Source organism: Lactuca virosa, chromosome 3 (genome assembly GCF_052849685.1).
Source record: "Lactuca virosa cultivar CGN04683 chromosome 3, Lactuca_virosa_CGN04683_v6, whole genome shotgun sequence".
NCBI classification, from domain to species: Eukaryota; Viridiplantae; Streptophyta; class Magnoliopsida; order Asterales; family Asteraceae; genus Lactuca; species Lactuca virosa.
The window spans coordinates 22,649,993-22,722,081 of record NC_136428.1 but is presented as its reverse complement, the minus strand read 5'-3'; the positions used below and the strand labels follow the sequence as shown (position 1 = coordinate 22,722,081).

General features: G+C 37.8%; 1 protein-coding gene across 2 annotated transcripts; it reads right to left on the bottom strand.

The window, feature by feature from the left end:
- Positions 1 to 33,383: 33,383 nt before the first annotated feature.
- LOC145165337 (uncharacterized) lies at positions 33,384 to 35,355 on the bottom strand. Of its 2 annotated transcripts, none has more exons than XM_079084055.1 (5): positions 35,227 to 35,355; positions 35,018 to 35,107; positions 34,365 to 34,809; positions 34,136 to 34,263; positions 33,384 to 34,069 (listed from the first exon to the last, which is right to left on the bottom strand). In XM_079084055.1, exons 2-5 carry the CDS (start codon positions 35,093 to 35,095, stop codon positions 33,596 to 33,598), a joined length of 1,125 nt encoding a protein of 374 aa, XP_078940181.1. In that variant the 5' UTR covers positions 35,096 to 35,107; positions 35,227 to 35,355; the 3' UTR covers positions 33,384 to 33,595. The 2 variants fall into 2 exon arrangements, with proteins under 2 accessions (XP_078940181.1, XP_078940182.1); XM_079084056.1 differs by having other exon boundaries at positions 35,018 to 35,133; positions 35,227 to 35,351.
- Positions 35,356 to 72,089: the final 36,734 nt, after the last annotated feature.

The following is a 72,089-nucleotide window of genomic DNA, read 5'->3' as shown; positions in this document are numbered from 1 at the left end:
AAGAAGTTTACAAAGATGATGTCAGCAAATAATCCAATGGTGGAAAATATAGGATTAAAATACAATCAATCACCCTGATTTCTTCAATTTAGAATTAATGGTTCTCTTTTAATAATATTTAGAGATATCATGTTCAATTTAAGTTACTAATGATATAATTATATATGTATTATCACTTATAGAAACAAATATGATTTACAGTATTTTATGTATATAAAGATTCTCTCCGTAATAAAACAGTATTAAATTGCCAATGTAGTTTCCATTTTTTTAGATATGTATTATTAATTATAGAAACAAACTAGGGTTTAGATTGTCCGTGCGATGCTGCGGAAGCCCGGTATATTGAAAAACACAGCTCGACATGGATAAAGTTTGTGGGAGAAATTTTGAGACAACTTTCAACATAATTACTTTCAACCATAACCCAAATTTGTAAAACTACAATACTATTTCCTACCACAATGATGCTAATTTATACTGTTTTATGGTGATGATCTTGAGCCAACATATTTTAATCATATAAAATCAAGCAACAGAGCAATTATATTTACATTCAAACGTTTGTTAATCTTTTATCATGTTCAAGAAATAAGAACATAAACAGAGTGTTGAAAAAATTAGAGGTTTCAATATAACTTTTTGCAAAGTGGACCACAAAAGTATAAAAATAAAGTTGTATGGAGAAGGCGGATAAAAATAAAATTTCAAAGTATATCATATTTGGTACAATACTACAAATAACAATTAATAAAAAAATAATTAATAAAAATTAGTATTAAAGAAAATGAAAACTATAAAAACATATTATGTAAGAGACGAAAAATATAATGTTAAAATATAATAAGGGACCGGAACCGCAACTTAAAAAATACCAATAATATAAATTTATAATAATTAAGATGAAAACAATTAATTCAAAATCAATTGGGAGAAAAAAAAATATAAATATAAAGGTTTACTATAAGAAGAATAAAAAAATGTTATTTCCAAATAGGAGCTTATTTGCAAAGATGAAATCAGTTAATTCAAAAATGGTCTACTCTTTTGCCTAAATTGCCTACGGTGTATAAGCACTCAATGTATAAAACGTGTATTGATTGCTTGTACACCGTAGAGTCATACAAAACATACGGTTACCTTTATTTTTATAACAAATATTACAAAATTACATTATATATAAGATTTTATATAAGCTATAAACAAAAAAAAATTATGAATACCATAGGTTCAAAAGAAACATACGGTGTACAAGTATTTAATGTACGTTTTGTGCATTGAAAGCTTGTACACCGTAGGTTTCTTAGGAACCTACAATTTTTTTTTCCAAAAAAAAAATGTATCTACCAATTCTCATACTAAACAAGAAAAAAAAATGTTTAAGATTCTGGACCGACGGGCCTTGAAAGAGTAGACAACATACAAAACAGTAACCTAGTGACCCCAAAAAGTAGTCTACAGGCCGTTGACCGTAGTCAACCGACTGTTGATAGTAAATCACTTAATCATTTACGTTTTTAAAGGTTATTTTTGGATAAATGCTAGTTTTTTTGGCTAAAAACTAATAAGTAATTAAAGATTTTGGCTAATTTTGTAATTACCTCTAATATTTAATATTAATAAAACATGAATAAGATTAGCAACATTCAACTATTCTTTAATTAATACATTATTATTTTTTCTTCATAAAATAATATAATATTAAAGAAAACAGTCGATTAAAGGCCGCATACGACAACATCAACGACACACCATAAGGCATTCACTTCTCATTTCTTCTATTTTTCCATATGTTCAGGGCAGACGATAGGACCGACCGTCAATCGCCCATCTTTTTAAGGGCTCCAAAATTTTTATGGGTTTTTTTAATTATATGTTAGACAAGATTGATCTTGAAGATATCATTAATAATTTTGCATCTCAAAAAGCTAGAAAAAGTATTTTTCTTTAAATATATGAATTTTTGTAATCGAAAATGTTATAGTTAGAAGCTAGTATAAATAATTTTCTATCAAATATTAAGTTATTATTAAAAAGTTAATGAAATTTGTGTCTTTTAAAGCCTATTTTTTATCCTTGTCTTGGGACGTTTGAAATAAATGTTTTATTTGTTTACCATGAATGCGTTTAAATGATTTGGCGCAAATTTACAATAAACGGTCGCCGGCGAAGTGGAGAATAAGGAGAGAACGTGTGGATGGGGAAGTCGACGGCGAGCTTTGCTATGTGTAGTGTGGTCATGTGATTTGTCTGACAACTTAACAACCAAAGTATGTGTTGTTCTTCCATGTGATGTGACTCCATCCACCAAATACGATGAAGCCACCTCGCACCTTCTTTTTCTTAATTTAATTGCACATTTAACTACGATCGCCTCCATCTCTAATCCTCATATGTTCCTTGTATTATTCATGCAAACAACATGCCCCCGTCGATTTGTTAGAGTTAAATAGGTCAACATTTGTAAGAACGGTATTCTAAAACGTATAATAAGGGCATAAATACTATTCAAAATATAAGTGAAACATATAAATACTGTACGTACGTATTATCTTTTAATTAATTAAAAAGGTTCATTGGATTGGAAGAGGCTGCCCACATGTTTCTTGATGTTTGATTTGGATTGTGTGTAACTCTGTATATTAAAGGCGAATTAGTACTACTTATTAATAATTCGATGCAATGAATTGAGACATTAGTTATAGTATGCATAATGGATAAAAAAGAATGTTCAATTGATCATTGATGTTAAATAAATGTGATCATCTCATTGGACGAAACATGGACATGCTGTTTTATTATTATTGTTAGTTAATAAAAATATTATTCAAAATCTAATGATACGATTTTCTATGACGATAGAGAACAAAGACTAAGTTGAGCCAAGTCTCGTTGATCAAAAGTTTTTTGAGTTGTAAAGAATAATATAACTCAAACTAATACACAAATTTTGTGGGTTAAATTGAGTTTTCAAGCTTGTAAGTCATGTTTGTAACATGTTAAATTATAATTAGAAATATTTGATGATGGTTGGAGGATAAGTATTTATTACTGGTAATTAATTAATATTAAACATGAATTTGTGCCCTATAATACCGAATTGTACGGATTAATTTATAAAGTGATTGGAACTTATTCACATGGCATTCATTATTATGAATTGTATTTTCATCAAACAATATTGCATACAGAGCAACAGTCATGTCAAATTTTATGATGTGGGCATCGTTCAATAAAGGATCACCTCCTTAATTAGGGGTAACAATCATGTTGGATTTTGATTGGCGGATCATGAGATGGCGGGTCAGAATGCATAAATCCGTACATGACCCATATATTTATCCATGTTGCGGATTGGCGAGTCACCGGGTCGGAGGATTGGAAACATCAACCCGAACACGACTCATCTAATCCGTTTAATTATATCGGTTCATGAGTTTGTGGGTCAGATTCAGGTTGACGGGTTGATAGGTTTACCCATGAACCTAAATATTATTTGCGTAATAGTGAGGATTGGTTTTATTTAGGGCATACAACACACATATGTTGATAGTCATAGTCTTATAACTTAAATCTAATATATTATACGGTTAACCACCAAATGGTGAACCACCTCCTTAGGAGCCTGTTTTAAAACGGTAATATCCTTTAAAAAATTATATATATATATATATATATATATATATATATATATATATAGAGAGAGAGAGAGATAGGTTCAAATGTTTAAACTAAGTATTGTGTTATTGTATGCATAAATGTGGGCCAATCAAAATTTAAAATATAAATAAATAATTAAATAAATAAATAAGGGTAATTAGGTAATTTTATAAACAACTTCCCTAAATACTTTCCTATAATTATGCTAGTTGATTTTTAACCTAATTTATCCCCTTTTAATTACCATCGACGTCTGCATCCTAATTCGTTTCTCTAGTATCTGCGATAGTATCTTCGACCACCGATGGCGGAAACAATTTGTCGAGTCCAAAACCGGAAGATGCTGTGAAGATCTCAAGTAAAACCGAATCCAGTCAATTCCGATGAACGAATGCGAGCCCGATTTCAATTCCGAATCCTAGACCTTTCGCTCTGAATCGTCTGCGGGGAGGACGTTCAAAGATGGGGCTTTTAGGGCTCCAAACGGTGGGGAGAGTTCATCGGCCAGGAAGGCTCCTGCTGTGAAGATCTCTAGGACTGTACCCAATTATGCAGGGTATGTCTTTTCTGGTATTTTGCAATTTCTTTATCTAAAATTCTATACATCAATTGTGCAAATGAGTAGGGTAATGATGGGATGATATACCATTTGGATATCAATGGATGATTTGATTTTCATCTGAATTTTAAAGTTTGCTATATATCACAGTCGTAGTTTATTCCGTAAGCTCTCTTATGTAACATCATGTTCTAAAACCTAGATTCAACTCCTTGATATCCATTCTGATTGAACTATGATCTTTTTATACAATTGTGAATCAAGCATTGGTGATAAGTTATTAATTTTTATCAGGTTATGGGTTTGATTGTTTGACAGGGAAGAAGGAAGAAGGAAGAACACGAGGGAACAGTTGGTGTTTGGGTGGTCCGAGGCTAGCAGTGAAGAAAGGAGTGCACGTTAGTTCAATTCAGAAAGGGTAAAGGGAACACCATTTCAGTTGTACAAAATTAGATATTTTGGGGTTACTTTTGACAGAAAATCGATGGGTGTTTGTAGAGTTGATTGGGTTTGTTGTTTTCACAGGAATGGGAGAAGGAAGAACACGAATGGGAAACTGCCCTCTTTTTTTTTGTTGGTTTGCTGGGTACATAAGGGCAAGAAAAAGATTGTTCTTGTATTTCTTGACTGTAATCCATGTGACAACATCTATTGTGAAAAGGAAACACTTTTTCCTTTGGGTTTGAGTGTAGTAATGTCCTGAAAACCATAATGAAATGGAATCACAGAGGTATTGGTGAGATTCCAATTCTATTGGAATGAAATCACGAATTCCAATTCTGTTGGAATAGAATCACGAATTCCAATTCTGTTGGAATCACAGAAGTTGATGCTTGAAGAACGGACCACAAAATTGAAACGGATCACATTATTCTTTTAGAATGTATTAGTCGTTGTTAGATTTTGATGTTTTCTTTCCCGTTTTGAAAGTTTTTTTAGTTTTATTCTTTAACAATAAATGTAATTCTTAACAATTGTTACCCGTATTCTATAAGAAATAATGTATTTTTTGTTTTTATTCTTCAAGAATTTGTTAATCTACAAGAAGTTTTTAAATTCATGATCAAGAAATAGGTTCAAGAATATTTTTATTATTTATGGTTCAAGAATATTTTTATTTTTGAATATACTCATAAACATATTCTGTCAGAATGTCCGATTTAAAAGATTTATAATTCGTAAAATCGGATTTTTAAAATTAATAGAATCTATGATCCCTTAAAAAATGCAATTTTCCTTTATTACATCTACATTAATTGACTAAATTACCCTTGTAATTAATTATGATGGTTTTTTCAATTATATTTAATTCAATAATATATATTAATCACTTTCTTAAAATAAGTAAATTTGATTGGCCCATATTTATGCATACAATAACACAATAATTACTTTAAACAAAATAACCTAAGCCTATATATATATATATATATATATATATATATATATATATATATATATAAGGAAAATAACACTGTAGCCTAGAATGTATTTCATATTTTCTCATTCAATCCCTTATATTATTTCCATGCATTTAAAGGGAACAAAGTTAGTTTTGTCGAGTCGAATAGGTCATTTTGTAAAGACTGAAGGGGTCAGCCGGTCATCTAAAACTCATTTGACCAGTGCATGCTTTCTATTCATCCATTTGACCAGTTCTTGTCCATTTGACTAGTTCTTCTTCCTTCTTTTTCTCTGTTTCTTGTTCTTCTTCACAAGATCTTCATCTCCTTCTTACTTTTTCTCATCCAAACAAGAAAAAATGGCGATATGTGATTGTGGAAGCATGGAAATCATAAGGACTTCCACCAGTAAGAAGAACCATGGTAGGGAATACTATGATTGCCCAAATATGGTACTCTATTCTTATTCTAACCTCGATAACATTTGGGTTTTTTGGTAAATGATGATTATTGAAATCTGCAAGGACTTGGGAGTGGGTTTCTTTTGTGGGTTGATGAGGCTGAAAATCATAAGCATGCTGTTGAGGTCCAAAATCAAAGTTTCAGGGAAGTGGTAATCCGAAATCGGAGCTTGAAGATTTGCTTGAAGGACGTGGTAAGCCAAAATCGAAGTTGAAGATTTGCTTACTGCTCAGTTGGGTTTTGTTTTTTGGCATAATTGTTTACTAGTTGTAATTTGATGTATGTTAGAACCGAGCTTGATATGGTAAATCGAATAATTGTATTTTGGTTTTTAGCAAAATCAGAATCTCTCGTCTTCCTCCTCCCTCCACCATCATTAACATTTTGCTTCACATCACCTTTTTCATTGAATTTCATATCCATCTCCATTGAAGTTGTCATATTACAGTTACACAACAACAGAAAGATCAGTTTGTAGGAAAAGAAAGCAGTTGAAATTGATACAACAGTTGAAGTCGATAGAGGGAACGATCGGCGTAATTCTATTACAGAAGTCGATACGGTCTCGATTGCAGAAGTCGATACACTTCGATACAGTCCAACGATGGTTTTCCGGTTTACACTATGATTTTGACTTTTACTATCCGATTTTGACTTTGAAATGGCAAGAAACTGGATACTAAAGGTAGAGGTCCCAAAAAAAAGGTCACTACCTACTTTGTTCCCTTAGAAGGCACGAAAATAACATAAGGGACTTAATGAGAAAATGTGAAATATATTATAGGGCTACAGTGTCATTTTCCCATATATATATATATATATATATATATATATATATATATATATATATATATATATATATATATAATATATACTGGTTGGTTGGTTGACCATTAAACCCAAATACTAACCCAAACATGACTTGTTTTTTTGGCGGGTTGACGGATCAGAAATCTCAACCCAAACCCGTTTATTTTCTTGTCGTGTGGCGGGTCATGTCGAGAATTATCACCCTTACCTCCTCTTCCATATCATAACATCTTGATTTTCCACTTAAGTAAATTCTCAACTTGGGATGAGCTTTTTAACTGAAAAACCGAACTGGAACTAGAAGCGGAACTAGTTAGTGTTATTCAATCTGATTCTCGGTTTTTAGTTTACAACTTATTCGGATTCTAGTTTTCTGATTCGGTTCGGTTCCAATTTCTAACACCTTCTTAGTAGAACCAAACCAGAACCAGAATCGATTATAATTGGTTACTGGTATTCAGTCCGGTTTTTGGTTCTTAGTTTAAGGCTTATTCAGTTTTCGTTTGTTCTAGTTTCGAATTGGTTTACATGTCTATTCTCAACGTCATGTGTGTATAATGCAAAGTTTTCTTTTGTTTCGTTATTTTAAGTATGTACATTGTACACATAGCAATATGAAATACTTGTTTTCACCTATTGTTGGAACCAGTTTCATATCACTTATGTTTGTGTATACTGGATGAAATAAGTTGATTATTCTTTCAACCAAAAGTATTAAGTTTGGAAATCTTAGTGAATACTCCCAAAGTTAACTATTCAAAGAAAGTGGATGAGAATGATTATCAAATCTCAAAGTAAAAACCCTAAAATAGTTTTCAAAACATTTAAGATATTTAGTATCTAAGCTTGGGGGAAAGCATCTCAAGATCAATAAATCACAATGTCAATTTATAAATTAACTCGACAATGGAAGTATGCAATGCATATTTTATTACTCCCAACCCCAAGTACATCTTATACTTCAAACTCCAATTAGTGACTAAACATCAAGGGTCGTGTGAGCATAGCCCATTAACACCCCATACTTTGAATACCCTTCATACATGCGTGAAGATGTCACACTCGTATGTCCATACATTTAGAATCTAGGGAAACACCACCATAGCACCACACAAATGGTTGCAATTCCCTTATACAAAACGAGGCATGTATAATGCCATCACTAAACCTCAACTAGGGCATTCGTTTCTTGTTTTTGGATACACAAGTCACATGTGGCCAAAAGTCTCAGTGCATCCTAACATTGTGTAATACCCGGAAATTTGAGGAGCAACTTTGGGTATAAATCGCCCTTTTGGGGATTGGAAACGACGTATTGGAGGCACCAGCACGATGTTTCTAGATGAGAAAAGATGCGAGTCTCATTAAGAGCAAAACAACGTGTTGCCTCCTGGAACACGCCGTGTTGGTCGCTGGAAATGAAACCCTAATTTTTTGGGTTTTGCTCCCTATTTAAAGGAAAGTGGAGGCTAGGATTTGTTCAACCTCAGCCCCAATCAGCCCTCAAGCCCTGAAGGAAACCCTAATCATCTTTCCCTCTCATTTGTGAGCTAGTGTGGTGTTTTTGGAGCCAAAAAAGGAAGAAGTTGGAAGAAGGAAGCAAGATCCAGCAAACAAGTCCCTCATCCTTCAGTTTGGCATTCTTCTGGACCTTTGTAAGTGTCCAAGATCCGATTTTTATCATTCCATATTGCTAGATCTTGGGTTTTGTCCCTATAGCTTCTTGTTCATGAATGTTAGGATGGTTAGATCTCATAAAGCTTGCAACTTTATGAATCTCCAGGTCAAGGTGACCTTGTAGATTGTTGGATCTGGCTTATGGTTGAGTTTTGATGCCATGCATAGAGATTAGTTCATAATCCTCATTGTTGACCTAAAATGGGTTCAAGACATGCATTTGGACATGAATGTCTATAAAGCAACGACCTTTAGGATGGTTTTAGTGCTAGAACCTCTTCTGGAAAGTATTGGGTATCAGCTTTAAAGATTAAGTGCTTATTGGTTAAGTCCTTGCATCTTCAAGCCTTGTAGATGGGTTTTGGGCCCCTCTGGATTAGTCCTAGAGGATAAAGTTGAAAACTTTATCCTTCTTAGTATCATTTTGGTCCAAATCTGAGCTTTGGAGCTCTGGGAATCGAAGGAAGCAGCTTAATGGATTAAGCTGCTGGAACTCTCACAAACATGGCGTGTTGGCTGGGGTTTTTCTCGACTGTTTAGATGCGGGAGGAACACGGCGTGTTTGCAAGTTAACATGGCATTTTGAAGTCAACATGGACTGTTGACTTTGACTTTTGTCTTTGACCAAGTTGACCTAAAGGGTATTTTGGGATTTTGTTGGTTATTGGTCACTTGGTTGGATAGGTATTGGTTGGAGCTGAGATTCGGAGTCGGGACCTCATCAACTATGGATCAGATCGAGAGGTGAGTTTTCCTCACTTTACTTTTGGGTCGAAGGCACCAAGTCCGGCCCATTAGTTTGATAACCTGATAATCGTTGATATGCTAGGTATGAGATAGATATGAATGCTAATTTGACATGCTAGTTCGGTAGATCTATAGGACTGCCTGTGACACTGTGTGTATGATTATCAATATATGTTATTATCTGTATATGCCGGCGTATTGGGTGGGTTGAGGTTGTACTGCTCCGTACGGTAGCCAACAAACCCTGGAGCAATCCAGATATGAGCTGAGGGCCGGGTAGGGCATGCCAGACTCATACTGAGGGCTCAGTAGCATTCCAGATAGGAGCTGAGGACCGAATGGTATGCCAGACTCGTACTGAGGGCTAAACATTTGTATGCCAGTCTAGTGACTGATTAGGCTAAGGAGCAAACCAGACATAAGTTGTGGGCCCTGGGGGCAAGCCAGACTTATGATGTGGGCTCAGGAGCAAGCCATATATGAGTTGTGGGCCCGATAGGCAAGCAAGACTCATACTGTGGGCTCATGGGTAATCCAGTCTTTTAGATGTGGACCCATCGCATGTTGTTATTATATATGTGCTATTTGATTGGGTGTTGGTACTTTGGGGGAACTCACTAAGATTTTTGCTTACAATTTTGGTTTATGGTTTCATGTACTTCAGTGGACCATGGCAAGGTGAATTCGTGACCGTACACATCCTCGTGTTTTTGGAACTTATGATCTCTGGGAAACTTTGATAATGGAAACGTTTTGAAAACTATGTTGTGAACAATTACAATTTTAAATAATGTTTTGGAAACAATGGTTTTTGTAAACACCTCTTTAGTAAATGGGTTGTTTTGAAAAGTTAAAATTTGTTGAAATTTTTGGGATGTTACACATTGATACACATTATCATGATTTAAACTTATATCAAAATTTTAAACAGTTGTCCCTATTTATGATAATTTAAAGTCTTTTGTTATCAAATACATTTCAAATTCTCAAGTATGAAGACACAAGTATCTATATAGTAATCACATACCATAATGATATAATATTTAGATGAGAAAAATAGTATTTAGATCAAACTAAAAATAAGACATGGATATCTATCTATGGGTAATAACTAACCTTATATATATATATATATATATATATATATATATATATATATATATATATATATATATATATATATATATATATATATAAAAGCACTCAACATCACTTCTAAAATTGTAAGATCACTTAGTAGTAACCTAAGGTTAACAATAATACCATTTAATAATGACTAATTACTTTACAATCATCTCAATCATGACTTCTAACCTTAAAAATTTTATTTTAAAACTTGTATAACATATAAAAACTAATAAGGAAGCTTCATAATCAATTGGAGTTGGTTTGGATAAAATTTTTATCACAACCAATGGATTACTTGGTGGATTAAGGCCATGCCTTGCCCTCTACTCAACCAAATGAACCGTCAAATCACCAATTGCAAGTAGTTTTGTTTCTAAGTACTCCAAGATCTCTCTCAATAAGCTTTAATCCCTTCTAAAAAACCTTTAATGCTCCTAGATGCATACTAACACATAACTAAAATATTTAGAATATGTTTAACAAAGATTGAATATTCAAATTTTATTTATGACTCTAAGACCTTGATTATATTCACTAGAAGTAACATGAACTTCCAAATGAAACATATACATTTACTAGAAATATATCATCATTGAATGTGTTTCAAATTGACTTAATAAGCGAAGGTTACGACAATACATGAAATTCTAAAGGATTTAGAACTAGATCATGTCATGAACTAAGATCACAAACACCATTCAAGCTAGTAGCAAATTTGAAAATCTCAACTAGATCAATGAGTGATAAGATCAACGAATGATGAATTTGTTATTCAATATGAGTTAAGAAAATTGAAATCAAATCTAAAACTAGAATCAAACTCATATATTATAGTTCAATTTTGAAATTCGTTATAGTTAGGGTTGAAACCTGAAAACAATTATTTGAATTAAAATCAAGCAACATCATTAAATGTTCTTAATCAAGTAAGTAAACATAAGATGATTTCTTTACTGCAACTCAATCTAAACCCTAAAAGCAAATGATTTCACATTTAAGGAGATCCAAAAGCCTAGGTTGCATCAAATAGTGAGGATTACAATAGATTACATCATCTAAGGCTTCAATTTGATGATTAAATCTCAAATCCTTAAGTAGTTCTTTAATCCTTCTTCAACCTTTAAAATCACAACACACACATGCACACTGTAACGTCCCAATTTTCAAAATAAATTTTTTGTTTTTAACCACATATTATCATAAGACATGTTCAAGGCAAAACCCTTTATTTGTAAACCGTAGTTCAAATCAAAGTTATAAATAAAAGTGTCACAAAATCTCAAATCATTAAACTGCTGACCGGAGTGTAAAGTCACGCATTCGCCTTCCCGTGAACTGTCAAAGTACCTGAAAAACATTTAATCCATAATTGTAAGCCAATGCTTAGTAAGTTCCCCATAATACCACATACAACAATACACATACAATGCATGCACACTTAAGCCATCAGTTTGACTGGACTACTTCGCAAGGACTGTAGTACACCTGGACTGATCTCCTGAGCCTACATCATATAGTAGAACTGCTCTCATGTGCCTAAAGCATGGAGCTGGACCACTCTCTTTGGGTCTACAGTCTGAATGGACCACCTTGCAAGGAATACAGTATACTTGGACCACCCAGGTATCTTGGCCTACAACACAAAGCAGGACCGCCTTAACCCAACCATAATATGTCGACATATACACATAAACAATAACCAACAAACATAGGTAATCATAACAGATCTACGAATCTAATAGATCACTACAGTATAATAACATCCTACACATAAGGATACATATTGTAGTACAAAGTATAGTGAGAAAAATCACCTAAGCTAACCAACAGAAGCTCAACATCAAAACTCAGCAACAACACAACTAACACAAGCTACCTAAAACTAAATCGAAACTAGTCCTTAACTAAACACTCAATTCTACCCAAGTTTGACCAAAAGGCAAACTGGTCAAAAGTCAACGATGAAAGTCAATGGCCTGGCGCTACGCTCGGGGTAGCACACTGCTCTAGGCTCGGCTTAGAGCTCCAGGTGGATAACGGTGGATTTTCATGCTACGCTCGGCGTAGCCCCTTGATAAACAAAAATCATATTAAGCTCTTAATACAGAAAACTAGCCCCTCAAACTTTCAGATCTAAATCAAATGGACGTCTTAATGGATAAAGTCTCTAACTTTATTTATTTTCATGGCTAAAAAGAGTACAAAACCAAACTCTAAGTCCATAAAGCCAACTTTTTCTCAAGAACTCATGCATGGATGGATGAGAGTGTCCAAACTCTCATTTTTATGACTATATAACCTCAAAAACATCATAAAATGATATTCAAATGGTTTGGAGTAACCCTTACTCACATGGACCAAGATTATGAGGACAAAACGCATAAAATCACATAACTACACTAGATCTAACATAAACAAACATCAAGATGAAAGCTTTATACCTCCTAGGGATGGATGTTGGCTTGTAAATCCCAGATCTACACAACTTGAAGCTCCTAAGTGGTTCTACAAGCACCTTCTTCCTTCAAAAGAGAACACAAGTCAATATAAGGTCTCAAAACTCACAAACGGTGGCAAGGGTTTCAAGGGGACGTTTTGGGAGGGTGGTGGTTGAGCTTGGGGATGATCTCAAGGAGTTAGAGCCTTTAAATAGGGCTTACAACCCTAGATTTAGGGTTTTCGTCCAGCGTGGATATGCTCGGCGTAGCATAGTCTACACTTAGCATAGATCATTAAGTCCTCGTCCATATTTCCTCTCTTACGCTCGACGTAGGGGATTGTCCTACGCTCGGCGTAGGGCATAACTTCCCAAATCCAACTTTAAACAACCATAACTTCTTCGTTCCAACTCTGATTTCGGTAATCTTTATATGCATACGAATGTATTTACAAGCCTCACAATCCTATATACTTATTTTTTACTTAAAACATACTGAACTAAAATCATTAATTCATGCAAAGAGCCTGAAATATCACCTTCCCATTTTACCCTTTTGCTTCAAAGCACAATTCGAGGATTTTAACCACGTAGCCAACATTATCAGTATCTGATAAGGTCTAAACTTTATTCCCTTGAATCCTAAGACATTTACTCGATCAAATTACGACCCGTAATCTCGAAATTAAAAACATCCTGAAACTAGGTGTTACACACACACACACACAAACATAAACACAAGTTCCTTAAGCTCATTCTAAATTTATTTCTATGAAAATGATGAGAAAATAAGTCTTATGATATAATCTTTGGTCATTTATAATATATATATATATATATATATATATATATATATATATATATATATATCCCTTTTGCGGCAAGTTTCTTTTATTTGACCATAAGATGGTCCTTACATTTGACTAAGTTCCATATATACTAAGTTAATCATTTCTAACAAATTTCATTAACAAATTAGTCCTTCCAAATGTTAGTTAGGTTAAATGATGATTAAATATGGAACTTCCTAAATTATCAAATCAAACTCTAACTTTTTAATATCTGATTTTAAATTTACATCTAAGTCATTAAATTTATTTTTATTATGACTATTTTATTTTTATTCCTTTTATTTATGTAATTTAATTAGTTAATTTTAATCAATTTAAAGTACCCTTAGATGAGGATGAAGATGGTACTTATAAACAACCAATTTTTACACTCCCATCTTCTTTTGTTTGTGTTTGAGGTAGTTCTTGAAATCTTTCCAATAAAGAGACAATTTTCCAATCCTTATCACAACTTAAAATGTTTCACTAAGATTCATCCCTTGAACATGGATTCATCCCCTAAACATGGATTATGTAAAAAGATTGGTTTATTAATACTTGACTCAGCATGGTCCTTGTAGCAACCATTTTAAAGTTGTAACACCCCAAAAATAAGACCCAAAAATTTCATTTTTAAAACTAGTGAAAATAAGTATTCTAGAAATATCATTATAAGATCCAGATAAAACAATGAGTCAATCATCCCACCATTTCAGAGTAAGTTAGGAAAATGTGGAACGAGATGGTGTGCTCTGCAATCATCCCAGGCTCCTCCTTTTTAAAACAAAAGTACCTGAAATATAAACTGAAAACTGTAAGAACAAAGCTTAGTGAGTTCCCCAAATTACCACATATCGCACAATACAAATAAACAGCTCTGAGTTATCAGCAACCCTCGGGACTATCAGCAGTCCCAGTGGCTAAAAGCACGCCCTGGTGGGTTATCAGAAAACCTGGAGATTATCGGTAGTCCTAATCACATATAAACAACATAGCACAATAATAACAACTAGAACAAGCTGGTCATCACAATTACAACTATTCTACTACACAGCCATATACAAACATGCAAGAGTTACAAGCATAGCTAGCATCCTACATACATAACTTAGTGAGCCGACATTGGTGCCTTCGACTCACGAGAACCATGAGGAGACTCACTGGTGGTTGTCGAGGCCAACAAAAATAAATAACCCTAAATCTTTTACACTAAAATAGTGTATAGTGGTAAAGGGGTCGATCCACGAAGATTGGTTCAATTTATAACTCTATGGAAACTCTCTTTGCAAAAGTACTTGTAAATTGACAATAAAATAAAAATGGGGGGGTTTAATTCTTTTCGATTGTTTGAAAAAATTAAAACTAGCTAGAATGAAAATATGACAAGTAAACAAGTAAAAGATTGACTTGAATTCAATGAAGTGAAATTGGTTGATTTTGGGTACACCACATGGATGACATGGTTGACTTATCATTAGACTAAATAGAATAACACTTGTGAATTGGTTGAACTTGGCTATAGCAATTCATAAGCACAAATTGCCTCAACTCTTCTTAGATATTAAAATGGCTAGAGGAGCTCTTAACACATTTCCTTAATTGAAGTCACAAAATCAATGAAGCATAAAATCTTGTGAAAATCAATTATCTTTAAGTTGTAAGAGTTACCAAGTCCAAAAGATAATCAAATGCTTACATTATCATTATGGAGGAAACATTTCCATGGTCTAAATGAAATGAAAACAAACATATAAACCATTTGTTGCTTACTAATTTGAAAGTCCATTACTTAACCAAGAAATTAGTCAACAAAAATAAACATTCATTCATCTAAGCTCATGATCAAAGATAAATAAACACAACAAGATGTTTAACTAGAAAACATTTCCATAAATTTCAACACAAGATAATAATAGTCTTCAAAACAACCAATCATCCATGGGATTAAACCCTAATCAACCAAATGAAAGTTTAGCCAAGCATGGCCAAAGCAAAAGAAAGACAATATAGTTTAGTGGTACCAAACATTGTTCTAGTTGCAAGATGGAAAGAAATTACACTAATCTTCAAATCTTCCAAAGCCTCCTTGAGAGAGAATTGTGTGTGTTCTTCAAGTGTTTTTCTCCCCTTCTTGCTTCAAAACTCCAGTAAAAGTGGTCAAAAATCGGATCCAAAAGTCCCCCAAAAGCATTCCACCAACCTTCCCAAAATAGAGTCAAAAAGTCAAAAATCTGGATTCTCCACAGTGCGATCCACGCGGACCATTTGTAAATCCACGCGGACCGCGTGGATTCTGGGCCATTTGGCCCATTTGATTGGCCTTCTAGTTTTTGCTCCTTTATTTCTTGGTCCAGCCCACATGTAAAGGTTCTTGATAGCCCAATTGTGTCTTCTTGACTCTCCCAAGATGGGTCATTGCTTCCTTGATCTTATATAGCTCAAAATTCTCTTCACATCATCATCATTCTTCATCTAAAATTAAGCCCAACTTGATTTATTCTTTATGCAAGCACCAAGCCCAACCGCACCACTCCAAATCCACAAGCAAACTGCAAGCCTCCACAAGTCCCGCACCCTTCTAAGCCACCAATAACAAAAAGTCTTCGATAAATCCTGCAAATAAGCTCAAAAGACTGGAAAGCACCCGGTAAAGGAGAAAAATAACAAAAAGAGAAAATATGCATGAAGATTAACTAAAATGAGATGGTTTTAACTAAAAATAAACTACGGAAAGAAGTAATAAAATGAAGCTATCAAATCACCCCAAGCTTGAACTTTACTTGTCCTCAAGTAAGACAAGACTAAAATGAACTTGGGACGAACTACCCTAAAAATAAAAAGAATGGATAGAACCATGGAACCTATTCAACGTTAGTCAACATGGTCAGAATTGATCTCTCTGCTATCTCACAACTTTTTCATCCGATGACAATGGGACCATAAACCACTGCTAGGACAACTCCTCTAGGTGAGTAAGGAGGGATGGTCAGTCGCAGCCTCAATGGAACATGCATACAATGAAGAACATCTATAGTAGGGAGAAAGCAACTGGACGGGCTCGTGTGGAGCTCTTCTTTTAAGTGTACACTCTTTATCACGAAAGTTGTGTGATTTCACGTCTGCCGGCCTCTCTTAAGTGTGATTGGGTTTCATCGCTCGGGCACCGTTGTAGGAATCAGTTTACTTAGTGTTGGCCCAAACCTCCCGTAGTATCCAACTCAACAGTCTCTCTAACATCATCAATTTGCGAAAAAACAACAACTCGATCTATATACAATAAGACAATCCTAAATAAATGAATATCAAACGCTAGGTGACCAAAATGTAGGAAAATTTGTTCAATAATTGAACCGGTCACCTATCTAAGATTATTACAGACATGATTTTTTTTTTAACTAGAATGTAATGCACTAACATATTGATTTTTTTTTAACTAGAAAACTTTTTGACTCAAAATTTGGTTCCCAAAGTTATGTAAGTGGAACCGAGGGGGTAAAAATAATAATAATCCGAATGGTCTAAGTGTGAAAATGACCATGTGTAGAGCGTAGATATGCAATGTAAGCTCCTTTTCAAACTTGTGATTTTTCAAAAATGATGAAAATGTCCAAATGTGGACTGAAAGACTCTCTAGAATCCTAAGAAAATCGCAAAAAGATATGGTGATGTAAAGAGACCGGATATGGATTCTACTCGGGGACAAGCACCAGTGCTTCATCCTAACGGTTCAAACATGATCAAGTGTGATCCTCTCAGCGGCATGGACCGCGGGGCTAAGAACATCCGTTGCTATAGTATATCCTACAGTTGTTAGTATTGCATGCATAATTCTTCGTGAAACTACCTGGCCATGATCACTTACCCCTTTAAGCTTCCAGCATCTGATCCCAAGTATGAAGTCCCAACTGCAACCAATGGTCCCGGTTCGATGGGTGAGATAGCAACAAGATCCTGGACCAATAATGATACAATAATTGTGAACCTGTTTCATGGCATCCAAGGGGGTGAGAATAAACAGATAACAAAAATGCATGAATGCTAATGCCCTAAGCTAAATGTCATGCAAAAATAAAAGTGAAAAAGAAGAAAATAAATTCTTTTTGGAATTTTTATAAAAATAAAAAAAATGAATGCAATTTAAGGCTAAAATGCTATGCAACCTAATTAAAATGCATGAGAAAGCAAAAAGAAAAGGAAATACCCCACCCCAAGCTTAGAAATAAGCATTGTCCTCAATGCTTGGGGCGAGGCGAAAGTACCTAGACCGGGGATCGGGAGGTGGATATGGGTATTGAGGGTAAAGGTAAGGGTAAGGTGGAGGAGGATATGGATGAATGGGAGGAGGGTTTGGGTTAATGGTTTCTTAAGGGAGAAAGAATGCATATAGAGAGGGAAACAACCGGCATGCTAATGAAGAAGAAGGGTTGCATGTCACATAAGTTATTTGGTCAAAAAGTCAATGGAAGTCAAAGCTGGTCAAAGCTGGTCAACGAATCCACGTGGACGGCTCTTCGAGTACATGCGGTCCGCGTGAATAAGCCTGAATTCCTACTGTCTTTTGAAAATGGACGCGGATAGTTTAGGGAACCACACGCGGTCCATTTGTTTATTAATGCGGACAGGCCCTCGAGTACACGCGGTCCGCGTGTATCCTGCAACAATTTTCTCAATTTTCGCGCTTTGACCAAAACGAACACCGGGCCTTAAAATCCAACACTCTTTTACTACAAGAAGGAAGAAGAAGAAATGTTAAATGCAAAAAGGATCTATCTACGACATTTATTTGGAACTAGAAAAGATGAAAACTTTAAGTTTTCCAAAAATGCCCTTCTTTAACGTCTTTGGCGAGACGTCCTTCCCTCTCGATTTCAGTATACCGGGGCATCCAAATGGATGAAATCTTGGACATTTGAATCAAAACCTTCATAGAACGGCTTCAATTGATATCCATTAACCTTGAACACATGCCCCGTGTCGAGATTTTTTAATTTCCACACCTCCATTAGGACTCTTTTCTTGTATTTGACTTTCTTTTTACGGGAGAACCATATCGGACTTAGACCTTTGATGATAACAATCATCCAACTACATTCTATCTTGTACTTGTTCAGTATATTGACCAAATCTTCCCTCTTTGACATGGTGGTTGAGTAGGTGACCGGTTGGGCGTCTTCTTTCTCGGGATGCGTATCATTTGAAGGGTCCAAAAAATTTATCGTTTCCGGATCTTGTGGTTGTTCTACCACTGGAGTTAGTTTCTCAATGGTAGTGGGTGGCTCAATCTCTCTTTCGTTAACCCCCAACACTTCCTCTATAGTTTCATTGACAACTTTCTCAATTTCTTCTTCCTCCTTGATAGCCTCTTCCACTTATACTTCTTCTTCCACTTCTCCATATAACACTCTTGGGGCATCAAAAATTTTCTCATATTTCAAAGGAATGGCACATGCATTATGCCATGGGCTCTCTTCAGATGGTAGTTTTTCTTGAGCTTCCATTATACTTATTGTTTGAGCAAGTTGTGTTATTTGTTGTTCTAAGCTTTTGAGGCTAGCTTGCGTTGTTTCCTGGAAATGTTGGGTAGAAGTGGCAATGTTCTTCACAATCTCCTCTAAGGAAATGCTTGGCGTTTCAGGTTGTTGAGGGGGTGGAGGATATGGATGTTGGAATTGTGGAGTTGGTTGGTATTGGTCACTTCTCCAAGCTTCGTATGGGCTTTGGTATTGGTTGTATCCCCAAGCTTGGTTGTTGTCCCACCATTGATCATGTTGAGGTTGATCATAACTCCATTGGTTTGACCAGTAGTAGCTTCCCTTTTCTTGTACTTCTTCCCATTCTCCTTGTAAATATGGACACATATCAGAATGATGTCCATTTTGGGCGCAATTATCGCAAGGAAGAGTTGTGGGTTGCACACTTTGGTCACTTCCAATCATCATAACTAACTGATCTAGCTCAGAAAGTTGGTCTTTAATGAAAGGATTGTTCATTTTCAAACCATACTTTTTTTTTTCAATTTTTGAGTTTTAAACTAGAGTACCTGCACAATGAGATCCAGGCATAGAGAAACAAACTGATTAAATATAAACCAATCCCCGGCAACGACGCCAAAATTTGGTGGTTGTCGAGGCCAACAAAAATAAATAACCCTAAATCTTTTACACTAAAATAGTGTATAGTGGTAAAGGGGTCGATCCACGGAGATTGGTTCAATTTATAACTCTATGGAAAATCTCTTTGCAAAAGTACTTGTAAAATGACAATAAAATAAAAATGGGGGGGGGGGGTTTAATTCTTTTCGATTGTTTGACAAAATTAAAACTAGCTAGAATGAAAATATGACAAGTAAACAAGTAAAAGATTGACTTGAATTCAATGAAGTGAAATTGGTTGATTTTGGGTACACCACATGGATGACATGGTTGACTTATCATTAGACTAAATAGAATAACACTTGTGAATTGGTTTAACTTGGCTATAGCAATTCATAAGCACAAATTGCCTCAACTCTTCTTAGATATTAAAATGGCTAGAGGAGCTCTTAACACATTTCCTTAATTGAAGTCACAAAATCAATGAAGCATAAAATCTTGTGAAAATCAATTATCTTTAAGTTGTAAGAGTTACCAAGTCCAAAAGATAATCAAATGCTTACATTATCATTATGGAGGAAACATTTCCATGGTCTAAATGAAATGAAAACAAACATATAAACCATTTGTAGCTTACTAATTTGAAAGTCCATTACTTAACCAAGAAATTAGTCAACAAAAATAAGCATTCATTCATCTAAGCTCATGATCAAAGATAAATAAACACAACAAGATGTTTAACTAGAAAACATTTCCATAAATTTCAACACAAGATAATAATAGTCTTCAAAACAACCAATCATCCATGGGATTAAACCCTAATCAACCAAATGAAAGTTTAGCCAAGCATGGCCAAAGTAAAAGAAAGACAATATAGTTTAGTGGTACCAAACATTGTTCTAGTTGCAAGATGGAAAGAAATTACACTAATCTTCAAATCTTCCAAAGCCTCCTTGAGAGAGAATTGTGTGTTCTTCAAGTGTTTTTCTCCCCTTCTTGCTTCAAAACTCTAGTAAAAGTGGTCAAAAATCGGATCCAAAAGTCCCCCAAAAGCATTCCACCAACCTTCCCAAAATAGAGTCAAAAAGTCAAAAATCCGGATTCTCCACAGTGCGATCCACGCGGACCATTTGTAAATCCACGCGGACCGCGTGGATTCTGGGCCATTTGGCCCATTTGATTGGCCTTCTAGTTTTTGCTCCTTTATTTCTTGGTCCAGCCCACATGTAAAGGTTCTTGATAGCCCAATTGTGTCTTCTTGACTCTCCCAAGATGGGTCATTGCTTCCTTGATCTTCTATAGCTCAAAATTTTCTTCACATCATCATCATTCTTCATCTAAAATTAAGCCCAACTTGATTTCTTCTTTATGCAAGCACCAAGCCCAACCGCACCACTCCAAATCCACAAGCAAACCGCAAGCCTCCACAAGTCTCGCACCCTTCTAAGCCACCAATAACAAAAAGTCTTCGATAAATCCTGCAAATAAGCTCAAAAGACTGGAAAGCACCCGGTAAAGGAGAAAAATAACAAAAAGAGAAAATATGCATGAAGATTAACTAAAATGAGATGGTTTTAACTAAAAATAAACTGCGGAAAGAAGTAATAAAATGAAGCTATCACTCACCTCGCACTGCCAAATCACACAGACAGTCCCTTGCTGTTGGCTGACAGATCCCCGAACTGTCAATATCAAAATAATACCCAATTAACAATTGGGCCCCAAACCCTAACCATAACTCCAAACTCAGGGTAAAAATACCAATTTACCCCTAACCTAATCTTGGTCCAAGACTAAGGCCCAAACTCACAATGTAAAAGGCCCAAAAGCCAAATAATCAATCAAGGCCCAAATATGGCCCAATTTTCCAAATTAGGCCCAAACCCCTTACATGGGCCTTACCCTAAAGCCCAACCAATTTTCCTAGTCCAAAACACTTGTACTCAGATGGCCCATTGAGAACTCAAACCCCCAAGCCCAAAAAGGAAGCCCAACACAAAGCCCAAAAGCCAAAATCCTCTTGACTGAGTACGCGGGGCGTACTCAGCTGTACGCTAAGCGTACATGCAAATTGGTTTGTATGCTGCGCGTACATACTTGTATGCCCAACGTACTCCTCCATCAAGCCAAAAATTCCATTAAGCACTTAATGCTCGAGATCAGGAGTCCAAACAACATATCTACTTCTTAAAAAGAACGTCTAGACCCATAAAGTCATTGACTTGATGACTTTGCATGCCTCAAAAGAACCCAACATCAACTTAAATCATTAAACTTTCACCAAAAGGACACCATCTCATACATGGGGGATTCCAAACCCTAAACGAGGCAACTTTATGCATCTAGAACCTCAGAAATACCAAGAGTGGAAATTCATAGCTCCTTGAGTGGTACCAAACCACTAGATCTCATTTTTGGGACCAAAATGAACCAAAAACTCAAACCACAAAGATCTAAGCTAACAATGAACAAGTTCAAAGCTTTTTACCTTAAAGAAGATGGAAATGAAGCACCTAATCCAGATCCACAAGCTCTTCCTTGATCCACAACCTTGCACTAAACTCCATCTTCTTGGAAATGACCCAAAAACACCAAAATGCACACTATGAGCTCAAAATCATAACCATGGGGGCTTAGAGACGATTTCTAGGGTTTGGGGGACTTGGAGGCTGGTAAAGGATCCAACCAAAAAGACTTAATGAGATTATATAGGGTTCACATCCGAAAATTAGGGTTTTCCTTTAACCCTCGTACGCCCCCGAACATTTCCGCCGTTCCGGTTTGGGGGTGTGACATCGAAGAACTCCAAAATCCCTTCCTTGGTTGAACCCAAGAACACCGAGGTCCGCTCCAAAATACCGTGGGTAATCTCCGATGAGATAAACTCCTGCGTCCGCGCATCGATTGGCTCAGTACCTACCACTGAACCGAAACCATAATCTGTACAACAACATACCGAGACGACACGCGACAGATCTGAATATACCCAAGAAACCTTATCCCATAAGCTTCCTATATTCTCCAAGACTCTCCCCGGTTCAAGTATGGATCTTGTGCTTTCAGTAGTACGGGCCCAATACTACCTTCCACACCTATCCATACTTTCCTCAAGAATTCTCCCGAATCCTCTAAGTCACCTCCTCAAACCATATGCCAACACTCACTAACCCGCGCAACAAAACCCACTGAAACAACCCCTAGGCTTTCCTAGGTTCCTGACCTCACCCTGCCATCAGCTGCTGAAGAACTCCTCATAATTCCAGTCACCCACCTCATGAATATAATCACATGCAACAAAGCTTAGATAATCCTTCGAGTAACAGACTCATCCGTACAACGGTTTGACTCAAACAAGAGTTGCACAATAGGGCCAAATCCATCACTCTGAGATTATTCAACCCTTGTCACATGTGACTTGCCATATTCACTTAATAGTTAACTCACATCACCTAAGAGTTCCACAAAGCACAAAGCAAGCAGCATTCGAGCAGTAGCACTCTCATCCCACATACTAAAATTCATACAAGGAGCTCCCACTCCCACTACTAACTGCCTACACATCCAAATCAACCCAATCCAACATCCCTTGCTTCCTAGACTACCATGCATCACATATCAGGCCAACCTATTACTAGCTAATCAGAACTAGCATGCAAGTCTACAATCTCATACAATAGGCAAACAAGGCATCTCTCCTACCGTTCTATCATGCAGAAACTGAGTAGATCCTTAGCCCTAACTAACATGCGATTCACAGATTCATAAATCAATTCATAACAGATAACATGTATGGGTATTCTGGGAAATATTACTTGAGCTCGGATGATTGCATGCACCACACCCTTTTCTTATCTTAGAAACTATTTTCTTGAAAATACTTTTCTTTTGAAAACTTTACCAAATCCTTAGTTTGAGTTCAGACACACCCGAGAGTATGTCTGAATCCCTCAAACCAAGGCTCTGATACCAACTTGTAACACCCCAAAAATAAGACCCAAAAATTACATTTTTAAAATAAGTGAAAACCAGTATTCCAGAAACATCATTATGAGATCCAGATAAAACAATGAGTCAATCATCTCACTATATTAGAGTAATTTAGGAAAATGCGGAACGAGGTGGTGTGTGCTCTGCAATCATCGCAGACTCCTCCTTTTTAAAACAAAAGTACCTGAAATATAAACTGAAAACCGTAAGCACAAATCTTAGTGAGTTCCACAAATTACCACATACCGTACAACACAAATAAACAGCTCTGGGTTATCAGCAACCCTGGGGACTATCAGCAGTCCCAGTGGCTACTAGCACGCCCTGGTGGGATATCAGCAACAACCCTGGAGACTATCAACAGTCTCAATCACATATAAACAACATAGCAGAATAATAACAACTAGACCCAGCTGGTCATCATAATTACAACAATTCTACTACACATGCACATACAAACATGCAAGAGTCACAAAGACAACTAGCATCCTACATACATAATTTAGTGAGCCGGCACTGGTGCCTTTGACTCACGAGCACCGGGAGGAGACTCACCTCGCACTGCCTAATCACACAGACGATCCCTGGCTGCTGGCTGACAGATCCCCGAACTGTCAATATCAAAATAATACCCAATTAACAATTGGTCCCCAAACCCAAACCATAACTCCACACTCGGGGTAAAAAGACCAATTTATCCCCAACCTATCTTGGTCCAAGAATAAGGCCCAAACTCACAATCTAAAAGGCCCAAAACCCAAATAATAAACCAATGCCCAAATATGGCCCAATTTTCCAAATTGGGCCCAAACCCCTTACATGGGCCTTACCCTAAAGCCCAACCATTTTTCCTAGTCCAAAACACTTGTACTGAGATGGCTCATTGAGAACTCAAACACCCAAGCCCAAAAAGGAAGCCCAACATGAAGCCCAAAAGCCAAAATCCTCATGATTGAGTACGCGGGGCGTACTCAGCTGTACGCTAAGCGTACATGCAAATTGGCTTGTTCGCTGTGCGTACAGACTTGTACGCCCATCGTACTCCTCCATTAAGCCATAAATTCCATTAAGCACTTAGTGCTCGAGATCAGGAGTCCAAACCACATATCTACTTCTTAAAGAACGTCTAGACCCATAAAGTCATTGACTTTATGACTTTGCATGCCTCAAAAGAACCCACCATCAACTTAAAGCATTTAACTTTCACCAAATTGACACCATCTCATACAAGGGCAATGTTTTAAAAACCGGATTTTTAGTTGAACCGGTATGGTGACCGGTTCCCGGTTTAACCGGTTCGACCGCCGGGTTAACCGGTTTCAATAGTTTTCATGTTTTCTCCTATTTTCCTACACATACATACATATATAAATCATGAATTTGATGTTTACAAGTTCAAACATTAAAAATACACATAAAAATAAGTTGTAGATGAATCCAAATACATTAAAATAACACATAACCATAAGTTTTAGTGTTTGACAACAATCCATATACGTCAAAAAAAAAGTATAATACCGAAACAAAATATAGTTTTAAATGAATACAAACACATCAAAAAACTTTATAACATTTATCGTATGATTTTATTTAGAGAAAACTAAATAGATTTGAAAAAAATCAACAAAGTTTATTATGTAATGGTTCTTTTTCATGTATTTTTATTCGGTTTAACCGGTTCAACCGGTTTATTTTGACCGGTTCAACCGGGTTTTTCTAAAAACCGGTCGGTTCAATCTGGTTGAGAAATCGACATAAAACCAATGATAATCGAACCGGTCCCTCCCCCGGTTCCCGGTCCAACCGGTTCGACCGGCCGGTTCAAACCGGTGTTTAAAACATTGTACAAGGGGGATTCTAAACCCTAAAGGAGGCAACTTTATGCATCTAGAACCTCAAAAACACCAAGAGTGGCAACTCATAGCTCCTGGAGTGGTACCAAACCACTAGATATCATTCTTGGGACTAAAATGAACCAAAAACTCATACCAAAAAGATATAAGCTAACAATGAACAAGGTCAAAGCTTTTTGCCTTTAACAAGTTGGAAATGAAGCACCTAATCCAGATCCACAGGCTCTTCCTTGATCCACAACCTTGCACTAAACTCCATCTTCTTGGAAATGACCCAAAAACACCAAAATGCACACTATGAACTCAAAATCACAACCATGGGGGCTTAGAGACGATTTCTAGGGTTTTGGGGACTTGGAGGCTGGTAAAGGATCCAACCAAAAAGACTTAATGAGATTATATAGGGTTCACATCCGGAAATTAGGGTTTTCCTTTAACCCTCTTACGCCCCGCGTACTCCGTGTACGTCCAGCGTACGAGGTCCCGCAACCCCGATCTGACCCTCACAGTATGCTAAGCGTACATAACATTACACCCAACATAACACCCCCGCATCAGTACGCTGCACGTACTCCCTGAGTACTAAGGTTTCCTCTTAAACCCTTAATCACTCCAAAGGCCATAACTTCTTTGTTATAAACCCGATTCTGACGATCCTTATATCCATGAAAAGGTAACGAGAAGCTCTACACTTTAATCAACCCATACCTGCCTTACCATTTCCTGAGAAAACCTCTAATTTCCATAAAAGCCCGAGTTGACAAAGTACCGAAATACCCTTTGACTCCAAGACACAAACTGAATACCAGGAATAACCAAATTACATATCCAACTCCAACTGAGTCCCAAATCTAAATTCTTCAAGGGTCCTAAGCCTGCTAATATCAAATCCTTGATCAACACCCTGAAATGGAAACGATCAGAAACAGGCGTTACAAAAGTCCCAAAACAAACCTCCACATATTTCTTGGTCCCGACATCATTTGTTTTCCACTTACGATCCAATAACTATCATAGTTCTTCTACATTTGATGTTTTGCAATAAAAAAAATACATCGCTTTTTTTTTCTTTAAATTGTTTTTTATTATTACAAAAAAAAAATATTAGTTATCATCGTACAACGAATGAGAAGGAAAACGGGCAACAAGTTGCGCCGCTAAGCCTTTTTTTTATGGTAAAGTCAATTCTTTTGAAGACTAAATTCATAGATCTAGGGGATATAACATTGTTATGCATGATCCGTTGTACTCTATTAATAAGCTCCACCGCAAGGAAACCCAACGTATCAAATGTAAGTGGTATGAACACATGTTGATTTTCCATGCACGATTTCTCATGTTTGGTGACCTTGCATGTAGTTGCTTCTAATGGAGCTTGTCCCGCCGTGAAACCCTCGACCCTCAAGCCTACGAGAGGGGATACCCCTGTAAGGTCCACACATGCGTGTTTCCCTCAAACCCATCCAAAATCAAAACGTCAACCGTTCTAAGGGTTGACCTTCCTTCTGTCGGGTCAATCACAAAATTCACAGGAGCCTCTTTGTTAGCGGAAACCCCGACACGCTTAAATATATCGATCAAAACATCCCTAACCATATCGTGCATGTATTTGAACCCCGGAAGTTCTTTGCAATGAACTGCATGCTCTCAGGAAGAGTCCAAACATGCCTTGCGGCACACCAGACATATTTCGTCAGCTGGAAATATTGGAATCAAGATTCGATATTTGAGGATGGTACGATACTCCACAGGAGACATATGTTGGCCAAGCCCATCTATAGGGATAGCTAGAAGAAAATCTTGAGCATGTGGTGCACGTAAACACTGAAAAACTGCTTTCTGCCGAGCCGTCAGGTTGAAATACACATCCATATCTTGGACAATTTTACTAAAAATGGCACTCGTCGGTGTATTCTGGGATTTGAGGGGGGGGGGGGGGGTCCTTAGTAGTAAAACTGCAAATGTATCATTTTGGTTTAAAACAACACTACCAAACTTTTTTTTAATGGTAGACAACCCTAAAACATGTGAAATTTAAACCTCCGGCAAATCAATTTTGAAAATTTTAACTACTAAATGATCACAACTAGGTCATCTTGATTTTTTTTTGAAACGGCAAATCTAACCTACTCCTAAACTACACCTTAAATCCACTTATGTCCACGATGAGACTTGAACCCTCAACCTCAACTAGGTCATCTTTATAGTTGATACATAATATAATTCGTAGATAGTTTGTTATTGTATTTTGTTAATTTTAGCTAACATCCTTTGCAAATGGTTTAATATCATTCTATTGGAGTAAAATGTTAATAAAACGATTCAAAAAGTTAAACTATTTTTAAATTTTAATTATGACCTAAGTGATTGCTTTTTTCAGTATAAAAAAATGACTTATGAGACAAATTATACAAAAATTATGCTATAATTTTATCATTTTATGATTTTGTCAATGTCTTTAAACAGCTAAAAAAAACAACCCTCTTCATGATCTTCTAACAAGATATTTCATGGTTGATAATATTATTATTTACAATCGTCTAAATCATTACACTCATAAACATATCATTATTAATTGAGTCTGGAGTATTTTTATATAGTTTTTATTATTATTCTAAGAACATGCTTTAAAAATATAGGCCAAGTGGGCAAGCTAAAAGATCAAACGAAGCAAAGAAGAAAATCATAGAAACAAAAAGAAAAGGTATAGCCTATGTTTTATCGTTGTGTAACTGGACAGTGAACCATGATTATCAAATGCATAACATTTTCCACTTAACCCATCTTTAATTTTCCCATATCAGATTGATTGTTGATCCAATTAATCAACCAACAGCGAAAACCAGGCCCGGCCCAATGCAAGTTGGGCGACGGCTCTGGCTTCATTTGAGTCCCAAAATTAGTTCGGCTATATATTATATATATAATATTTACGTAGCATTCATTCGCACTATCTTTGAAGGAGCTGGTTACAATATGTCTTTAATTTGAATTGAGCTAGGTTCGACTCCTCTTCCTCTTGTAGTAGGCTTTCAATTTTTTTTTTTAACCAAAAAACTGATGCACCAAAGTTTACATTGAACGACATGCAACTCCACATTATTACCCACAATACAAAAACTTTATTATTTGTTTTTATTCTTTTTCTTTTGCATAGTTTTATTATTAGTCAGAGATTTTATTTATGTTCTATTTCAAAGCTTCGTTTCCCACTATATATTTTGATATTATGGGGCTTGTTTTTTCATTGAACTTTTGATATTTTATTATGCATAAGTAAGAAATATTTTTGTAGTTTATTGAAAATTAAGTTTTATTGCACATGTATGGATAGTTTTAATGATATTTCCTTTCAAGCTAAAGAGTTGGACCAAAAACATCATTTTTTTTTATTTTTTTATTATTATTATTATTTTTACAAATATAATTTTAAAAATGTATATATAATACTAATAAGGTCTTCATATTTAAATTACACAAAAGTTGTAGTTTTTTTAGAACTTGAATCGGTAGCTTTCGATAAATAATTTTTTTTCAAGTCCATGTGAAACATTTTTTAAAATATAACGCCCTCATTTTTTAAAATTTACCTAAAAAGGAATATAGAAATTTTAATATATTAAAGATGTAAATTTATTCTTCGATGCATATATTTGCTTCTTACTCTGTAAACAACGCACGAGTCTCTTTAAACCTTTGTTAATTTTACCTCAAACAAGAAGATTATACGGTATTTTTTTATATTCATACATAAACACATTTAAATATTTTCTAGCCCCCACCTAAAAATATTTATGGATCCGCCCCATTGTAGAACCACCACCGACCTAATCACTTAAGTTATACATGAAATGGCGTAAGTATTCCCCTTTGTTATAGTTTTTGTAGTTTCCCCTTTGTAGAACCACCACCGACCTAATCACTTAAGTTATACATGAAAGGGCGTAAGTATTCCCCTTTGTTATAGTTTTTGTAGTTTCTATATAAAGAAAAACCTAAATGAAGCTGAAAATCAGTTGAAAATCAATCTTTTTAAAAACTCAAAAACCAAACCGTTTGTTTTTCACTACAATCCAACTTTTTGTTTTGGTTCCTCATCGGTTTTATGCACACCTTTGCATTGTATTGGTTTTGATATCTTTCAATCTAATAAAAGAATCATTTCATTCCACGTGTCTTCTCCTTCACTCATTTCACACTAAAGTTAAATTACCAAATTACCCATTACTACTCTGTTGACCCTTAAATATTGTCGATCCCTACTTTTCTTCGCTTTTTCTAATCTTCTTTTTCATCTCTATCAATGGTTGCTTTGTTAGGAACCTTCGCGTCGTCGCCTGCTCCGCCACCGGGCATTCTCGAATCTAATGAAGACGGGTTTAATAGTAATGAAAACTTATAGCAGGGCTTCTGGAATTTTATAGTGTTCGATGGTTTTGATTTTGCTAAAAGGTTCGTAACATTTTTCTCTCAGTATACTACATATTTAATTGTATGATTCCATAAAATTCATCTCCGTCTATGGATTTTGTGATTTTGATAGTCCAATCGTGTCCCGTTTCTTTTTTTTTAATCCACGTGATTTGATAATTGAATTTGCTTTCTTTTGTTGACGGAATTTCCAGTTGTAGTTTTATCATCATGTTGAATTATTGATCAGTTGATATATATGATTGATAACTTAGGGCTTAAACTGGGTACATACACATTGCTGGATGATTTAATGGTATAAGGTAAAGCGTTGGTGGATTACTTTAGGGATTCGTTATTCCGGCGCTTTTCTTTTTTGTATTATAACATTTTTGAAGTATTATTGTTGTTTATTATGGGATAACTTTTATAAGTGCATTTTCTAAGAAGTAGTGCATACGATTGTTTTTTAAAATTAAATTACATGTGAGAACTACTTTTGTGCTTGCTTTCGTTCCATATGGAACAATGTACCGTAGTTCAAAGGGTAACAATATATTTTGTTTTAACCATTTATGACTATTTGACTATATTTTATCTTTTTTTGTGAGAATAATGTTCATGCGTATTAGTTGTTGTGCAGACTCATCCATTCTTTCGGATTTGCAACCTTGAAAGGTGAAAATATTTCTGGCTCTGAGCCTGCTGAAGTAAAAAACTTGGGTAAATACTTCAACTTGAGTGGCATATCTTGTAAGTGTAGTCTCCATGAATTTGTAGGGAAGAGGCATATAGATACAAAGAACTTGCACGCTTTGTATATGGTAATCACCAAACAACAAAAAACTTTTGTATATTTCCAAAAGCTTATTCTCTTACATAGGCGTTGCGATATGTCATCATTTCATGGTTAATTTTGGTTATATAATGCTGTTTGGTCAAGCTCTTAGTTTATTCTACTACATCAACTGAAGCTAACACATATGCATATCAACAGTTGAGACTTAGAATGTCCAAATGTAGTTGTTAGACTCAAAGGGAAGACATGTAACTTTTTTACTCTATCTGTAATGCATAGCATGCCTCCGATTCCATTCAAGAATCGCTTTTGTTTCCATATGGCTTTCTATGTTACAAAATGGAAGTGGACATGAGTTGTTATTTTTTTTTTGCCACTTATCATCTCTTTAGTTTTTTAATTTCAAAGTGAAATATCTAATATGCCCTTTAACTATAATTTATTGGAACTTTTTAGGCAACAATTCATTATACAAAATATATTAGGCAAATCTCTTTAAAATTCAAATCGGCCAACATAGAATTAGAAACAGATAGGCCTATGTTAGCTTCTTTGCAAGAATCCAACCTGAAGACTGAAAACAGTCGGGAACGACACATTAGAAACGAATCCAACCTCAAACGGATATAAACAGTTAATCGATTCCTCAAATTTCTTCATTATACCATCTAAATCAGCTAAATTGTTTTCGAATTAGGGTTTGAATGTTTGATTTTGACTTTTGTTAGGACTACCAAACAAAAAATGAGGTTATTACGAGGAATGGCACTGGGTGGAGCATCATTGTTTCTCCTGTGTGATTCATGAACCCTAATCCTCTGGTAAGCATAGGTTTGAAGCTTTTACCCACAACCAAAATTATTCAAGCAAATCTTTGAGCCAACAAATATCAAACACAAAACCACTAGAGGTAAAAAAATTATGTTTTCTTATTTGTTCTGTTTATCTTTGTGTTAATGAGGAAAATCTCATGCTTGACTCCTTAATGATTATGTTGTTTGTGCACACCAGGTGGTCGATGTAATATCAATGTCATCTATTTATTTTTTGTTAGTCAATGTATGTATCAATTAATAAGATTTTTTGATAGTTCGCCTTTCAGTTCGTTATGGCATCATAATTTAATATGTTGTTACTTGAACTCTAATAAGGTTGGTCAAGTATGAACCGGAATTTTATCTAATTTGTATTTAACAAGTTCTAATAATATTTTGTTTTTCAAATGACAAGTGCAAAGCAAGCTTATACCTATTCTTTTTCTTTTCTTTTTGGTTTTGGTTTTTTTGATTGATTGTGTATTTTTACACTCTATTCAAATTTATATTTCGTTCTGTAAATCATACTTTTATTAAATGTCTTAGCATACGGATTGTATATCGGATATTCAAATAAATATATATTAATTTTAAATAATCAATAAAAAATCTAAACAAAACTTATATCTTATTAGTTTAATAAAATTTTATAAATCTTTTACCCGTGTTTTTCACGGGTTGTAACCTAGTTTAGTTAATACGCCTAAATCTCAACCCAGTTTTTGCAATATAATTTCTTATGATAATAATGAGGGCTCCTTTTTTGTTTTTGCCCCGAGCCTAAAAAATATATGAGACGGCCCTGCGAAAAACCAAACCATTATATTTTTTATTTTTTATTTTTTATTTAATTAAAATTTATATTATTGTTAAATTAAAATTGACCCATCATACCCATCCTTTTTCCATTGTTCATCATCACCACACTTCTCGTTACTTGTTCTTGTTTTGGCTATCAAAAGATAATGAACAAACCCATCAATTATATAACAAAAAAACATGTGACTTACTCAAATCCATCTTGGTATAAATTCAAACAATCTAAACATAAACACCCTAGAAAATGTATAGTGACAAGCCACAAAAGTACACAATATTAAGAGTTCAAACAATTGTGTATTTATAAGACATGGATATGAGGGTTCCGTATAACCGGTCAATAAAAATGAAGCTTGTAACCAAAATCCATCTTGTCATCTGCTTTCTCTTCCCCTGTTTGAGATCATTATCAAAACTAAAAAAACTCCCAACCGGTATGTGGATCTAAGGGTTCTTCTACACAATCAAACATCATTAATTTCTTCCTATTTCTCGTCGGATGTAGATTTACTTGGGGGTTTTGTGAGATTAATCAACAAACCCTAAATTGATGAGAGACTCAGACACCAGACACCACTGGTTTCTTCAAATTGCTCCTTAAATCCAAAACCCAAATCGATGAGAGGCTAAGATTGGCATGTTTGGAATTGGACAAAAGGGATCACACACCACCATGGAAGCAACACTATTTGTGTTGCTTCCTTAAGCTTTAGGTCGAGTTTCACCTAACGCCAAAAATTGTTGCTCAAAGAAGTTAGATGTAGAACAATATAATCACCACCTCAACATTTCTTTTTTACTCAGAAAGTAGCCATGAATTGATTAGAGATTATCTCATAAATAAATGTTTATGCAAAATAGTAATTTCATATCAAATTTGTAAAATAAAACTATATGGATCAAGTACGCAATAAATTAAAACCAGGAACACTATCCTCGTCCATAGAAAAAATTAGAACCCCATCTACAGAAAGCCTAGCACAACAATAGTGGTAAAATAACTGAATCAAATATCCAAGATCCTGAAATTCTTTTAAAAAATACAGTTTTTCATGGAAAAATGATACACAAAAATAATCTAATGAACCAAAAATCTTGTTTTTAAGTCTAATCTTTCCAAGCATCTTTGTTAACTCGTCTTGAAGAAACACCAGCAGAAGATATGCTTGGAGTAAGAGGCATTGTCGAAGGGGTATTTGGTGCTTCAACATCATCCCAATCATCACTCCAATTATCATTCCATCCATCTTTTTGGTCAAAATCCATCTTGGGCCCACCTGAAACCGGAAGCCCAGCATCCAATTTTTGATATTTTGCTGCACCATTGTTGATCATTAATCTTCTTCTTTGATATGTCACACACGCCATGACAGATACTATCACTAGCACAAAAGCTAATGATATGAGTCCAACAAATGGTGTCCGTTTGAACAGATTGGTGAAAGTCAACCGTGACATGTAGTTTGACTTTTTTATGGGGTTATGTGTAAGAAAATCCATAAAGTCAAGATTGCAACTGCCTTTAAGTGTTTTCAGGGTTATAAATTTTTTGGTTTTTCCATCTCCTATAGAAACCATAACCTGCAAAGTAAAGATTCTTGAGTTAAGTTTTCATTAAAAAGTGAAAAATGGAACTTATTTACTTACCTTTTGGTCATCATTTTCTTGGATTTTAACTTTTGTTTTATCTAGGCGAACAAATTCAGGAGCAGTAATATCCACGACAAGTAACCCCTTTCCCTTGTTCTGGATTAAAAGGGAAACTTCTGTAGACTCTGGAAGATGATAACAACAAGATAACAGTAAAATATATATATATATATATATAATCAAAATATATGATTGAAAACATGAAGAAGCAATACATAGTACATACCATCTCCAGGAACACTTAAACAAGCAACCATTCCATGATTCTCATCATCATTACCAATTGTGCACTTGAAAGATGAATCACATTGCCCTATCCTCATGGATGCCAAATTATCCTCTTTAGGCACCTTCTTGAATTCTTCTTCCCCTTTATATGCTTTAGTTTTCTTATCAACATCTTCTACCACCTCCTTATCTTTAGAATCCTTTTGCACATTACCTGCTTCTTTATCCCCTAATGGCTTACTTGGAACACTCTTAATCTTAGCCTTATCAACTGTGGGATTTTGAATATCATTTGAAACTTTGGGCTTCTCCAGTGGATCTGCTTGCTTAGATTCTAGATTAGAGCCTGATGCACTTGATTTCTCATTCAAACTAACTTTGGGTTTTGGGTTTGATGTTGTTGTTGTTTCAGAACCTAAACCATCATTTGGATTCTTCTTCACCTACATCACAGTTTTTGCTCAATTAAGCTATATACTTCAAGAAAAGTTACTCCCTACCTCCATGTCGATTAAGATATAACTATATAAGTACTAATATGCCATATTTAATGTTCTTTATAGTTAATATAATCTATTGATAAGTCATAAACTCATCCTTCAGCACATTAATGGATAAACCAAAATAAACAAAACTTTAAGGAATGATTACCACGGGATCGGGGTCAGCGCAGTGAACTACGACTGAGATAAGAAACAGAACAACCAAAAACGTCAAATTAAACTTCATCTTCGCATATTCCTACAATAAAACCCGCATGATTCACACTGTAATTACATAAAACAATGGATAATCTAAATCAAAAAATTAAACATCAACTCAATGTTCAGAATAGAAAAGTACAGTAGAAGGAATCAAACCTTGCAGATGAAAATGGTATGTGCAGATTTAGGGCTCGAACAGGAACCCACTTGGCGTGTGTCTCCACATTGATTTCTTCAGCAGAAGTGAAATGGATGGAGAATTTGTTGACTCGAAAAGTCAAAGTAGTGACACGGATTATGAATTTATGGATGGGCTTAGCCCAGTCAAGCCGAACTATTTTGCAGCCCATTTACTTCAGGTGTTTGTATTTTTGAATTTGAACTTTGAACTTTATATTAAAATGGTAAACGCGATTATTTTTATTTATAAAATATCATAAATCATAAATAGTGGAAAAATAACTTTTTTAACTTTGAATATATAATTTCATTTATCAAATATCATCTATTTACCGTTAGGACAAATATATAAATATGAGAAAGATTCATATTAGACCTAGCAATGATTTGGATTTTGGATTGATATGAGATCCAGCAAAAAAACATCGTTAAAATAAGAAGGATGAGTTTTCAAACGAAAAACTATTATGTTTTCTTGAAATCTTTTACAACGAAATTAGTGGTGTTTTTTTTTTCTATATAATATTATATATAATGCAACATGTTATATGTATATGAATAAATAAGTCTTTGATTAATAATTATACCTTAAAATATATAAATGTCTTTTTATAAAAATAATCAATTTACATTTTATTGTAAAAATGACCAGTAATTCCGGAGTACCTCCACGATACTAGAGTAGCATTCCGACTTGTCATTTTGGAGTTTATTATTATTATTATTATTATTATTATTATTTCATTTTTATGTGTTATTTATTTATTTATTTATTTTTGTGTATTTTGGAGAGTATGTTCTTGTGTAATTTTTTAATGAGTAAAGCTTGGTTATTTATTATGGGAAAATTAAAACATGTGCATTAATTTTTATGCTTTTAAATGACTTTTAACAAAAATAATTGTTTGTAATGCAAAAAATAACAAAAGATAATAACCACGTAAATTTAAATATGTTATAAATAGTGCTATAATTTTCAAATGGACTCCTACTTATTCCTCATACCCCATACAATTTTTTCGATTCACTTGCGAAATGAGATGACTCTGGTTTTGGTTGAACCATCTATCCTCAAAGATTTCACAGCAAGCAACATCTCTAAGAACTAACATGTAACGTCTCAAAAATTTCTAAGTGAAAATTTCATTTTAAAAACAAAAGAAACATCATTTATTCATTTCAAACTCATCATAACACGATAATGTATAAAATAGTTATCAAAATATAAATCATGTCATAAAATGCGGAATGTTGGTGGATGCGGTGCGATCATGTCAGGCCCTTCCCTTTCGAACTGAAAGTACCTGAAACCATAAACATAAAGCTGTAAGCACAAAGCTTAGTGAGTTTCCCCAAAATATCACATACCACATACATATAAATGGGCCCCACTCAACTGTATACTAGCCCCGCCCACAGCATAACAAGCGTCACCTAAATTGTATATGGGCCCCGCCTTTAACATAACGGGCCCCGCCCAAACCACGTACGGGCCCCACCCACAAATATATATATATATATATATAGCATACATACAAATGCAAGAGTCACAAAGACAACAAACGCATACATGCATAACAGTAAGTGTCACAAAGATAACAATCATCCTACAAACATAATCTAGTGGGCCGACATTGGTGCCTTCGACCCAAGAGTACAGTGAATGAACTCACCTCTCAGACGATAATCAACTGTTGTTGCTTTCACTGCTATTCACTGCTATTCAAGACAAGTGTTACACCACATCTAGATAGCCATACAAGGTAACTCTTAGTCTACCTTCCAAAGCTAGGGGTTGGCCAAAAGTCAACCCAAATCAAAGTCGAAGTCAAACACAGTTGGCCTCCACGTCGTGGCCAACCTTGGCCACGCCATGGTCCACGGTTCTAAACCCGATCCATACCCAAGTCAAAGAGACAACGAGTCATTAGCAAATTCTCCACATCATGATCTTCCTTGGCCACAGCGTGAGCATAAGATGACAAAACAATCGACTGATCCTTACTCGTCATGTCGTGGTGAGCAGTCTGATTAGCTTAATCGAGTGAAGTTGATTTTAACTCAAAATCAAAGTCTCAAAAATCTATATATACTCTTTCTCAACGCCTTAATGGATAAAGTTTCCAACTTTATCCATTAAGACACTTCAGTAAGAGAAGATCTCCAAACCAAGGTCTAATAAGGGCAAAACTCATGGCATGGTTAACCATTAAGCACTTTTTCTCAAAGTCTATAGCCAAACCAACTCTAGAAGGGTTTCAAATACTAGATCTAGCATAAAGTTGGGTGCTTTATATACATGCATGTCTAGATTCCATTTTAGGTAAAAATGAGCAAAAAGGTGACGGAAACTCATACAAGCCTAAATATCTCAACTAAAATCTAGATCCACAAGATATATTGCTCATGGGATTGAGGAGAGTCATAAAGTTGCAACCTTTATCACATCAAATCAACCAAACATCACTTTTGGACCAAAATAAGCTAATAAAGCTAGATCTACAACCAAAGAATCATCAAAATAGAGACTTGAGGACTTACAGATGGTCCAAAGAGTGATTCCAAGGATGGGGAGGAATTGTTGGTTGATCTTTGGGCTAGCATCTTCTTCTCCTTCCTTCAAAATGCAACCAAACACCATAAAAAGCTCAATATCACACAAGGGAGGCTAGGGTTACGATTTCAAGTCTCGAGAGGGTGATGGAGGCTGAAACCCTAACTATAAAGTCCTTTATATAGGGCCCAAAGCCCAAGGATTAGGGTTTCTCTAAAATCGGCTGGCATGTGGCACCCATTTCCACATCGTGACGAGTCAATTAAACCCGCGGTCAAGAAAATAATGCCACATCGTGGTGAAGCCCCAACACGTCGTGGCATCCCAAGAATAAATTTCTGAAATTTAAATGAATTGACTCACACCTGAAACGGGTGCTACAACTCTCCCCCACTTGAATCAGACTTCGTCCTCGAAGTCCACCGTCGAAAACAACTTAGGGTAATGCTCCCTCATCTCCTCCCCGGGCTCCCATGTGCAATCTGAACCCTTGCGATGCTGCCATTGCACCGTCGCCAAGCTCCACCTGAATGTCTTCCAAAGGAACCACTACGGATTCATCAACCAAACACTTCCGCAGCTGAGAGACATGAAAAGTAATGTGTATCTGACTCAGTTCCTCGGGCAGATCCAAACGATTCACAATCCTTTCCCCAGTGACACCTTTAGGAGTACCATATCCCCGACTTGAAGCTCTAAATTTGACCGCTGCCTATCAGCATAACATTTATGGCGGCTGTACGCGGTCTGCAACCTTCCGTGCACCTATTGGATCAACTCAGTAGTTCAGAGCACCACCTCCGTTCTACCCATGACTCACTGACCAACCTCGCCCTACAAATCAGGGTCCGAACTTCCTCCCGTAGAGCATCTCAAAAGGAGGTCGATCAATACTGGAATGGTAGCTGTTGTTGTAAGAAAACTCAGCCAGTGGAAGATACGTATCCCAGCTACCGTTGAAATCCAACACACAAGCCCGCAGCATATCCTCCAAAGTCTGGATACTCCGTTCACTCTGACCATCAGTCTGCGAATGAAAAGTTGTGCTGAAGTGCAGGCGAGTATCCAACTCCTCATGAAATCTCTTCCAAAATCTGGAAGTGAAGCGTACATCCCGATCCGAGACTATTGATACCGGAACTCCATGCCGTGCCACAACTTCTCGGATATAAATGTCGGCCAACTTCTCCCCAGAGATTCTCTTCTGAATGGGAATAAAATGCGCACTCTTGGTCAACCGATCTACGATGACCCAAATTGAATCCACCTCCCCGCGTTGTCCATGGAAACTTCATGATGAAGTCCATCGTGACCTCTTCCCATTTCAAAATGGCAATACTCAACGGCTCCATATTGTCGTGAGGTCGTTGATGCTCATCCTTGACTTTCCTGCAAGTTAAGCACATCTCCACGTACCAAGCCACATCCTACTTCATGCAGGGCCACCAATAATCGGGTCGGAGGTCTCTATACATTTTCGTCACACCTGTATGAATAGAAAATATCGACTTGTCTGCCTCCTCCATTAGTACCTGTCGTACACCACCCCAATGCGGAACCCAAATCCTCCGATGCAAGGTCAACAGTCACGTACTATCGTAATCGAAAGAGGACACCTGACCCATAATGCGCTCTCTCTTGCGGTGCTCCTCTTTCATGGCCTCGACCCGAGCCTCACAAATCCGCTCCAATAGTGGAGTAATCACCGTCATCCTCAAACATAGGTTTCGAATAGGTGCACTCGTCACCTTGCGAATGAGCGCATCGTCCACCACGTTGGCCTTCCCAGGGTGATAAAAGATCTCACAATCGTAATCCTTCACTACATCCAACCACATGCGTTGCCTCATATTTAGATTTGGTTGATCCATCAAGTACATTAAGCTCTTGTGATATGTGTAAATGGTACAACGGACCCCATATAGGTAACGTCGCCAAATCTTGAGGGCGAAAAACACCGCCCCAACTCTAAATCATGAGTGGGGTAGTTCGCCTCATGAGGCTTCAACTTCCTTGAAGCGTAAGCAATAACTCGACCCCTCTGCATCAGAATCGCACCCAAACCTGTGATCGACGCATCAAAGTATACCACGAAATCATCCACACCCTCTGGAAGGGTCAAAATCGGAGCCTCGCACAACCTCTGTTTCAAAGTCTCAAATGCCGCCTGTTGCTTAGGCCACTAGCGGAAACTGACTGTCTTCTTCGTCAACCTGGTCAACGCAACTGCGATCCTGGAGGAGTTCTCGATGAACCTCCGATAATACCCTACTAAACCCAAGAAGCTCCGAATCTCATATGGAGACTTCGGGACCTCCCACTGCATTACGGCCTCGATCTTGGTCGGATCAACCAATATCCCCTTCTCATCGACAAGATGCCCCAAAAACTGCACCTCGCGCAACCAAACCTCGCACTTGGAGAACTTGGCATAAAGCCTCTCCCTCCTCAGAGTCTCCAAAACCTCTCGCAGATGATCCTCATGCTGCTCCTTGGTCTTAGAATAGACCAATATATCATTAATAAATACAATAACAGACCGATCTAGTATAGGTCTGCATTGGGCTGCAAACGAGTCGAGCCAAGCTCGAGCCTGACCAGGCTCGGGCTCAGCTCGTTTAATTATTTATAGGATCGAGCTCGAGATCGGCTTGTTAAGAATTGTACGGGCTCGGGCTCGGTTTGGGCTCGGCCCGTATACGGTATACTCTAATTTCCTAAAATTGTATTTATTAAATTATTATTTATTTTAATATATAAAAATAAAAATAATATTTTTATTATATATATGTAGGCTCTTTTTGGCTCGCGAGCCTAATCGAGCCAAATAACAGAGGCTCGAGCTCAATCTCGTTTAATAAACAAGCCTAATATTAAGCTCGAGCTCAGCTCGAATCGTTTAAAATCGATCTCGAATCGAGTTTTTAACGATTCGATATCAAGTAGCTCACGAGTAGCTTGGCTCGTTTGCACCCCTAGGTCTGCACACGTGGTCATGAGATCCATGAACGCGAACGGGGAATTGGTGAGCCTGAAAGGCATCACCACGAACTCGTAATGACCATAACGAGTCCTGAAAGTAGTCTTTTGGATATCCTCATCTCTAACTCTCATCTGGTGGTAGCCAGAACACATATCGATCTTGGAGAACCAAGACACACCCTGCAGCTGGTCGAAACAAGCACCTCACAGATGGAATCTTTGTTTCGATGAGAAATTCAAAGAGTTTGGCTTTTCGAGGAGTAAAGATGAGTCCTGTGTATATGTCAAGGCTAGTGGGAGTATAGTTAGCTTTTTGGTATTGTATGTGGATGACATACTACTCATAGGAAATGACATCCCAACTCTGCAGGAAGTGAAATCCTGGCTTGGGAAGTGTTTCGCTATGAAGAACCTTGGTGAAGCTGCCTATATCCTAGGGATAAGGATTTTGAGAGACATGAGTAAAAGACTAATTGGACTTAGTTAGAGTACCTACTTGGATAAGGTGCTGAACAGGTTCAGCATGCAGAATTCCAAGAAAGGAGAGTTACCGATCCAGAGTAACGCCAGATTGAGTAAGACTCAGAGCCCGAGTACGGAGGCTGAGATAGCTGAGATGAGTTGAGTTTCGTATGCTTCCGCTGTAGGCTCGATCATCTATGTTATGACTTGTACTCGTCCTGATGTGGCCTTTGCGTTGAGCATGGTCAGCAGATATCAGGGGAACCCTGGCAAGGATCACTGGACTGCGGTAAAGAACATTCTCAAGTACCTGCGGAGGACTAAGGATTAGGTCCTTACCTTTGGTGGGAGTGATGACTTGAGAGTAGTAAGGTATAGTGATGCTAGCTTTCAGACGGATAGGGATAATTTCCGCTCTCAGTCAGGCTGGGTCTTTACCTTAAACGGAGGAGCAATTTCTTGGAAAAGTTCCAAGCAGGAGACAGTGGCTGATTCAACTTGCGAATCAGAGTATATAGCAACAAGCGAGGCAGCAAAGGAGGCTATATGGCTAAAGAACTTCATTGGAGACCTTGGGGTTGTACCAGCTATAAAGGAGCCTATGGAGATTTTCTGTGATAGTGAAAGTGCAATTGCCTTAGCCAAGGAACCTAGGGATCACAGGAGATCCAGACACATCGACAAAAAATACCATTTCATCAGACATCGAATAGAAGAAGGACTCCTCGTCGCAAAGAGGGTATCATCGGATGAGAACCCAGCAGATCCCCTCACGAAGGGACTGGGTAGGATTAAGCATCTCCAGCATGCGAGGCGCATAGGGCTGAAGGATGATATTAGTTTTAGTAGTTAGATAGCTTTGAAATTTGTAAAGTGTAATCGACATTTCATGATAAATAAAAGTTGTTGTTTATTTATAAGTAAAGTGTTGCTATCTTCTGTCAATCGTTTACTATCATTTCATTTTGCATGTTATGACTTCAAGAATAATTATGTTATGGTATATCATATTATTCAAATTGTCCACAGTCGGTCGTATGTTGGAAGTAGATATGAATCAATACTGTCATGAGTTGGCTTGTAAATGTCTAAGATGTTGGACATAGCAAGAGTTGCTACAACACTCATGAGTGCTCATAAGTTCTGAGTATTGGATTCAACCCACGCTCACTTGTATCACTTCATGGAATTTATCTCGAGTGATCGTGAGACGGTAATATCATATAAGTCTTCAAACCTAGAGATATGAGTTGTTAACTATGAGTTGGTTATACATTGATTGTACGAAAACGCATTGGTAACTCGATGTTATAAAACGTGTCTTTGTGTATAATTCAACAAGTAGTAGAACAAGCATATGAGTCGAAGTTTATCTGTTCCTTCTTGGATTAGAAGCGATATCTGGGCCCCTCGATGATTTTGTTGTGACCTATGTACCGGGCCCGGTCAGAACTAAATTGATGTGTTCAATTAAGTTCTATGTCAAACAAATCGGAAATCGGGAAACAAACTGCTGGACAATAAGTAAGACATTGTTCCATGTATTTGTCCGACTGATATCCAGAACAGAGGATTATATGATGACTTATCTTAAATGGCGTATCATCATCATCTTAGTTCCGCGAGATCTTGAAAGAGCTACGATTGATGATCGGTTCCTGAAGTCATACTTGCAGTTATAGTTATTAGACTTATCCAAGTGGGAGACTGTTGGATAAGGTGTCTAAGTCCATAACTATTTCTGGTATGTACTTGACCCGGTTGGCATGGTCCATTTGGGTTGCATGGCATTGCAATACTTGGATAGACCAAATGAGAGAAAGGACACTTAAGGTTTATTAATATATTATAAGTTCTAATATATTAATAATATTATTTAATTAGTATTGATTAAGAATTAATTAAGTGATCAAAAAGAGACTAATTAAATATATGGGGTTGATTGTGTAAATCATCCATTCTTGTATAGTGGGCTAATGATCCATGGTTTATATGAATTGGGCTAAAACCCATAAGGTGCTCCATGGATAGTCCATGGAGGTTATAAACCCATGGATCATGGAATATGAAAATCCATGCACATTAGGGTTTACATGGAGTAACCCTACATGTGGCACACTATATAAGAAGCCCTATGGTAAGAAAAATCGGCCACTAAGTGAAGAACAAGAGGGATAGCCGATTTTGAGTGATAAGTGTCATCTCTCAAGGTTATTCCAAGTGTTGTGGTGTTGTGTGGGACATTTGAGGCATCACACTTGAGGTGCTAGGCTCACAAGGTTCTCAAGGAATCCAAGAAACAAGAAAGGTATGTTTTCTTACTTGCTTTTATGATTCAAGTTCCCCATGCCATGCTAGATAGGTTAAGAACCTTGGAAATCAAATTTGCATGTATCTTAGTAAAACATAGATCCAAGGTTTCTAGGGTTGCATTTACACCTTAGGAGTGTTAGAATGCTCAAAACCCTTCAGTGGTATTAGAGCCTAGGCTTGTTTTCTTGATACTTGATGCAAATTGTTGAAAAAAGTCGAAAATTATGCATTCTGCTGAATGAACTCGCCGAGTCCATGGGAGGACTCGACGAGTCCATGTGTAAAATCATCCTACTCGTCGAGTAGGTTCATGCACTCGACGAGTAGAATGCCCAGATGTCACACCCCCGAACCAGAGGGCGGAAACGTCCGAGGGCTCGCGTGACTTAAATTGAATATCATCACAATGGTTATTTATGAAACACAACATAAACTTCACCATGCATTAATACATAACGATTGACATTGTTCACATCCATTACATTGTTTAAATATTACATGTCCATAACATCAATTGTTCGAGTGTTTTCAAAACATAACATCCTAACATACTTGATATTACCCTTCAGCTTACCTGTTACCTGAGAATACAAGTTATTTTGAAAAACGTCAACATATGAAATGTTGGTGAGTTCATAAGCAGGGTTGTGATAAAAAAAGATTTGCGTAGTTTATAAAACCCAGAAAATCCGATATTTTCTGAAAAGACAATTGTTTACCAAAGGGTGAAGATCCATAAGTTGGTGCATGAATGATTTCAAAATGTGTATAAATGGGAAGTTTTGTATTATAGTTATAGAAAAATACAAGCGAGTGGTGTTGATTTCCTCGAAAAACCCGATGTTTTCCGATAACATAAAATATAATTGTTTTCAAATTGTTATACCGCTACACGAATGATTTTGATTACTTTTCCTTGATTACTCAAATAGTATTGGATTTATTTAATTTCGTGAGTCGCTATAACCATGCATAATAATGACTAGTTCGTCTGTCTTGGCATCCTAATGTACGCCGGAATTGATCTTAAGATTTTGTCACCCTAGACTGACCGAGTCTAACTGTAGCGAACAGCTGAGGTGTGGGGGAGTCACCCCCGTATAGATCTATACACAAACTCTCGCTCTCCCTCCAAGAGACTTTGATTATAACTACAGACTACGAACGACCCTTAGAGGTGTCGCCCATTATTACTCACTTAATCCAAACGGAGTTGATTACTATTGATTAACAACCTGTATTTGTTTACTTGAATTGAAGGTAAGCCTAACAAACGAGGAGAAGAGGATTACAAGGTCCTGCTCATTACGTGTGTTATTTAAGGCTGTTGGTTATACGAAGGACGCATTGGCCCATTTCATATTTGATTTAATTTGGACCTTACTAGCAATGCTAATGGGCCACCAAGGCCCAATAGCTTATATATGCCACTGAGGGTCCCTTAAACATGTAATTGGGTCACCGGAGGCCCAATAAACATTTATTATTAGTGCTAGGCCCAAAAGTCATGTGAATGGGCCACGAAGGCCCAATAAGCATGATTAGGATCTTTCAAGCCCAACTATTTGGATATTTACTTGTTTTAGGTATAGTATAGTTGTTGGAAAGTTTGATTGAACGATTGTTATCTTCGTATCGGCACGAGGCCGGTCGGTTGTTTATAACGATATTTAGAATTATACGTATATTCATCTTTCTATTTTCATGAGTTGTAGTTTGGTATTTTTGACTCAAATATCTTAAAAACAAAATAATTGGTTCAAAATGTTGGTTTGACCTTTTCAGCCCTTCTTTAATAAAAATAACATTTTTAGTCCCTTATTTTGAAAAAGAAACATTTTAGGCCCTTAAACCATTTTCTTGACATTTTTGACCCATAGACTTGTTTAAATGATGATTTTAGTTCAAAATTTACTCTTTGGAAGTTTCAGCCCTTCCAGTAAGGAATTTTTCAGTTAAAACCCAAACCTTTCGCAACTTTTACAATTTTGGCCCAAAATCCAAAAAGTTTACATTTTTGATCCTTGTTTGGAAAATAAATCATTTTAACCCCTGAATTGGTTTTGTTTACCCTTTTTACCCCCTGTTTTGAGAAGTTTATCATTTCAATCCCTTTAAAATTATGTTTTTCGCAATTTTGGGCTCAATGGGCCGAAAAACCCAAAAATTTGGCCCATTAAGCTACAAATTACATTTCTAGCCCTTTAAAGAGTATGATATTCATAAAAACATTTATTTTTACTGTTTTGACTCTTTTAGTCCTTCAGAAAACCGTGGATGGCAACTCTCAACTCAACTTTTAATTGTTTGACAAATTTAGCCAAAAATGAGTTTTATGTTGCATTTTGTTTATTATGACTTAAGTTAGGAACTTTTGTTGATTTGTTCAATAAAAGTATATTAGATCATGTTTGTTTCCTCTTTTGTGTCATATATCTCGAGATTTCTTCCCTTTTTGTTACATATTTACCACATAAACACATAAAATCACACATACATACATGAAATCATACATAACATACACATACACATAGATCTACACATTTTACTTGTATTCTCCCCCATAAAACTTGTGAAAACCGAAAAGAGAGGGGTATGAACTCACCTTTTTCTTGTGGATCTCGGTTTTGAAGAAGAAATGAAAGAAATTGGTGAGATTTTTCGGCCTAGTAAGCTTCTTGGAAGATCTTTGGCTTAGATGTGTTCTAAGAAGCAAGATCACGAATTTTGTATGAGTTAAGGGAGATTTTTGAGGTAATCAAGAAGTTAAAGTATGGATCAAACAACAACTTACCAAGGATTAGTGATATTAGGAAAAGATCTTCTTGTAGCCCCTTGTGAATCTCGAAATTTTGGAGGAAAAGTGAAGGAGTTCTAGAGTGAGTTTTGAAGAAACTTTGAAGTGGTGATGGGGTGTGTGTGTGTTTCGGCCGAATTAAGAGGAGGGGAGAGAAGAGAGTGTGAATTGAGTTGACATGCATGGAAGTATGAGATTTGTGCATGAGTTTCCAATGGACAAATATGAGGTGGCATATAAAAGTCAACTCTTCCCCCCCCCCCCATTTTTGTAGTTGGGCCGAGAGAGGAAGAAGAAAGAAAGAATTTGGGGCCTTTTTGTGCTTAAATCCATATTATGGCCCATTTTGATGATTTTTCGGCCCAATAGGTCTTTGGAGATGGTTCACGGCCCAAAACAATCAAAGTACGAGTTTTATGGCCCAAAAGGGCTAATTAAATTTGTTATGGCCCAATAAGAGTATTTTATTTCATTCTAGGCCCATTATGGCCCAAAATGTTAAAATCAATGAAAGTGGGTCCAATTAGACCCCATTTAAGAGTTTTAAGCCCAAAATAGTCAAATTGGAAGCTTATTGGTCCATTAGGCCCAATAAGAAAATCCTAGTCCAAAATGGACTTGAACCGGGATTTTTAGGGTTTCCAACTTTTGTTGACTATTTGAAAGTTTGTATAGGGTATTTGATGGGATTTTTGTTGTCATTGAATAAACACCATACATGTTTTCTAGTTTTAGCCACAATGTCATTCTTTGTTAAGTGTTTTACAAGGTATCAGAATTCCTGGTTGTGACATCATCCCCCCGTTAGAGGGAATTTCGTCCCGAAATTCTTTTTAAAGCTAGATTCGAGAATGTGAGAATAGATGAGGGTACTTCTGCTTCATTTGGTCTTCGCGTTCCCATGAGAATTCTGGTCCATGTTTCGCGTTCCACCGAACTTTCACAATCGGAATGCGACTTTGCTTAGTACGCTTCACTTCCCTGTCCATGATTTCGACTGGTTCTTCGATGAACAGGAGATTCTCATTGATTTCGATTTCTTCTAATGGAATGACGAGAGTCTCGTCGGATAAGCACTTCTTTAAATTGGAAACATGGAACACGGGGTATACACTGCTGAGCTCAGCGGGTAGCTGCAGTCTATAAGCCACTGGACCTATTCGGGCAAGAATCTCGAAGGGTCCAATGTATCGAGGGTTTAGTTTTCCCCGTTTCCCAAAACGAATCACCCCTTTCCAAGGAGAGACCTTTAACAACACCCGATCCCCGACTCTGAATTCCAAGGGCTTTCGCCGTTTATCAGCGTAGCTCTTTTGTCTGTCTCGTGATGATTGCAGTCGGGCTCTGATCTGAATTATGTTCTTGGTCGTTTCGCGTATGATTTCTGGTCCTGTGAATGCATTGCCTGGTGTCTGTCCTCTTGTAGCTGAGTGTCACCTACCTCAGCCCAACACAACGGTGATCTACATTTACGCCCATACAATGCCTCGAAAGGAGCAACTTTGATGCTTGAGTGATAACTGTTGTTGTACGAGAATTCGATCAAAGGCAAGTGGGTATCCCACGACCTTCCAAAGTCTATCACACATGCGCGAAACATATCTTCTAGCGTTTGAATGGTTCGCTCGCTTTGACCATCCGTTTGTGGGTGGTAGGCAGTGCTCATGTCAAGTTGTGGTCCCATAGCTTTCTGAAGCGATTGCCAAAAGCGTGAAGTAAACCTACTATCTCTATCCGAGATGATAGATATGGGCACTCCGTGGAGTCTCACGATTTCCTTGATATAGATCCTTGTCAGTCGTTCCATCTTGTATGATTCTTTTATCGGCAGGAAATGGGCGGATTTTGTCAACCTATCAACTATTACCCATATGGTATCCAAACCATCGTTCGTCTTGGGTAGTTTGGTCACAAAGTCCATAGTAATCCTTTCCCACTTCCATTCGGGAATCACTGTTTGTTGTAGCAATCCCGAAGGCTTCTGATATTCCACCTTTACTTTAGCACATGTGAGGCACTTGCTAACGTAAGTGGTAATTTCTGCCTTCATGTTAGGCCACCAATAATGTTGCTTGACATCCAAGTACATTTTATCTGAACCTGGATGGATGGAGTATCGCGTCTTGTGGGCTTCATTCATGACTACTTCTCTGAATCCCCCAAGTTTAGGGACCCAAATGCGGTTCATGAGGTAATATGCTCCGTCCTCCTTCACTTCGAAATTCTTTTCCATTCCACGTAACGCTTCGCTTGTTTTGTTTTCTGCCTTAATGGCATCCAACTGGACTGCTCTGATTTGCGAGGTCAGGTGGGATAAGATGATTATGGAGAGAGTCTTCAAACGACGATTCGAGTAATCCTTTCGACTCAAAGCATCAACTACCACGTTAGCCTTACCTGGGTGGTACTTGATTTCGCACTCATAATCGTTTAGCAGCTCAACCCATCTTCGTTGCCTAATGTTTAACTCCTTTTGATTTAAAATGTGCTGGAGACTCTTGTGGTCGGTGAAAATGGTGCACTTGGTACCATAAAGGTAGTGCCTCCAAATCTTCAGGGCGAAGACCACAGCTCCCAATTCGAGATCATGGGTGGTATAATTCACCTCATGTGTCTTTAATTGTCGGGACGCATAAGCTATCACCTTCCCACGCTGCATGAGTACACAGCCTAAACCCTGATTCGACGCATCACAGTAAACTACAAAGTCCTCTGTTCCCTTTGGTAGTGATAGTACCGGTGCACTGCAGAGTGCTTGCTTCAGAGTTCGGAATGCAGCTTCTTGCTTATCCGTCCATTCAAAGGGTACGCCCTTTTGCGTAAGCGAGGTAAGTGGCTTGGCTGTTTTGGAGAAGTTTTGAATGAATCTCCTGTAGTAGCCTGCAAGGCCTAAAAATTAGCGAATTTCTGTGGGCGTCGTTGGGATCGTCCATCCTTCGATGGCTTTGACTTTAGAAGGATCCACATGTATCCCTTCTTGACTAACAACATGACCTAAAAAGTTCACACTATGGAGCCAAAACTCACACTTAGAGAGTTTTGCGTATAACTTTTCGGTTCGCAGGGTTTCCAGGATTTGTCGGAGGTGTCGGCCGTGTTCCTCTTCGCTTCGAGAATAGACTAGGATATCGTCGATGAAAACGATGGCAGAGTTGTCAAGGAATGGTCGGCAGATTCGATTCATTAGGTCCATGAATGCGGCATGGGCATTCGTTAGACCGAAGGGCATTACGACAAATTCATAATGTCCATAACGAGTTCGGAAGGCGGTTTTGGGGATATCCTCCTCCCGGACTTTGAGTTGGTGGTATCCGGATCGCAGATCTATCTTAGAGAAGTAACTTGCTCCTTGGAGTTGGTAAAATAAATCGTCGATTCTCGGAAGTGGATAGCGATTTTTGATAGTGAGCTTATTAAGTTCCCTGTAGTCAATACACATCCTAAAGGAACCGTCTTTCTTCTTAACAAAGAGAACCGGAGCTCCCCAAGGTGAGAAACTGGATCGGATGAATCCTTTGTCCAAAAGTTCGCTGAGTTGACTGGACAACTCTTGCATTTCCGCAGGAGCCAATCTGTAGGGAGATTTGGCGATGGGTGTAGCTCCTGGCACGAGGTCAATTCGGAACTCGACCTGTCTTTCTGGGGGTATCCCCGGAAGATCTTCAGGACAGACATCCAGGAAATCGCAAGCCACTGGGATGTCTCGAATTTTGACCTCTTCCTTGGACTTATCCACTATATGAGCCAGAAACGTCAAGTCCTTCTTTCGTAGATACTTCTGTGCCTTAATGCATGAGATAAGACGAAGGTTCGTGCTGGGTTTGTCTCCGTATATAGTTAGGGTTTCGTGATTTGGGAGGTGAAGGCGAACGGCCTTCTCGTGACACATAATTTCAGCATGGTGGGGGCTTAACCAGTCCATGCCGATAATCACATCAAAACTCCTAATGGAAACAGGCATTAAGTTTATTTGAAAGACGTGATGATTTAAGGTCAGGGTACATCCGATGTAGATTTCCCCAGTGGATTCTGTTTTCCCATTAGCCATTTCCACCGTAAAGGTTTCATCAAGCTTCTGGGGTTGTTGTTTTAATAAGTGTTTGAATTTATTACTCACAAAGCTTCATTCTGCCCCGGTATCAAATAGGATGCATGCATAAGTGTGGTTTAGGAGAAACGTACCGGTGACAACAGCGAGATCCTGAACCGCTTCTCCCTGTCCCATGGTCAGCACTCTTCCTGCTCCTCCATTCCCAGGGTTGTTGATGTTGGGGCAGTTTCGACGGATATGCCCAGTCTTTCCACATCCATAGCAGGTGGGGCTTGATCCTGCATTATTGTCGCTGTTGTTGGTGTTATTGTTGTTGTTGCGGTTGTTGTTGTGGTTGTTGTTTCCTTGCTGCTGGTTCTGGGGAGGATAGGTCCGGCAATATTTTGCCGTGTGACCCTTCCGATTGCAACTGGTACAATGCATCTCCCTGCATTCGCCATTATGATGGAGACTGCACTTGTTGCACTTTGGGAGATTCCCGGAATACTGCCTAGGGGCACTTGGATTAGCTGAGGCTGGAGCATGTGGTGTGGAGGGTACTTGGGTGGTTGCAACATTGACTGTCACTGTTTGTGGCTTCTTTGACGACTCTGAGCCTTGTTGCCTTTTTCTCTTGTTGTTCTTTCCCTTCTTGTTGTCACTCTCCTTCTTGCCCTCAGTTCCCACTAGCTTCTCGCCCTTCTTGTTGTTGTGGTCGTACAGTTTCTTAGCCAACCTCTTGGCACTGTCGAAGGTTTCAGGATTTGCAGCTATCACATTTCCTTGAATTGGGGAGGTTAATCCCCAGATGAATCGTTCGATTTTCTTTCCCTCTGAAGTAATCATGCCAGGGCACAACAGCGACAGTTCGCTAAACCTTGATATGTATGCATCTATGTCAGAGTTTCGGACGGTGAGATTCCATAACTCTTGCTCCATTTTCTGGATTTCGCCTTGCGGGCAGTACTCAGCCATCAGCATTTCTTTCAACTCCGCCCATGGAATGGCGTTGGCTACGTGGAGAGTCATGGCCTCTACATGTCCATTCCACCAGGTGAGAGCCTGCTCAACAAATGTGCATGCGGCAAACTTCACTTTCACCTCCTCGGGGCATTATGTAAATTGAGTTGATGTTCTCTTCTTGGTAACAAAGGGGTATGTTTTTAGGTTTACCGACCATCGAGGTTTCCCCGGGGCATGTCATAGTTGTACTTTGGAGAAAATGTAGTTGATCAGGCTACATTCACCCCTTAATACAACTAAGAACAGTCCCGACTTAACCGAGATATCAGTATTATCTTATTTGATTTGGTATTATGTTCTTTTTCCTATATCGTACAAGTAGAGGTGTTTTATCGTTGTGTTTTATTTGTTTTGTTCAGAGTTGTTTTTGTACCTCTTTGGTTTATAGTTGCATATCAATGTGTGGTTAGATATGCCAGTTCACTATAAACAGAGCTCTGATACCAACCTGTCACACCCCCGAACCAGACGGCGGAAACGTCCGAGGGCTCGCGTGACTTAAATTGAATATCATCACAATGGTTATTTATGAAACACAACATAAACTTCACCATGCATTAATACATAACGATTGACATTGTTCACATCCAGTACATTGTTTAAATATTACATGTCCATAGCATCAATTGTTCGAGTGTTTTCAAAACATAACATCCTAACATACTTGATATTACCCTTCAGCTTACCTGTTACCTGAGAATACAAGTTATTTTGAAAAACGTCAACATATGAAATGTTGGTGAGTTCATAAGCAGGGTTGTGATAAAAAAAGATTTGCGTAGTTTATAAAACCCAGAAAATCCGATATTTTCTGAAAAGACAATTGTTTACCAAAGGGTGAAGATCCATAAGTTGGTGCATGAATGATTTCAAAATGTGTATAAATGGGAAGTTTTGTATTATAGTTATAGAAAAATACAAGCGAGTGGTGCTGATTTCCTCGAAAAACCCGATGTTTTCCGATAACATAAAATATAATTGTTTTCAAATTGTTATACCGTTACACGAATGATTTTGATTACTTTTCCTTGATTACTCGGATAGTATTGGATTTATTTAATTTCGTGAGTCGTTATAACCATGCATAATAATGACTAGTTCGTCTGTCTTGGCATCCTAATGTACGCCGTAATTGATCTTAAGATTTTGTCACCCTAGACTGGCCGAGTCTAACTGTAGCGAACAACTGAGGTGTGGGGGAGTCACCTCCGTATAGATCTATACACAAACTCTCGCTCTCCCTCCAGGAGACTTTGATTATAACTACAGACTACGAACGAACCTAAGAGGTGTCGCACGTTATTACTCACTTAATCCAAACGGAGTTGATTACTATTGATTAACGACCTGTGTTTGTTTACTTGAATTGAAGGTAAGCCTAACAAACGAGGATAAGAGGATTACAAGGTCCTGCTCATTACGTGTGTTATTTAAGGCTGTTGGTTATACGAAGGACGCATTGGCCCATTTCATATTTGATTTAATTTGGACCTTACTAGCAATGCTAATGGGCCACCAAGGCCCAATAGCTTATATATGCCATTGAGGGTCCCTAAAACATGTAATTGGGTCACCGGAGGCCCAATAAACATTTATTATTAGTGTTAGGCCCAAAAGTCATGTCAATGGGCCACGAAGGCCCAATAAGCATGATTAGGATCTTTCAAGCCCAACTATTTGGATATTTACTTGTTTTAGGTATAGTATAATTGTTGGAAAGTTTGATTGAACGATTGTTATCTTCGTATCGGCACGAGGCCGGTCGGTTGTTTATAACGATATTTGGAATTATACGTATATTCATCTTTCTATTTTCATGAGTTGTAGTTTGGTATTTTTGACTCAAATATCTTAAAAACAAAATAATTTGTTCAAAATGTTGGTTTGACCTTTTCAGCCCTTCTTTAATAAAAATAACAATTTTAGTCCCTTATTTTGAAAAAGAAACATTTTAGGCCCTTAAACCATTTTCTTGACATTTTTGACCCATAGACTTGTTTAAATGATGATTTTAGTTCAAAATTTACTCTTTGGCAGTTTCAGCCCTTCCAGTAAGGAATTTTTGAGTTAAAACCCAATCCTTTCGCAACTTTTACAATTTTGGCCCAAAATCCAAAAAGTTTACATTTTTTATCCTTGTTTGGAAAATAAATCATTTTAACCCCTGAATTGGTTTTGTTTACCCTTTTTACCCCCTGTTTTGAGAAGTTTATCATTTCAATCCCTTTAAAATTATGTTTTTCGCAATTTTGGGCTCAATGGGCCGAAAAACCCAAAAATTTGGCCCATTAAGCTACAAATTACATTTCTAGCCCTTTAAAGAGTATGATATTCATAAAAACATTTATTTTTACTGTTTTGACTCTTTTAGTCCTTCAGAAAACCATGGATGGCAACTCTCAACTCAACTTTTAATTGTTTGACAAATTTAGCCAAAAATGAGTTTTATGTTGCATTTTGTTTATTATGACTTAAGTTAGGAACTTTTGTTGATTTGTTCAATAAAAGTATATTAGATCATGTTTGTTTCCTCTTTTGTGTCATATATCTCGAGATTTCTTCCCTTTTTGTTACATATTTACCACATAAACACATAAAATCACACATACATACATGAAATCATACATAACATACACATACACATAGATCTACACATTTTACTTGTATTCTCCCCCATAAAACTTGTGAAAACCGAAAAGAGAGGGGTATGAACTCACCTTTTTCTTGTGGATCTCAGTTTTGAAGAAGAAATGAAAGAAATTGGTGAGATTTTTCGGCCTAGTAAGCTTCTTGGAAGATCTTTGGCTTAGATGTGTTCTAAGAAGCAAGATCACGAATTTTGTATGAGTTAAGGGAGATTTTTGAGGTAATCAAGAAGTTAAAGTATGGATCAAACAACAACTTACCAAGGATTAGTGATATTAGGAAAAGATCTTCTTGTAGCCCCTTGTGAATCTCGAAATTTTGGAGGAAAAGTGAAGGAGTTCTAGAGTGAGTTTTGAAGAAACTTTGAAGTGGTGATGGGGTGTGTGTGTGTTTCGGCCGAATTAAGAGGAAGGGAGAGAATAGAGTGTGAATTGAGTTGACATGCATGGAAGTATGAGATTTGTGCATGGGATTCCAATGGACAAATATGAGGTGGCATATAAAAGTCAACTCTTTCCCCCCTATTTTTGTAGTTGGGCCGAGAGAGGAACAAGAAAGAACGAATTTGGGGCCTTTTTGTGCTTAAATCCATATTATGGCCCATTTTGATGATTTTTCGGCCCAATAGGTCTTTGGAGATGGTTCACGGCCCAAAACAATCAAAGTACGAGTTTTATGGCCCAAAAGGGCTAATTAAATTTGTTATGGCCCAATAAGAGTATTTTATTTCATTCTAGGCCCATTATGGCCCAAAATGTTAAAATCAATGAAAGTGGGTCCAATTAGAGCCCATTTAAGAGTTCTAAGCCCAAAATAGTCAAATTGGAAGCTTATTGGTCTATTAGGCCCAATAAGAAAATCCTAGTCCAAAATGGACTTGAACCGGGATTTTTAGGGTTTCCAACTTTTGTTGACTATTTGAAAGTTTGTATAGGGTATTTGATGGGATTTTAGTTGTCATTGAATAAACACCATACATGTTTTCTAGTTTTAGCCATAATGTCATTCTTTGTTAAGTGTTTTACAAGGTATCAGAATTCCTGGTTGTGACACCAGAGTGCAGTTTTTCGAGTTTTGCTGTTGGAAATGGACTAGAAACATTACCCTAAACTGTTTTGGTCTTATAAAACTTGTTTTAGATGGTGTAATGGTTATGCTAATCCATTTTCAATAGCTATTATAAAATATTTCAAGTATTATATGTGTTTTTTATGATTCTTGAAATTGTTGATATGAATATTCATACACTTATGAGTTTAGAAGATCATAGGAATTATTTGCAACTTGCTTGTTAGTTTAATTCTTGATCATTATGTGTTTTAATGGAATCCATAATTTGTCCTCAAGTTATGGATGACCAAAAGTCATTCTTTTAAAGTCCATTAAAGAAACACATAGGTTACATAAAATGAAAAGTCTCTCATTTTAATAAACCATTAACTCATAAGTTATGAAAGATGAAAAGTTTTGAAAGTTACAAAACTTTCCCTCAAGTTTTGGAACATGTAAAGTCACTATAAAAACTTTAGTTCCAACCCTTAGAATTTTAAAAGTTAAAATTCAACCCTTATACTTTATAATATTATAAGTTTAATAATAATTATATATGTATAAGAACAAGTCGTTTTACTGTTAGTAGGCCTCATTCACGAAGCCGGTCTATAAGGGGGGTATAAGGTTGTTGCCTATAAAATGGCAGCTTAATGGGTGTCCACTCTCACCCACCGCTTCCTTGACTGGTGGAGGGTCGTTAGCCGAACGGGTAGGACAATGACTTTAATCCTCATTAAAAGTATGATGAATGTAAAGTAACTAAATGTTTTTATAAATTCCCAATCTTAATTACTTTAGGAAAATGTGAATAAGGTGTTAACCCATGAAATTACACTTTGCACTTTTCTTAAGTCGTTAGTGGAGCGTGTGTGGTTAACCGGCACACTAACCTGGACTTAACAAGGTAGGCAAAGGGTGGCTTAAGGTTTATCATAGGTCGGTGGAGCGCGTGTGGTTAACCGGCACATCGATTGAGTGATAGAACATTAAGAGTACCAAGTAATTTGCATGGTTACTTCACACCTTGTTTTGTGATCCTCGGCATCCCAGTCACAAAACTTGAAGGGCACACTCGAGATTGAAACATGCCATTGAAAAGTTCAATAAATCTCAAAGAATCTAGGAGTTTCAAAAACCAATTAAAACCTAATAATTTATTTCGTTTTTCATGGTGGAAATTGGTGAATCGTCATTCACCTACCTTCAAATATTTTATAGTTTGGATTACGGCATCCCTCTTCTAAGTTATAAAATATTGTGTTGGGTCCTAGCCTTAATATTACATTTGGGTGTCTTATTAAGGACTATCTTTATATCTAATCTAAACTTGTCTTTCTTCTTTTCAGATGTCTTCCAACAATGCTGCTTCTGGCTCAAACCCTACCGACTCCTTCTCTCTCATGAACCTTTGTGGGAGAGTCATCTTCGATGGATCCAACTTTATGGATTGGATCAGAAACATCAGGATGGTCACTCGGTATGAGGACAAAGAATATGTCCTCGATAAGGAGCTTAAGGAACTTGATGAGTCGTCTGCTACTCCTGAGGAGATCGCCGAATACCAGGCACATGAGAGAGATGCCACCAAAGTGGCATGTATCATGTTGGCCACAATGACAAATGAGCTCCAAAAGTCCTAGGAGGACTATTACCCTTTTGAGATGCACCAGGACTTGATGGACCGCTACCATCAGAGTGCTCGTCAAGAGCGGTATGAAATTATCTCCTCCATGATAACAACCCGGATGAAGGATGGTGAACCCATCACGGGCCACATGTAGAAAATGCAAAGGTATGTGGACTGTTTGCTGAAACTGAATGTGAACTTTCCAGAGGAATTGGCAATTGACATCACTTTGCACTCCTTAGCTTCGTGTAATGATAAATTCTGAATGACATACCACATGAACAAGGAGGAAGTTACACTCAGCAAGCTTCAAGGACTTTTGAAGACCACAAAAAGTGGTCTTAAAGGTAAGTCGGTTGTTACTACTCCTACTCCTACTGCGGCCCCTGTCTTGACAATCGGGCAAGGCAAAGGAAAGAAGAGGAAGAGCCCTTCGAAGGGTACCAAGGGAAAGTCCCTTGATGTCTCCTCTTCAAGTGGAACCAAGAAAGGTTCTGTCACTCCTTCTGCCAACCCTAAAGAGGCTGAATGCTTCTATTGCCATGAAAAGTCACACTGGAAGCGAAACTGCCCGAAGTACCTGCAAGATGTTAAGGATGGGAAAGTAAAACCCAACCATGCAGGTTTTTACACTATACTGTCTAATAACTCACCCTATTCTAATTCTTGGGTCATTGATACAGGTTGTGGTATTCACATATGTACTGATTTGCAGGGACTAAGAATAAGTGAGAATGTGGAGCATGGGAAGATAAACCTGGTCATGGGGAATAGGAAAGTTACACCTGTCACCAAGATTGGAGTTTGTTCTTTGTTGCTAAGTAGTGGGTTAACATTAGATTTGAATAAATGTTGTTACTCGTCTGAAATGGCGAGAAATATTATTTCCTTTCATGGTTTGTAAAAACAAGGTTTTACCTTTTCGGTTGATAATGAATGTGGTGGTATTAATGCTTTCTTTAATAAAGTTCTTTATTTTGAAGCATTACCTTGTGATGGTGTGTATGAAACTGTGTCGGTTGTAGATAACCTAGGAAATAATGTGTTGTGTATCGATTCTTCCATTAGATTGGATAAAGAATTATTATGGCATTGTCGTCTTGGACATGTAAGCAAGAAACGCATAGGCCAACTCCAAAAGGATGGAGTCTTGGAGTCATTTGACCTAAAGTCAGATGATAGTTGTGAATCTTGTTTTCTTGGGAAAATGACAAAGTCACCCTTCACTGGTACTTGTGCTAGGGGTAAGGGTTTGTTGGACCTCATACATACTGATGTGTGTGGACCCTTCAGAACCGCCACAAGAGATGCTAACCGCTTCTATGTGACTTTTAATGATGATTTTAGTAGATATGGATATGTCTACTTAATCAAGCATAAGTCAGAAACCTTTGAAAAGTTCAAGGAGTTTAAACAGGAAGTGGAGAATCAGTTGGGCAGGAACATTAAGATGCTTCGATCCGATCGAGGTGGTGAGTATCTTAGTACAGAGTTCCTTGACTATCTTAAGGAATGTGGGATTGTCTCACAATTGACACCTCCCAGGACACCACAGTTGAATGGTGTGGCTTAGAGGCACAATCGAACCTTGTTGGATATGGTTCGTTCCATGATGAGTCGAGCTTCTCTACCAATCTCATTTTGGGGGTATGCCTTAGAGACTGCCGCCCATATCCTTAATCTAGCCTACAAAGAAGGTTGCCAAAACACCTCACGAGATGTGGACTGGAAAAGTTCCCAATCTGGGCCACATCAAGATTTGGGGTTGCGAGGCTTTCGTGAGGCGCGAGACTCATGATAAGCTCGAACCTCGAAGTGAGAGGTGTATTTTCATCGGCCACCCACAAAGATCCTTTGGTTACCTCTTCTACAGACCCAGTGATAATGTGGTCTCTGTAGCAAGGAGAGGAGTCTTTCGCGAGAGAGAGTTCATAAGCCAAGGAAAGAGTGGGAGGCAAATTGACCTTGAAGAAATTCAAGAGTCAAGTGGTGAAGGAACCTCAAACCCTAGCAATCAACCTGAGGAGGAAACTCCTATTGATCTGACTGACGAGTATGTACCTCTGAGGCGTTCCACGAGAGTTAGTAATGCACCTGAGCATTACTATGGTTTCCATATTACTGCGGAAGGTGATACACTTATCAGTGATAGCACACTGGTAAGTCTGGATGAACCTAACAGCTACTCGGAAGCCATGGCAGGCCCTGAGGCTGCTAAATGGAAAGAGGCTATGGACAGTGAGATACAGTCCATGTTTGACAATCAAGTTTGGAACTTGGTTGATAATGTACCAGGTCGTAAGACAGTCGGGTGCAAATGGATCTTTAAGAAGAAGACCGACATGGATGGTAATGTACATACTTATAAGGCGCGACTGGTTGCAAAGGGCTTTTCTCAAACTCCGGGAGTTAATTATGATGAAACCTTTTAAACAGTAGCAAAAACTAATTCTATTAGGGTTATGCTAGCCATTGCTGCATTTCATGACTATGAAATATGGCAAATGGATGTCAAAACCGCTTTCCTTAACGGAAAGTTGGCTGAGGATGTTTACATGATTCAGCCAGAGGGTTTTGTCAGCACAGAGTACCCGAATAGAGTGTGTAAGCTTGAAAAATCCATCTATGGATTGCAACAAGCACCTCGCAGATGGAATCTTTGTTTCGATGAGAAAGTCAAAGAGTTTGGCTTTTCGAGGAGTAAAGATGAGTCCTGTGTATATGTCAAGGCTAGTGGGAGTATAGTTAGCTTTTTGGTATTGTATGTGGATGACATACTACTCATAGGAAATGACATCCCAACTCTGCAGGAAGTGAAATCCTGGCTTGGGAAGACCACAGCTCATGTGTCTTTAATTGTCGGGACGCATAAGCTATCACCTTCCCACGCTGCATGAGTACACAGCCTAAACCCTGATTCGACGCATCACAGTAAACTACAAAGTCCTCTGTTCCCTCTGGTAGTGATAGTACCGGTGCACTGCAGAGTGCTTGCTTCAGAGTTCGGAATGCAGCTTCTTGCTTATCCGTCCATTCAAAGGGTACGCCCTTTTGCGTAAGCGAGGTAAGTGGCTTGGCTGTTTTGGAGAAGTTTTGAATGAATCTCCTGTAGTAGCCTGCAAGGCCTAAAAATTGGCGAATTTCTGTGGGTGTCGTTGGGATCGTCCATCCTTCGATGGCTTTGACTTTAGAAGGATCCACATGTATCCCTTCTTGACTAACAACATGACCTAAAAAGTTCACACTATGGAGCCAAAACTCACACTTAGAGAGTTTTGCGTATAACTTTTCGGTTCGCAGGGTTTCCAGGATTTGTCGGAGGTGTCGGCCGTGTTCCTCTTCGCTTCGAGAATAGACTAGGATATCGTCGATGAAAACGATGGCAGAGTTGTCAAGGAATGGTCGGCAGATTCGATTCATTAGGTCCATGAATGCGGCATGGGCATTCGTTAGACCGAAGGGCATTACGACAAATTCATAATGTCCATAACGAGTTCGGAAGGCGGTTTTGGGGATATCCTCCTCCCGGACTTTGAGTTGGTGGTATCCGGATCGCAGATCTATCTTAGAGAAGTAACTTGCTCCTTGGAGTTGGTAAAATAAATCGTCGATTCTCGGAAGTGGATAGCGATTTTTGATAGTGAGCTTATTAAGTTCCCTGTAGTCAATACACATCCTAAAGGAACCGTCTTTCTTCTTAACAAAGAGAACCGGAGCTCCCCAAGGTGAGAAACTGGATCGGATGAATCCTTTGTCCAAAAGTTCGCTGAGTTGACTGGACAACTCTTGCATTTCCGCAGGAGCCAATCTGTAGGGAGATTTGGCGATGGGTGTAGCTCCTGGCACGAGGTCAATTCGGAACTCGACCTGTCTTTCTGGGGGTATCCCCGGAAGATCTTCAGGACAGACATCCAGGAAATCGCAAGCCACTGGGATGTCTCGAATTTTGACCTCTTCCTTGGACTTATCCACTATATGAGCCAGAAACATCAAGTCCTTCTTTCGTAGATACTTCTGTGCCTTAATGCATGAGATAAGACGAAGGTTCGTGCTGGGTTTGTCTCCGTATATAGTTAGGGTTTCGTGATTTGGGAGGTGAAGGCGAACGGCCTTCTCGTGACACATAATTTCAGCATGGTGGGGGCTTAACCAGTCCATGCCGATAATCACATCAAAACTCCTAATGGAAACAGGCATTAAGTTTATTTGAAAGACGTGATGATTTAAGGTCAGGGTACATCCGATGTAGATTTCCCCAGTGGATTCTGTTTTCCCATTAGCCATTTCCACCGTAAAGGTTTCATCAAGCTTCTGGGGTTGTTGTTTTAATAAGTGTTTGAATTTATTACTCACAAAGCTTCATTCTGCCCCGGTATCAAATAGGATGCATGCATAAGTGTGGTTTAGGAGAAACGTACCGGTGACAACAGCGAGATCCTGAACCGCTTCTCCCTGTCCCATGGTCAGCACTCTTCCTGCTCCTCCATTCCCAGGGTTGTTGATGTTGGGGCAGTTTCGACGGATATGCCCAGTCTTTCCACATCCATAGCAGGTGGGGCTTGATCCTGCATTATTGTCGCTGTTGTTGGTGTTATTGTTGTTGTTGCGGTTGTTGTTGTGGTTGTTGTTTCCTTGCTGCTGGTTCTGGGGAGGATAGGTCCTGCAATATTTTGCCGTGTGACCCTTCCGATTGCAACTGGTACAATGCATCTTCCTGCATTCGCCATTATGATGGAGACTGCACTTGTTGCACTTTGGGAGATTCCCGGAATACTGCCTAGGGGCACTTGGATTAGCTGAGGCTGGAGCATGTGGTGTGGAGGGTACTTGGGTGGTTGCAACATTGACTGTCACTGTTTGTGGCTTCTTTGACGACTCTGAGCCTTGTCGCCTTTTTCTCTTGTTGTTCTTTCCCTTCTTGTTGTCACTCTCCTTCTTGCCCTCAGTTCCCACTAGCTTCTCGCCCTTCTTGTTGTTGTGGTCGTACAGTTTCTTAGCCAACCTCTTGGCACTGTCGAAGGTTTCAGGATTTGCAGCTATCACATTTCCTTGAATTGGGGAGGTTAATCCCCAGATGAATCGTTCGATTTTCTTTCCCTCTGAAGTAATCATGCCAGGGCACAACAGCGACAGTTCGCTAAACCTTGATATGTATGCATCTATGTCAGAGTTTCGGACGGTGAGATTCCATAACTCTTGCTCCATTTTCTGGATTTCGCCTTGCGGGCAGTACTCAGCCATCAGCATTTCTTTCAACTCCGCCCATGGAATGGCGTTGGCTACGTGGAGAGTCATGGCCTCTACATGTCCATTCCACCAGGTGAGAGCCTGGTCAACAAATGTGCATGCGACAAACTTCACTTTCACCTCCTCGGGGCATTATGTAAATTGAGTTGATGTTCTCTTCTTGGTAACAAAGGGGTATGTTTTTAGGTTTACCGACCATCGAGGTTTCCCCGGGGCATGTCATAGTTGTACTTTGGAGAAAATGTAGTTGATCAGGCTACATTCACCCCTTAATACAACTAAGAACAGTCCCGACTTAACCGAGATATCAGTATTATCTTATTTGATTTGGTATTATGTTCTTTTTCCTATATCGTACAAGTAGAGGTGTTTTATCGTTGTGTTTTATTTGTTTTGTTCAGAGTTGTTTTTGTACCTCTTTGGTTTATAGTTGCATATCAATGTGTGGTTAGATATGCCAGTTCACTATAAACAGAGCTCTGATACCAACCTGTCACACCCCCGAACCAGACGGCGGAAACGTCCGAGGGCTCGCGTGACTTAAATTGAATATCATCACAATGGTTATTTATGAAACACAACATAAACTTCACCATGCATTAATACATAACGATTGACATTGTTCACATCCAGTACATTGTTTAAATATTACATGTCCATAGCATCAATTGTTCGAGTGTTTTCAAAACATAACATCCTAACATACTTGATATTACCCTTCAGCTTACCTGTTACCTGAGAATACAAGTTATTTTGAAAAACGTCAACATATGAAATGTTGGTGAGTTCATAAGCAGGGTTGTGATAAAAAAAGATTTGCGTAGTTTATAAAACCCAGAAAATCCGATATTTTCTGAAAAGACAATTGTTTACCAAAGGGTGAAGATCCATAAGTTGGTGCATGAATGATTTCAAAATGTGTATAAATGGGAAGTTTTGTATTATAGTTATAGAAAAATACAAGCGAGTGGTGCTGATTTCCTCGAAAAACCCGATGTTTTCCGATAACATAAAATATAATTGTTTTCAAATTGTTATACCGTTACACGAATGATTTTGATTACTTTTCCTTGATTACTCGGATAGTATTGGATTTATTTAATTTCGTGAGTCGTTATAACCATGCATAATAATGACTAGTTCGTCTGTCTTGGCATCCTAATGTACGCCGTAATTGATCTTAAGATTTTGTCACCCTAGACTGGCCGAGTCTAACTGTAGCGAACAACTGAGGTGTGGGGGAGTCACCTCCGTATAGATCTATACACAAACTCTCGCTCTCCCTCCAGGAGACTTTGATTATAACTACAGACTACGAACGAACCTAAGAGGTGTCGCACGTTATTACTCACTTAATCCAAACGGAGTTGATTACTATTGATTAACGACCTGTGTTTGTTTACTTGAATTGAAGGTAAGCCTAACAAACGAGGATAAGAGGATTACAAGGTCCTGCTCATTACGTGTGTTATTTAAGGCTGTTGGTTATACGAAGGACGCATTGGCCCATTTCATATTTGATTTAATTTGGACCTTACTAGCAATGCTAATGGGCCACCAAGGCCCAATAGCTTATATATGCCATTGAGGGTCCCTTAAACATGTAATTGGGTCACCGGAGGCCCAATAAACATTTATTATTAGTGTTAGGCCCAAAAGTCATGTCAATGGGCCACGAAGGCCCAATAAGCATGATTAGGATCTTTCAAGCCCAACTATTTGGATATTTACTTGTTTTAGGTATAGTATAATTGTTGGAAAGTTTGATTGAACGATTGTTATCTTCGTATCGACACGAGGCCGGTCGGTTGTTTATAACGATATTTGGAATTATACGTATATTCATCTTTCTATTTTCATGAGTTGTAGTTTGGTATTTTTGACTCAAATATCTTAAAAACAAAATAATTGGTTCAAAATGTTGGTTTGACCTTTTCAGCCCTTCTTTAATAAAAATAACATTTTTAGTCCCTTATTTTGAAAAAGAAACATTTTAGGCCCTTAAACCATTTTCTTGACATTTTTGACCCATAGACTTGTTTAAATGATGATTTTAGTTCAAAATTTACTCTTTGGAAGTTTCAGCCCTTCCAGTAAGGAATTTTTCAGTTAAAACCCAAACCTTTCGCAACTTTTACAATTTTGGCCCAAAATCCAAAAAGTTTACATTTTTGATCCTTGTTTGGAAAATAAATCATTTTAACCCCTGAATTGGTTTTGTTTACCCTTTTTACCCCCTGTTTTGAGAAGTTTATCATTTCAATCCCTTTAAAATTATGTTTTTCGCAATTTTGGGCTCAATGGGCCGAAAAACCCAAAAATTTGGCCCATTAAGCTACAAATTACATTTCTAGCCCTTTAAAGAGTATGATATTCATAAAAACATTTATTTTTACTGTTTTGACTCTTTTAGTCCTTCAGAAAACCGTGGATGGCAACTCTCAACTCAACTTTTAATTGTTTGACAAATTTAGCCCAAAAATGAGTTTTATGTTGCATTTTGTTTATTATGACTTAAGCTAGGAACTTTTCTTGATTTGTTCAATAAAAGTATATTAGATCATGTTTGTTTCCTCTTTTGTGTCATATATCTCGAGATTTCTTCCCTTTTTGTTACATATTTACCACATAAACACATAAAATCACACATACATACATGAAATCATACATAACATACACATACACATAGATCTACACATTTTACTTGTATTCTCCCCCATAAAACTTGTGAAAACCGAAAAGAGAGGGGTATGAACTCACCTTTTTCTTGTGGATCTCGGTTTTGAAGAAGAAATGAAAGAAATTGGTGAGATTTTTCGGCCTAGTAAGCTTCTTGGAAGATCTTTGGCTTATATGTGTTCTAAGAAGCAAGATCACGAATTTTGTATGAGTTAAGGGAGATTTTTGAGGTAATCAAGAAGTTAAAGTATGGATCAAACAACAACTTACCAAGGATTAGTGATATTAGGAAAAGATCTTCTTGTATCCCCTTGTGAATCTCGAAATTTTGGAGGAAAATTGAAGGAGTTCTAGAGTGAGTTTTGAAGAAACTTTGAAGTGGTGATGGGGTGTGTGTGTGTTTCGGCCGAATTAAGAGGAATGGAGAGAATAGAGTGTGAATTGAGTTGACATGCATGGAAGTATGAGATTTGTGCATGGGATTCCAATGGACAAATATGAGGTGGCATATAAAAGTCAACTCTTTCCACCCTATTTTTGTAGTTGGGCCGAGAGAGGAACAAGAAAGAACGAATTTGGGGCCTTTTTGTGCTTAAATCCATATTATGGCCCATTTTGATGATTTTTCGGCCCAATAGGTCTTTGGAGATGGTTCACGGCCCAAAACAATCAAAGTACGAGTTTTATGGCCCAAAAGGGCTAATTAAATTTGTTATGGCCCAATAAGAGTATTTTATTTCATTCTAGGCCCATTATGGCCCAAAATGTTAAAATCAATGAAAGTGGGTCCAATTAGAGCCCATTTAAGAGTTCTAAGCCCAAAATAGTCAAATTGGAAGCTTATTGGTCTATTAGGCCCAATAAGAAAATCCTAGTCTAAAATGGACTTGAACCGAGATTTTTAGGGTTTCCAACTTTTGTTGACTATTTGAAAGTTTGTATAGGGTATTTGATGGGATTTTTGTTGTCATTGAATAAACACCATACATGTTTTCTAGTTTTATCCATAATGTCATTCTTTGTTAAGTGTTTTACAAGGTATCAGAATTCCTGGTTGTGACACCAGAGTGCAGTTTTTCGAGTTTTGCTGTTGGAAATGGACTAGAAACATTACCCTAAACTGTTTTGGTCTTATAAAACTTGTTTTAGATGGTGTAATGGTTATGCTAATCCATTTTCAATAGCTATTATAAAATATTTCAAGTATTATATGTGTTTTTTATGATTCTTGAAATTGTTGATATGAATATTCATACACTTATGAGTTTAGAAGATCATAGGAATTATTTGCAACTTGCTTGTTAGTTTAATTCTTGATCATTATGTGTTTTAATGGAATCCATAATTTGTCCTCAAGTTATGGATGACCAAAAGTCATTCTTTTAAAGTCCATTAAAGAAACACATAGGTTACATAAAATGAAAAGTCTCTCATTTTAATAAACCATTAACTCATAAGTTATGAAAGATGAAAAGTTTTGAAAGTTACAAAACTTTCCCTCAAGTTTTGGAACATGTAAAGTCACTATAAAAACTTTAGTTCCAACCCTTAGAATTTTAAAAGTTAAAATTCAACCCTTATACTTTATAATATTATAAGTTTAATAATAATTATATATGTATAAGAACAAGTCGTTTTACTGTTAGTAGGCCTCATTCACGAAGCCGGTCTATAAGGGGGGTATAAGGTTGTTGCCTATAAAATGGCAGCTTAATGGGTGTCCACTCTCACCCACCGCTTCCTTGACTGGTGGAGGGTCGTTAGCCGAACGGGTAGGACAATGACTTTAATCCTCATTAAAAGTATGATGAATGTAAAGTAACTAAATGTTTTTATAAATTCCCAATCTTAATTACTTTAGGAAAATGTGAATAAGGTGTTAACCCATGAAATTACACTTTGCACTTTTCTTAAGTCGTTAGTGGAGCGTGTGTGGTTAACCGGCACACTAACCTGGACTTAACAAGGTAGGCAAAGGGTGGCTTAAGGTTTATCATAGGTCGGTGGAGCGCGTGTGGTTAACCGGCACATCGATTGAGTGATAGAACATTAAGAGTACCAAGTAATTTGCATGGTTACTTCACACCTTGTTTTGTGATCCTCGGCATCCCAGTCACAAAACTTGAAGGGCACACTCGAGATTGAAACATGCCATTGAAAAGTTCAATAAATCTCAAAGAATCTAGGAGTTTCAAAAACCAATTAAAACCTAATAATTTATTTCGTTTTTCATGGTGGAAATTGGTGAATCGTCATTCACCTACCTTCAAATATTTTATAGTTTGGATTACGGCATCCCTCTTCTAAGTTATAAAATATTGTGTTGGGTCCTAGCCTTAATATTACATTTGGGTGTCTTATTAAGGACTATCTTTATATCTAATCTAAACTTGTCTTTCTTCTTTTCAGATGTCTTCCAACAATGCTGCTTCTGGCTCAAACCCTACCGACTCCTTCTCTCTCATGAACCTTTGTGGGAGAGTCATCTTCGATGGATCCAACTTTATGGATTGGATCAGGAACATCAGGATGGTCACTCGGTATGAGGACAAAGAATATGTCCTCGATAAGGAGCTTAAGGAACTTGATGAGTCGTCTGCTACTCCTGAGGAGATCGCCGAATACCAGGCACATGAGAGAGATGCCACCAAAGTGGCATGTATCATGTTGGCCACAATGACAAATGAGCTCCAAAAGTCCTATGAGGACTATTACCCTTTTGAGATGCACCAGGACTTGATGGACCGCTACCATCAGAGTGCTCGTCAAGAGCGGTATGAAATTATCTCCTCCATGATAACAACCCGGATGAAGGATGGTGAACCCATCACGGGCCACATGCAGAAAATGCAAAGGTATGTGGACTGTTTGCTGAAACTGAATGTGAACTTTCCAGAGGAATTGGCAATTGACATCACTTTGCACTCCTTAGCTTCGTGTAATGATAAATTCTGAATGACATACCACATGAACAAGGAGGAAGTTACACTCAGCAAGCTTCAAGGACTTTTGAAGACCACAAAAAGTGGTCTTAAAGGTAAGTCGGTTGTTACTACTCCTACTCCTACTGCGGCCCCTGTCTTGGCAATCGGGCAAGGCAAAGGAAAGAAGAGGAAGAGCCCTTCGAAGGGTACCAAGGGAAAGTCCCTTGATGTCTCCTCTTCAAGTGGAACCAAGAAAGGTTCTGTCACTCCTTCTGCCAACCCTAAAGAGGCTGAATGCTTCTATTGCCATGAAAAGTCACACTGGAAGCGAAACTGCCCGAAGTACCTGCAAGATGTTAAGGATGGGAAAGTAAAACCCAACCATGCAGGTTTTTACACTATACTGTCTAATAACTCACCCTATTCTAATTCTTGGGTCATTGATACAGGTTGTGGTATTCACATATGTACTGATTTGCAGGGACTAAGAATAAGTGAGAATGTGGAGCATGGGAAGATAAACCTGGTCATGGGGAATAGGAAAGTTACACCTGTCACCAAGATTGGAGTTTGTTCTTTGTTGCTAAGTAGTGGGTTAACATTAGATTTGAATAAATGTTGTTACTCGTCTGAAATGGCGAGAAATATTATTTCCTTTCATGGTTTGTAAAAACAAGGTTTTACCTTTTCGGTTGATAATGAATGTGGTGGTATTAATGCTTTCTTTAATAAAGTTCTTTATTTTGAAGCATTACCTTGTGATGGTGTGTATGAAACTGTGTCGGTTGTAGATAACCTAGGAAATAATGTGTTGTGTATCGATTCTTCCATTAGATTGGATAAAGAATTATTATGGCATTGTCGTCTTGGACATGTAAGCAAGAAACGCATAGGCCAACTCCAAAAGGATGGAGTCTTGGAGTCATTTGACCTAAAGTCAGATGATAGTTGTGAATCTTGTTTTCTTGGGAAAATGACAAAGTCACCCTTCACTGGTACTTGTGCTAGGGGTAAGGGTTTGTTGGACCTCATACATACTGATGTGTGTGGACCCTTCAGAACCGCCACAAGAGATGCTAACCGCTTCTATGTGACTTTTAATGATGATTTTAGTAGATATGGATATGTCTACTTAATCAAGCATAAGTCAGAAACCTTTGAAAAGTTCAAGGAGTTTAAACAGGAAGTGGAGAATCAGTTGGGCAGGAACATTAAGATGCTTCGATCCGATCGAGGTGGTGAGTATCTTAGTACAGAGTTCCTTGACTATCTTAAGGAATGTGGGATTGTCTCACAATTGACACCTCCCAGGACACCACAGTTGAATGGTGTGGCTTAGAGGCACAATCGAACCTTGTTGGATATGGTTCGTTCCATGATGAGTCGAGCTTCTCTACCAATCTCATTTTGGGGGTATGCCTTAGAGACTGCCGCCCATATCCTTAATCTAGCCTACAAAGAAGGTTGCCAAAACACCTCACGAGATGTGGACTGGAAAAGTTCCCAATCTGGCCACATCAAGATTTGGGGTTGCGAGGCTTTCGTGAGGCGCGAGACTCATGATAAGCTCGAACCTCGAAGTGAGAGGTGTATTTTCATCGGCTACCCACAGAGATCCTTTGGTTACCTCTTCTACAGACCCAGTGATAATGTGGTCTTTGTAGCAAGGAGAGGAGTCTTTCGCGAGAGAGAGTTCATAAGCCAAGGAAAGAGTGGGAGGCAAATTGACCTTGAAGAAATTCAAGAGTCAAGTGGTGAAGGAACCTCAAACCCTAGCAATCAACCTGAGGAGGAAACTCCTATTGATCTGACTGACGAGTATGTACCTCTGAGGCGTTCCACGAGAGTTAGGAATGCACCTGAGCATTACTATGGTTTCCATATTACTGCGGAAGGTGATACACTTATCAGTGATAGCACACTGGTAAGTCTGGATGAACCTAACAGCTACTCGGAAGCCATGGCAGGCCCTGAGGCTGCTAAATGGAAAGAGGCTATGGACAGTGAGATACAGTCCATGTTTGACAATCAAGTTTGGAACTTGGTTGACAATATACCAGGTCGTAAGACAGTCGGGTGCAAATGGATCTTTAAGAAGAAGACCGACATGGATGGTAATGTACATACTTATAAGGCGCGACTGGTTGCAAAGGGCTTTTCTCAAACTCCGGGAGTTGATTATGATGAAACCTTTTAAACAGTAGCAAAAACTAATTCTATTAGGGTTATGCTAGCCATTGCTGCATTTCATGACTATGAAATATGGCAAATGGATGTCAAAACCGCTTTCCTTAATGGAAAGTTGGCTTAGTATGTTTACATGATTCAGCCAGAGGGTTTTGTCAGCACAGAGTACCCGAATAGAGTGTGTAAGCTTGAAAAATCCATCTATGGATTGCAACAAGCACCTCGCAGATGGAATCTTTGTTTCGATGAGAAAGTCAAAGAGTTTGGCTTTTCGAGGAGTAAAGATGAGTCCTGTGTATATGTCAAGGCTAGTGGGAGTATAGTTAGCTTTTTGGTATTGTATGTGGATGACATACTACTCATAGGAAATGGCATCCCAACTCTGCAGGAAGTGAAATCCTGGCTTGGGAAGTGTTTCGCTATGAAGGACCTTGGTGAAGCTGCCTATATCCTAGGGATAAGGATTTTGAGAGACAGGAGTAAAAGACTAATTGGACTTAGTCAGAGTACCTACTTGGATAAGGTGCTGAACAGGTTCAGCATGCAGAATTCCAAGAAAAGAGAGTTACCGATCCAGAGTAATGCCAGATTGAGTAAGACTCAGAGCCCGAGTACGGAGGCTGAGATAGCTGAGATGAGTCGAGTACCGTATGCTTCCGCTGCAGGCTCGATCATGTATGCTATGACTTGTACTCGTCCTGATGTGGCCTTTGCGTTGAGCATGGTCAGCAGATATCAGGGGAACCCTAGCAAGGATCACTGGACTGCGGTAAAGAACATTCTCAAGTACCTGCGGAGGACTAAGGACTGGGTCCTTACCCTTGGTGGGAGTGATGACTTGAGAGTAGTAGGGTATAGTGATGCTAGCTTTCAGACTGATAGGGATAATTTCTGTAACGGCCGTGTTTCTAGGCTAGGCATTAATATTGACGTGATAGTCTAGGTTAACCTTTGTAACTCATTTTGAAGAAATGAAAAGGAATTATGTGAATATTATGTGAAAATTATGTGTTTTATGCTTAATTACTAGGATTTAATTAATTAAGAATAAAAATGAGCGTCGAAAATAAATATTAGATAAAGCCGATATCTATTAAGAAAGTTGCAGTGGTCGTGACAAGGTTTACATATATATAAAGAATACCGAAATCCGAGTTATAACGAAGAAGTTATGACTTGTCGAAGTTTCGCGACAAAACCGGCGCGGTGCCGAATGTCGTAAAAAGTGAGTTTTTGATAAACTACTTTTAGCCTTGGAGATCTAAACGAAAGTCATAATGTTCGTTAAACCGAGAGTATGTATAAAAAGAACGCCCAAATCTGACTTCGTATGAGGAAGTTATGATTTTTCTAAGTTTCAGCTTAGCAATAGACAGCTAAAAACTCGAATTTTAGATCGAGTGATTTTTAGCCGACACAACCTAAACGAGAATCGAAGGTCCCATCAATGTAGTACAACGGTAAAAAGACAGACGAAAACGGACGTCAGATGAAGAAGTTATGAATTTTTAACGGATTTCCTGTCCCGGTCTGTTAAAAATAATAATATAAAAATTAAAGTCAAAATTAGCCGACGAAGTATAAACGAAAGTTGTAGAACGTAATTTTACCTATGCGTGCATATAAAGAACGTCAAAAACGGATCCCGTGTGCGAAAGTTATGGATTTTAGAAGATTGGGGCACAATTTTCGAGAATATTCGCATGGATAAGCTTCATCCGGACCAGCCACGTCACCCTCGCTCCGAGATGGCCACGTATCCGAAGCAGCTGCGTCATCCGAGTCGTGGCGCGTCCGAGGAGTGACACGTGTCACACAGGTGTCCGAAGCCGATGAAGCGTCCGAAGCGCTGGCACCTCGCATGCGCGCCATCTGTCCGAGCCACGTGCCTTCGCCTCCTGCTGCCTCGTGCCCTCGCTGCTGACTCACTCCTCTCGGCCGACCTTCGGACCTCCCCTATAAATACAAGGCTTGCGAGCCTTCCCGGGTAGTTTTGGAGATTTTGCCATTTTCACCCCTTTTTCAATATTTTCACTATTTTGACATCCCCCGAAGCCCCGGTATTATACCAAACACCCGAAACACGTCCCGAAGTGCTCGAGAAGCCCGAAAAATTTATCTTTTCGGTTTTGATGCCCAACCCTCGCAGAGCCCGGTTTCTCAATAAAACTTCCGGTTTTATTAGAAACGATCGTTTTAGGAAACGAAGTGCTGCCCGATTATCATTAAATCAAGTGAGTGTGTAGTTACTTTCACCTTACACATAGATATGAAGTATTTTATATAAAATACGTGCTGTGTGAATATATATTGTT

What these genes read in the sequence shown, in the direction of transcription:
- LOC145165337 (XM_079084055.1), bottom strand. Translation starts at nt 35,095, where the DNA reads ATGAAGTTTAATTTGACGTTTTTGGTTGTTCTGTTTCTTATCTCAGTC. An exon ending in TTTAAGTGTTCCTGGAGATG is followed by an intron (nt 34,264 to 34,364) that starts GTATGTACTATG and finishes ATCATCTTCCAG; the next exon opens with AGTCTACAGAAGTTTCCCTT. An exon ending in AAGAAAATGATGACCAAAAG is followed by an intron (nt 34,070 to 34,135) that starts GTAAGTAAATAA and finishes TTTACTTTGCAG; the next exon opens with GTTATGGTTTCTATAGGAGA.